Raw genomic sequence first — 71,673 nt, 5'->3', positions numbered from 1 at the left:
GAGAGGATATAAACGCGACCAATTCTCGACAAGCTCGCTGGACACAACTAGTGATCTCGCACCAAGAAACCAAGATGTGTCTCTCAATTTCTCTCCTCACCGTATCAGCTCTGGTGGCTTCGGTTCTCTCCGGTAAGTTGTTAGTGCACCTTTAGATGTTCCCACTGGAAATGGATTTGCTTTAAATCAGTATCCTAAGAAACTCGATCGCACTTGTAGAATGAGCTGAGCATCTATTTAGTACGCTGTAAAATCGCGGAAACATGACCATTAGAGAAAACTGCCACAACCACATTGCAGTAAAGAATAACCGAGCAACAATTAACGATAGCCTACAAGTATATTATTACTGATGCACTTCGGCGACGCACGTTCATTCTGTTTGGTAATTTGTGTAAATCTTCTTAACTAATGCTTTATCGGCGAAAATGCAAAGGTAGAAAGGTGAAAACTTAAACATTGTTTTTACTATTGTCTTCCATATTAAATTTGAGATCCTTAAAATCCTACCAGTGTTTTTTTTTTGCACTCCTATTTTTTCCGTTTAAAGAATTTTATTTCCGCCGCATGTCGAAAGCAAGCTTCGCCTTCATAGACTGCAATAATTATAGAGCTAATTTTCGTGGTGTGTGTTCTCCAAGGGTCATCGGTTGCAGATCAGAGCAAGGAACTGTGCACAATGCCAAATAATGAAAGAGGACCGGGCTGTCGCAAAATCATCTTGAGGTATTTTTACAATACAACATCCAAAATGTGCCAACACTTCAGGTGGAATGGCTGTGACACGCAAGGCGTCTTTGTATCCCGCTACGACTGTGTCTCCAAATGTAATAAAGGTAAGTCCTCTCCCATTCTTTCTTCATTCCACTCAGAACGGTACATGCGGAGAGCGACTACACAAGTTGCTGTCCGAGCTGACTCAGTAAAAACCCTGTAAATACACTCTACTTATGCGTGTATTTGCGAAAGTGTTGGCCTCATTTGCAGTCCCATAGCAGCGGACAAACGATACAACGAAAGGAAAAAAATAGAATTCACAAATACTTCAGATAAAGCGGAAACTGCCTAGAATTATTCACAACGGAGGGAGACAGTTAGACTCGTGGCGGGTCTTCCTCTTTTGTGGTGGTGGAGATGGGGGTCCGTTTGGGCGCGACACGTTGCAGGAGGGAGATGAGACGTAGACGAACTTCTTTGCGGAAATGTACAAGCTGGGTTTATTTACAACTATTTACACATATACACATCGACCAGGGTGGTCGCTAGCATTCAGGACGATCGGGAGCGCCAGGCCAGAGCTCGCCCCTACGAAACCCTGTCCTGCCTGGCCGACTGAACTCGCGCTACACGTAGCGGCTCCTCGTCCTTCGGAACGTGGCCAGCGCAAAGCTAGACCCTGTCCGTCTCGCGATTCCGACTCTCCACCAAGAGTCCCTGCCCAAGTCTCCCCCTTTGGCGCCAAAACGCCTCCTTAAATAAGTTTCCCCAGCATTCTGGGGACAAACTTAGTAACCAATGAGAGATGGGCTTCTTACAACCAATCAGAGCGTTTTCTCTGCAACTCAACAAACCCACGAGCTTGTTTGCTCGCGAGGGCCACGAAGCCGATAGCGCTTTTGCGCTTTTCCACACACAGTGAAACACTTTGACAATACCACAAAAGCACGCAAGCACCACTTCCATCAGCTGTGGCTCCAAACACTACAGGGTGGCATCCGAGCCCTCTGGCCAGAGGCAGAGTAATCACAACTCGTTACCCGAATGACCACTTCCATCCGGCCTCACGACCATTCGTAATTGCACTCAGCTGCCTCCCACGCAAGCTTCCCCCTCAAGTGTCCCTGGAGCTTTCTTTCGCACAGTTCGACGCCGCCGTCGAAAAGCCATTGAACTTAACCCCGACAATAGCCGGGGTACGCGACTCGTACGCACTGTCCGCGGAACGGGTCCCCTTCCGGCACCCCTCGCTGCCATTGCTGCTTTTACCTTTTGGGGCGGCAGCCCTTTGACCCCAGCGTTTCCTCTGTCTGCTTAAAAGCTACGCCGCCTAAAACATCTTAAGATAAGGACCAAGTCGGCGGCGCCCGGGGGGGATATGGAGATGGCCCGCTGCCCGGCGGCCCGCAAACTCAACTCCTCCCAACCAAGATTGTTGTGGGTACACTTGCTGTACGCACAACAAATTCCATGCACTGCCATCAGCTGACGCCTCGAGGGTAAACAGTGAATAAAAGTGGCAAACCCACAGCAAAATAACACACACAGAAAAACAAATCAGGCGTGCTCATGACGTAAGCATGGGTCAAACAAAGCATCCCTGCAAGCACCGACATTATACAAACAATAGCCTGCATACATGGACGAAGCATAACTGCACAAACATCACCAAGTCGCAAACAATCCAGAGCAAACATGTTCAAGCACCAGTTCACACTGCAGAGTACAAGAAGAAATCCGCATCGGTGGAGCCCCACCCGTTCCGTCCCCGGCGAAACATGGCGGCCACCACTGTCTACCTGTTGCTGTTGGACAAAGGTCTTATCGGTTCCTTCACTTTCATTCAGTGGCGGTTGCTTTACCGCTTCCTTCACATCTACGGCAAGCGCAGAACATGCCTTTCTCTGCTCCTCGTCATCCGCTCTGACAGCTATTACTTCCTTTGCGGGTTCATCAACGAAGGCCTCGATCTCTGTTTTCACCCTGTGTACTGCAAGCTCTTGAGTTTTACTCTGAACTCGCTTCAGCTCCTCAAAAGCCTCGGGTGTTAACAAGGCTTCCTCCGCAAGCTCCTCAGTTACAGCACACAGGATGAGCACAGGGGGATTTACACTGGCATCCTGTGATGACCTCGACAGACTCAAGGGCACATACCTTAAATCAGCTATAACCGCATGCCCGAACGCGTCTTTGAGTCGTATCTTGCCGGCTCCCTCTGAGAGGTTCACGTGTGGGACAACGCTTCTCTTGAGGATAGTGATCCCTGCACCTGAGTCAACACAGGCCTTGAAAGGCGTTCCTCCCGCAACCAGCTCCACCCAGGTCATTTTTGCACCTCCCCCTGCCGCATTCACTACATATACGTCACATGTTGGCACGGCGTCGCACGCTGCCCTCGCGGTTAGTTTTGCTGTATGCGACCTTTCACCTGACTCCTGTTTGTCCCACTCTTTCGGTTTGGTCTGTTGGCAATCCCGCTGGTAGTGGCCTGAACGGCCGCAAGAAAAACACCTGGGGGCAGGCCCACGACCAGTGTTCATGTTCCTCAGATCCGGCTGTCTCAACTTATCCCCTTTAGGGGTATCCGCGCCTCTTTGTTCAATTTGACGGGGGCGCCTCGTGCTATCCTCATATTTTTCAGCGAGTTTCGCTAGCTCTCCAGGTTTAAACCATTCTCCGGTTTCATGCTGCAGTACGTAGGTCCTCAGATCATCACCCATAAGTTGTTTGAGCCGGTCAGAAATCATCAACGTACGCAGCTCTTCTAGCGATTTTATCTTCCGGCTGCACAGGTAATAGTCGAGGAGAACTTGCAGCCTAGTCGCGAATCGACTCCAGGTTTCATTCCCCTTTCTGCCCGAGAAAAACCTACGCTGATATTCTTCTGGCGTCAACTTCAGTTCCCCTAGCACGAACTCTTTAATTTCCTCATACGACATCAACCTGTCGTCCGCTTTGTCTGCTATGAGCGCGCGACACTGCTCGTTTAACAATGGCAATATTATACTCCCGCGCAGATCGTCCGGAACTGCGCCGCTCCTCAGCATATTGTCCGCATTTTTGAACCACGCGGGCACCAGCTCCTCGAACGTTGGCATGGGAGCAAGGACCGCCCTTAACTCTTCAGCATATCTGCTCCTACCATCTCGAGTTCCCAGCGCGCTGTTGCTCTGGCCCTTCTGTTTCAGTCTGAGGAGCTCAATTTCGAGCTCCAATTTTTTGATATCAAGCTGCCTTAGAAGGATTACATCACTGCTTTCCTTCTCGATCGGCGGACCACTATGCATTGATGGGCTCAGAGAAGATTCAATTTCCTGTGATACCGAATATTCTTCAGTTTCATCAGTTACTGAAGCCTGATCTGAGCTCTGGCTCTCCATCCCGTCTTCCCTCTGAGTTGTCCTTCGTGTGGTGACCACCATGCCCTACCGGCAAACGAACAGGGAAGAGACCCACCTTTTGCTTCGGTGCTTTCCGCGTTTCGCCTGGCACACTCGGTGATGTCGCTCCAATTTCTGTCGTCCACAGGTCAGTTCGCCACACGTCAGAAAGTCAGCAGCCCGGTGCAAGTCGTTGCTTGGAACCTGGACGCTCGGGGTTGGATGTTGAGGTTCTCCGCTGAGAGTCGCCCTGACAGGATCTTTCGTTGTAGCCCCGTTCGCTTGAAGGCGCAGGTCCTGGATCCTCTTCGTAGATGTTGGACCAGCTTAAAATCTTCTGTACAGTGCAGTTGAAGTCGCTCACCCTCCGCAGAAAGCCGCCGCCCAATCCTGTCGACTGCGCCAGTTAGACTCGTGGCGGGTCTTCCTCTTTTGTGGTGGTGGAGATGGGGGTCCGTTTGGGCGCGACACGTTGCAGGAGGGAGATGAGACGTAGACGAACTTCTTTGCGGAAATGTACAAGCTGGGTTTATTTACAACTATTTACACATATACACATCGACCAGGGTGGTCGCTAGCATTCAGGACGATCGGGAGCGCCAGGCCAGAGCTCGCCCCTACGAAACCCTGTCCTGCCTGGCCGACTGAACTCGCGCTACACGTAGCGGCTCCTCGTCCTTCGGAACGTGGCCAGCGCAAAGCTAGACCCTGTCCGTCTCGCGATTCCGACTCTCCACCAAGAGTCCCTGCCCAAGTCTCCCCCTTTGGCGCCAAAACGCCTCCTTAAATAAGTTTCCCCAGCATTCTGGGGACCAACTTATTGACCAATGAGAGATGGGCTTCTTACAACCAATCAGAGCGTTTTCTCTGCAACTCAACAAACCCACGAGCTTGTTTGCTCGCGAGGGCCACGAAGCCGATAGCGCTTTTGCGCTTTTCCACACACAGTGAAACACTTTGACAATACCACAAAAGCACGCAAGCACCACTTCCATCAGCTGTGGCTCCAAACACTACAGGGTGGCATCCGAGCCCTCTGGCCAGAGGCAGAGTAATCACAACTCGTTACCCGAATGACCACTTCCATCCGGCCTCACGACCATTCGTAATTGCACTCAGCTGCCTCCCACGCAAGCTTCCCCCTCAAGTGTCCCTGGAGCTTTCTTTCGCACAGTTCGACGCCGCCGTCGAAAAGCCATTGAACTTAACCCCGACAATAGCCGGGGTACGCGACTCGTACGCACTGTCCGCGGAACGGGTCCCCTTCCGGCACCCCTCGCTGCCATTGCTGCTTTTACCTTTTGGGGCGGCAGCCCTTTGACCCCAGCGTTTCCTCTGTCTGCTTAAAAGCTACGCCGCCTAAAACATCTTAAGATAAGGACCAAGTCGGCGGCGCCCGGGGGGGATATGGAGATGGCCCGCTGCCCGGCGGCCCGCAAACTCAACTGAGACTACCAACAGAAACATAACACGATCATCAAGAGCGGGAAGTGCGGCTTCACAATGTGGCCAACATCTTCATACACTTCTAAACTACTTCACAATCATAACTTTAGCGAAGGTGGTTGGTGTTTATACTAAACTGGTTGTTGTCCACAGCAGCGGTCCGCACCCACCTCAGCCCCGATGGAGGCTAAATATTGTAGTTCGTATTTCGATGTATGTGTTTCAATGGAGGCGAAATACAAAACCGAAATAAAAAAAAAGCACTCATGTGCTGCTCAATATCGTCGCATGTTAAAAAAACCCACTGGTCTGAATTAACGCGCAGCTCTTATATGAGGCGTCCATCACGGCTTATGTGTCACTTTGGAGAGTTAAACCGGCGAGAGAACAACGCGCCAAGAAAATTACGCGGCAAGAGAAACGCGGCAAGAAAACAAACATTTCATTTCCCGCATCCAGTCCGGCCCTCTAGCCTTGTATCTTCTGGTCCTCTCTAACCACGCCATGGATATGATTGATCCAATGCAACAGTAAGATTTGCGGGAGCTATTTGATCCGCCCTTAAAAACCAGCCGACTTTACACAATCACGACCCCCGAGCAGCTACAAGGAAACCGCTTAAAACACAATATCGTGTCGCGGTGCATATCTCTTTCAGCGGGCTTTATTTTACATCTGAATAAAGTCACCTCCACTTGAAGAAAAATAAGCCAATAAGCGCATTTCCAGCCTTTTCCGCCAATGCTATTTTTAAGAAATTACCGCTGTTACCTGCTGAAACGAGAGAAAATAACTAGACAATGGCATGTGCCGAGCTGCTGCACATATGTGTCGCACCAGTGAAACTAAATACTAGAAAAGCCTGATCATGGCACTGAAAACCTTCCTTGAGGAGAGTGGCATCCTCTGGAGGTACTAAATATTGCTGGTGTAAATTCTGTAATTATTCACCTCGGAACGTGCTGCCCAGTGTCCTGGCGATCATACCTGTTTTCGTTATGAATCTGATGCATCTGATATCGTTATTGTTGCAGGTCTCTAATGTCCTGGCAATCTTTTATATGTTTCGATGACGTATCTCCTGTATGTGATCGTTACTGTTGCAGCTGATTGTTTCTAATTTCTTGAATTTGGGGCTTCTGTATGGTTTACTGTGATTAGTACCTACTATTTATTATAGTATATCCTCATTCTATGTCACTAGGTAATGTCATTACCTATAGATTATTTTTATATTTTATGTTAGCATTTCTGTCGTGTCCATTGTATTATTTGTCTTGTGGATTGTGTGTAGCTTTGCTTTATTCAGAGTTATATGGTAAGTTCAAGTGTTTTTCTTGAGTTATGTGCAAAGGAGTAGCCGGCGGCATAATGCATCAACATCTCCTTTTATGCCCATGTCAATAACAAAAAAAAAGCCTGCTTTCTGGTAAGAGGTTAGAGCTCATCCACCAACACATCATCGAAGAAGAGGACTGAAAAGACACAGCGTGGTGAAGCGCAGTGTGCGCCAGCAGATTTCTGGAGGCAAGCAATGCGCAGCAGAGAAGCCTCGAAAACACAGAGAGATATGGGCAGAATATGCTTCATCATCATCATCATCATCAGCCTGACTACACCCACTGCAGGGCAAAGGCATCTCCCATATATCTCCAATTAACCCTGTCAAGAGGCTTTTAAATTCATTTCAGTATTCTCAGGCGTACAGGGTTTCAGTCAATTTATAATTACATCCAAAATATTTCTTGTCATCATCCATCATTTTCAAAATTGTCTGCACTCTTGTTTTCTTGTTTATAATATAATCAATTTTTGAGTTTTGGGGCGCGACATCAATCCACCGCGTGATTTCCGTACTTCTTTTTGCGCTTCTTTTGTGAAAAAGTTTGAATAATCTGTATAAGTTACTGTTCTCCTAAAAATGTATATAAATTCCTGCGGTGCATTTTGCTACGTTTGACACTGTGATGACTCGTTATCTAATCTAGAGCAAGGTGCTCCGTTCTGCGCTCGTCCTCCACCAAGTCCTTGCAAGGGAGCGAAAACTGAGAAACCGATGCGAAGGTTTTACTACAACATAACGACACAAACCTGCTCGGAGTACCAGTTCTGCGGAGGCAAGGAGGAGCTGCTCGATAACAACTATTTCATCGCAGAAAGATATTGCCAAAAGCAATGCGGGTGAGTGGTCATTCTTCCGAGTTTTTTAAGGCGATGACCTTTAATGACTCATACTTCCGTCCGTCCGTCCGTACGGCGTTACATCCAGCCACTGGGGCGACTCATCGACGATGACAGGTGTCCACTGAGATATGTGAGACACTTACTCCGTAATTTCCTTTCCTCAAATACAATTTTCATTTTCTTCATTACGGCCCCTCTTTCTCTTTCTTCTTTCACTCCGACTTCCTCCCTTTCTCTACAAACGGATGACGGGTGTCCACCGAGATATGTGAGATTACTTACTCCATACTTTCCTTTCCTCAAATACAATTTTCATTTTCTTCATTACGGTTCCTCTTTCTCCTTTCACTCCCACTTCCTCCCTTCCGCGTATTCGCCAACTGCAGCCTGTACAACCACAAGGCTTGAAACCACGGTGAATTGATCACGGTGACTGAAGATTGTCACAACGGCTTACCTAAAAGGGATAATTATTCCCTAAATAATGCTTAAACGGCGTTATATGCCACTAAGCATCGCGATTTGCGACCTAAAAGGGAAAACAATTAAGAAATTGAATTAAAAAAAACAATAAAATTACAGTACAGAGAGCGGAGTCGAACGGCCGACCTTCCATACGCAACACGTGCCTCTAATCCACTGCGCCATAGCGGCGATGTGAAGCATTCGTTCTGAATGAATATTTATAACGAGCCTTAATGGTGGCTGCTACCTGCCGGTGGGCGGCGCTGTCATCGCTGGCTGTACCGGCTGCATTTGGCGAACACGCCTCCCTTCCTGTACGGTGCGGTTCGGGTGTCCATCCTTTCCTCAAAAAGCGTTGCGTTCAAAGGGGCAGGCATCGCGCCGAACGGGTGGTGGCGTTCCGTGGACTCCCTGGCAGCCCTACAACACGCTGTAGCGTTCGACTCCTGAAGGCGAAGCTTTAGCGGCATTAATTAGCAGTTAATTAGTAGTTAGTCATTAATTATTAATTAGTCAATAATTAGTTATTGTCATTGTTTAATAATTAGTCATTAATTATGTGTGACATCAGTCAAAGTAGTGCGGAAAACGCTTTCGCCTCTACGCACTTCAGACAAAGTGCCCCCTGAATTTTTAGTTGCAGATTTTAAGTAAATATTTTTTCTCTCGCGCAAGAGTAACCAAGTGACTGACGTCTAATATGCCGCATAGCGAAATCACCATAGTCCCTCTCAGTAGGTGCTCAAATTTCCGGAGCCCTCCACTACGGCGTCCCTCATAGCCTGAGATGCTTTGGGACGTTAAACCCCAATAAACCAAGCCAAACCAGCAGGAGCACATTCTATAGTTGTGCTTGTGGCACGCGCATGCACTACACATCTTTAACAAGGTAAAAAGTTGGACTGATTGTTGCATGATCTTGCGGTGGTGGTGGTGAAAACTTTTAATTTCTGAAATAGAGTTTGGGAGCCACAGAGTGGCCACGCTACATGGTCGGCGTCCCTAGTCCGGGACACCGCATGACAATGCCCCGTCTCTAGCCCGTTTCACCAGAGCCCTTTGGGACTCAAGCGAGGAGCAGTTGAGAAGGGCAGTCTCCCATGCCTCTCTGGAAGGGGTAGGGGAAGGGGGGAGGTGGGGATTTTGAGTACATGCCCACACCATGTGGAAGATATCACAGGTCTCCCCACAGTGTGGGCATCGCCCATCCGTGTTAGGATCGTAATGCTTTAAGATTGCAGGACAGAGTAGAGTACCTGTCTGCAGGCGCCTTAAAGTTCGCTCCTCCGTCTTACTCAGCCCCTTTGTAGGGGCCGGGAAAAGGCGGTGGATGTCGCTATAATGCGTTATAATTTCCTTGAATCGCAGCAGCGGCTGGTTAGTCTCCGAGCCAGAAGAGCTGGGATGAGGAGCCCGGTGAGTAAGCGCTCGGGCAGCCGCGTCAGCGGCCTCATTACCTCGTAAGCCCTGGTGGCCAGGAGCCCAAATGATTCTTTTGGGTGTTGGATCAGTGGCAGTCCGTCTTAGAATGCAAGCAGCTAAGGGGGAGATCTCCCCTGCCAAGTAATGATCACATGCTTTTCGGGAGTCCGTAATGATGATTCTCGAATTGGCGTGGGCGGCAGCAAGCGCTATCGCTACTTCCTCGGCTCGCATTGAATTCGGGGCTCGAAAAGAGAGTCCATCAACGTGCATTTCCTGGTGAACGACAGCGGCCGTGTAAAATCCGGTGGGCGATGGGCCTGCTACGTCTACATAATATACACCGGGTCGGGAGCCGTGTTGTCTCTCAAGAGCCCGAGCCCGCGCTTGTCGCCTGTTTACGTGCATGTCGGTGTCCATGTTACGGGGGAGCGGGGAGACCCAGAGCATATGGCGCCACAGTACTGGGATACGCTCCGCCTCCTCTGGAGTGCAGTCGTGTTGGATATCTTGCGGCGGGAGCAGCGCAGCACGAGACGAAAGAGAGAGAGGCAGGACAGGCTCGTGCTGCGCTGCTCCCGCCGCAAGACTACAAATCTTATCGACACATGGCACTGGGGGTCGGCAGTGTTAAGTGGGTACTGGGTGGAGGGGTTCGAAGCCATTGGCTTGTGGCTGCTTCATTTATGGAAGAAAACAAAAGCAAATTAAATTCACCGGGGCACCTAATTTCATTATGTGTTGGCGATGGGATGGCATTGGCAGCTGCTAATGCCTTTAACCAAAATCGCGACACCCCTTCAGCAGTGGGAACGCTTTCGGTGATGACTATGATAGCGACGGCGTCTACCGCACACTTAGAAAAATGAAATACGGACCTGACAATTGCTATTACGCAGGGCGCGAAAACAAACAAGAAAAATTCATCTGACGTTTAGCCTTGTGGTAATCTGAGAGAGTGAGAGAGAAGAAAGGAAATGCAGGGAGTTGGTCATCCTACACGTGGCAAGCGGGATGAGGGGTTCGGTTGGCTACTGTGGAAATAAGAATTAATAGAACCAAAGTGAACTGTAATAGCCAGTATTAGCAGACCGGCTTTGCAGTCTGCTCCATTTACGCTGCCCGCTCAATATAATGAGACAGCAGGAGTACCAAACATGTTTTAGTAAGCAGTACTAGTGCACTGCACGGGCTCGGGCCGGCCCGAAAGCCCGGGCCGGGCCGGGACATGATTTGTTTTGCCGGGCCTGGGCCGGGCCCGGGCCTGAAGTTGCGGGCCCGGGCCGGGCTCGGGCTTAAAGCTGAGCCGGCCTTCGGTCTGTACAGAAACGGCTGGTGTCTGACTATTCATTCACTATTGCAGAGTGAAGTACACAACTGCGGCATTGGAGCAGCGACAGGGATGAGCTATGGGTTATACTACGCGCTGAGAAAAAACTAAGCTTTATTCATTGACTTATTTATTTCCCTATTTCCGCGCCGCGGTGGCTTAGCGGTCATGTTTCTTGACTACTGAGCCGGTGAACCAGGGTTTGCTCCTAGCCTCGGCGGCCGCATTTCTATTTAGGCGGCAAGAATGACAGCCATGCACTTTGTAGTATCATTGCTCGTTGAAAAAACCCAGGCGGTCGAAATGATCCGGAGCCCTTTGCTTCGGTGTCTCTCACAGCCCCAAAACATAGCTTTTATTTTATAGCTATATTTTTCTCATGAGAGGAAATTCACAAACTAAAGCGCGTTTGGTTTTCTTTTTGATCAGCTGACCGGAACATCTCGTAAATTAAATAGCCACAAAAGCTCGCGAGAGTTTGTACATCTCATCTCATAGCCATGTCTATCGCTCCTCGCTTCTTCAGCCTGGTTGTCATGACAAGTGTTCTGCCCTATAAGTTATCACGTGGTTCGCGCGTTATCTTCTGCTCCACCAGTAAGAGTAAAATTCAACCTGCCTTAATTGGCCATTGAGCGTTCGTCATCCCAAAACATATCTATACACTATTAGAAATGCATTCGGGAAGAACATATAAGTTTAGGACGCTTATAGTCTTCAGATACACACCGCAAAATACTCAAGCCTTTTAGCTTTTTTTTTCTGCTGAAAGGCGACCAGTGCGGCTATGAGTTCAACCTGAGAGATCGCGTTCACTCAAAAAATGTCATTCCACTGCTTGCTAGGCAGCTTTAATGTTTATACTTCGCGGGCGGAAAAGTATAACTGATTAAAATCATGGGGGAATGAAAAGTAGTCTATTACGCTCGTATGCAGCCCTTTTTATTTGGCTCTCGGAACTTCGGAGTTTATCTTTGCGCACGTACACGAGATCACTGTCCAAAAGACGGGCCTGGGGAGCGCTACTCTTAATCACTTCCTTCTCGGTTAAAAAGAACCAACTTTCTTCAAGCCAAACTGTGGTTTCAGAACCTTTGTCGGCGAGTTCCTTATCGGTCTAGTCGCACTATGCTTGCCCAGAGTGAGCAGTATACCTCAAGCGTTACTGTGATACGGGCCGGGCCGGGCCCGGGCTGGGCCTCACTCCGGGATTCACGGGCCGGGCCGGGCTCGCTAGAGCGATAATTTAGCGGGCCTGGGCCGGGCCCGGGCTTGAAGCCGCGGGCCTGGGCCGGGCTCGGGCTTCAGGTCTCGGGCCCGGGCCGGGCTTGGGCCTCAGATTGTGGCCCGTGCAGTGCTCTAAGCAGTACTGCCGCTACGGTTAGGCGGAGCCGCCTGTTATTATGGCGCCATCTGGCTGTGACAAAATAAAAACTGACGGAACAAAATCAAAATATGTCTTTCTAGTTCATACCTCTTTAAAGCGCTTTCGCGGTACTTCACTAATATCAAGTCAACATGTTTGTTCGAAGGCAACCTGATACAATAGCTGAATCAAGGAAAACGCGAAGCAATGGGAGTTGTCTTATCCATCCAGACCAAAGCCACGCTGGGTATTGTGTGAGAGTGTCCTCTTCCAGGCGCTTTTTAAGCATTTTTCTCCTTCCTACACAGTGCACAAGAATTCAGTCTCCTGCATTATTCGTTGCTCTCATTGACGCGACAAACAGGACCTAAATCATAGATATCTTGAGTTGAATGCGTATGTAGTTAGTCGACGTGAGCCGTTGTGCACATGATTGTGTCAGTAGACATTTATTAGGAAAATAAATTCAGGTGGAAGTGACGGCAGTGGCTGAATTTCTCAAATTTCTTTGCATCCCTGCCGCAAGTAAGCAAATCTACGTGTGGTCTTTCATAAAGCGTAGCATCAATTGCGCTTGTCTGCGAGCTACAATTTTGAGTACAACTGTCGCGCTGATTGCGTGAACCATATTCATGTCGATCACTCCAGTCCACCGCATATGTGATGCGCCTACGAAATCCGTAATGTTTACCTACTCTGAACGACAAAATTACCATCAAAAATGGAACGAAGAAAACACCAGGATAAAACGGGCGCTACACTAACATCTGAAAAAATTATACGGTTGTTAACTTAGCGCCCGTCAAAATCTCTTTTTTTTTCTGTGGTTTTAATGCAATATCAATTAGGTTGTCATCTGAAAAAAAAAAAGAAAAAAACTCCTGCTTCTCTGTTACGAAACTCCCGGACTCTTCGAGAGAGGTAGCGTGACCTTGTGAGGTCATCACAACCTTCCCACCGGACTGTGTGCAAAGTGCCTACCGTTGTCAAATTCAATACATTTGACACCTGCCCACCTTGGCGCTGCACATTAGCTTTACAGGAGCTCCACAAGAGCAACCTGGGTCTCACAAGCCCCACCGGTGGCTTTATTTGAAATAGCCACCTGCCGGCGCTGTGGCGCGTCGCTCGACCGCTGCACAACTGCGCCAGGACTGGCGTGAGGACAACCCGCGATCTATATATACGACTGAGAGGGTCGTGACGTCATCAACACCGCGTGACCACTAATGGACCAATCATACAGCAACGCCAGATTTAAAAATCTGAGGACCCCAAAAGTTTGGAAGTTAGCGCAGCCCCCCCCCCCCCCCCCGAAAAAGAAAGAAAATTCCTAAAGACCCCCAAAATTTTAGAAGTCGAACAAAACCAGAAAATGAATTAAGGTGGATCAGTGGGTAGAATAGTGTGTATTAGTGAGTCGGATTAATACAATCCCGTGCGATAATCCAGTGGAAGCTACTTGAACATACTAGAAGGTGATGACTCATGCGTACCATTTAAGTACGCGGTTCCAACCGCAGTTCTAGCGAGAAGATCACAAGAACATTAGATGCTCATTGTGTAGACACTATAGTTGACAATCTAACTGGGATCGCATTTTCTTCTTTAAGAATGTGGCTCAGAAGGCCACGGATGTTACCGTCGTTAAATCGTGCATGACAAACTAGCCCACGAATGGGCCTTGCTAATGAATGTCGGCATGCAGACGATAATCTTGAAGACGGCTCCAGAGAAGCGTTTACAGCTTTTTCTCTCTTAAATAGAATCAGCAAAACTCTCAGAGAAGAAGTAACAGTAGCATGTTTGTTCGTCAGAGATTAATAAGACCAAAGACGATAAACATAGCTTCCAAGTCTTGAAACACACCACTCAGTGCGTGACAAGAGCAAAAAGCATAATAGAAGGTGGGAATTTCGAAATAAAATCCATCGTAGACTTGCGCCATGGAAGAGACATGCAGTCCTAACTAATGGTTAGAGCAGTCAATTACTCCTAGAAAAAAAAAAAAGAAAAGCCAAACAGCGAGAGAGAGAGAGACCGACTTGCTAGTGCAGACACAGAATCCTCTCGCCTCCGTCTTCTGCTTTTGCGTGTGGTTCCTTTGGCATGTGTGTTTATTGTATTATTTCAGCGAATAACGTAATATCTCATTTTCTGAATCTCCAATCTCTATTTCAGAGGGTTCGACCAAAAAACGGCAAAGGGCAAGGATGAGCCAGAGGTACTGCAATGATGTGCAGTGGACGTTTTCCACTTTTCGCGGCTCAATGATGAAGCCGTATGAAATAATAAAGCTTAAGCCCGACTAGCGTACTTGAATGCAGTCAATTTAAAGCTGTGCACTTGCGAAGCAACTCCGTCAAGGCTCGCAAAAGCTACGCCAATGACCTATCTTCCTCTAAAACTCCATCCAGGTCATATTCCAGAACTCCGAAATAACCAGATATTTGAATTGGTGGACGGCAGCCAAGACTTCTTAGTCATTGAAGTACATGGCTGTGCGTAAAACATATGAAGAGAACTTCGTTACATAAATTCTCACAAAGTTCAGTCCTCAGATGGTTGCCAATAAGGGCGGGAAGTTTAGCAGGACAGTGCACATGAATGCCTTCGATACTCAGATTGCCATGTCGTGAGCGAAGAGACAAAAAATTAGGGGACACTAAATGATATTGCGTGCTGAGAATGCGTGTTGAGAGGTAAAGATGTGGATAGGGGGAAGCTTTCTTCCTCAACGAGAAATTTTCTATGCGAAAATTGTAAAAAAGAAAAATCATTTCTTCAGCGAAAAAAAATGAGTCCATGAAATTCATTGCTAAATAGGACCGCTTCTCTGAAGAGCCCCCTGCAATAGTCGCCGATAAATAGACCCATATTCAGAGGTAGAATATATCGTGCCTCTTTGATAATGGAACTGTGAACTCAGCGGCTCTTATATTTAGCTTGCGTGCAAGCAATCATGTAACAGCGCTGTTAATGGGCGTTTTTAAGACTAGCGGAGAAAAAAACGTGGTTCCGTGCACGCCAATCCTTCTTAGACTAGTTCGCGGCGCCGCCGCATTGTGGCGTTGATTTTGTGAAAATCGCCAATAGAAGGCCGCATGATGACACCATCGATATTGGCGGCACATATCCAACGCAGAAACGTTTGCTCACAGGAAGAAACCCAAAGTCATCGAAAGTAAAGCCCGCGGAGCGTTTTATGGCGGCATCCGACGACGCACGACAAGGCGTAGACAAAGGCACCGGTAATCTGAAACCTCGTCTTTCATGGTGTCATCACCTAGCTTCTACGCACTAAACTTAGCTATGGAAAGAAGCTTAAAACATTGTCGCAGTTTTAATCAGCGATTACGTTGCCATTTTACATGCCAGCACAAAAAAAAAACTTGCTACCTTTACCTGCAAGCTTTGTACACTCATACTCTTGAATCTTGTCCATGTCGAACATTCTTGGACAAAAATTTTGAATAATGGAAAATTGTAAGCGACCGTTTGGAAATATTGAAGGTAATGATCCATTGTTTCGATGTATAGCGAAATCTTTATTTTAAAGTTTTCCGATCGCTAGCATGGAGCCATAGGAAGCCAATGGGAAAAGCTTTTGACGATCGCAAATACGTTAACAGCAGAAAAATGCAAGCCTGTTAACAGGAGATCGGCGTATATACTGATTGTTATAATGAAATCTTACAACGTATGAAAAAATTTTGACTCTGGAATATTTTTTACTGGTTTGCACAGACTTATCATCCTTATCATCAAGATCATCAGGTTAACTGCGACCACTGTAGGACAAAAGCCCCTCTCATATCCCTCCAATTAACAGTGCCCTGTGCCTGTTACGGCCAACTTGACACCGGCGAAGTTCCTATCTCATCCGCCCATCTGAATCTCTGCCACCCCCTGCTATGCTTGCCATCTCTTGTAATCCAGTCCGTTACCCTTAGCGATCATTGGTCGCCTTGCCTTCGCATTAAAAGCCCCGCCCATGCCCATTTCTTCTTCTTACACATTAGATTAGAGGAATATTGTAGCGAGAACTACGCCAGCCGCTTCGCGAGGTCAGTGTGGCTGCGCGCTGAGCCGTGGCACCACGCTCCGCCAGCTGTGCGCATGCGCGGAGTGACGTCATAGCCCGCAGCTGGTGTGAGCGCCGCGCGCCTCGCCGCTGCGCCGACGGCGGAGCAGACTCCACCCGAGTCACTACTTTTCTGACCACCGGAACGTCTTAATTGGTATAAACAATAAAGTTCAAGCCGTTACGTAAACCGTGTGTCTTACTTCCAAGCACAACCTACGCGTAGCCAGGGGTACGTACAGTCTTTGTCAAAGTTTAGAGCCCAGGGGGTTCACTTTCAAGCTTCATATTGGGACTCCAAGAGCATTCATGGAAGTCCTACATATTGCAGGAGGCAGTACCAGAAATCTTCTCATGTCCAGGAAATTTGGAGCGCTAGAGATCCATTAAGAACGATACAGTGTGGCTCAAAAGAAAACCCCCTGGGCTCCAAACTTTTGACAAAGGCTGTACCTCTCGCTACTCTACCAGATTTAACCAGAGCTAAACCACAGCGAATTTTTTCTACGTAGCTCCGCTATTGTGAACCGCGGTGCATCTCTCTTTCAGCTTTGGCAGCAATGAGTTGCTAAGTCTAATAATTATTTGCATTTTAATAGAAACATGTAAAATCCCACCTAATTTTTTCAAAATTCGTAATGTTAAAAATCATAGCCGCCGCTTGGTAAAATTAAAAGCGAGCTAGCGCGTTCAGATTTTCTGAACATGTATTGCCTCACGGAAAGGAAGAATGGAATGACCAAACTGCTGGGAGCGCATCTGCCATCATATCATTGGAAAATAAGAGAGCAAAGGTCTACGATTTTGAAGCGCTGCAGGTGCTCATCTCAGCATGCATCATGGGCTTCCAGAAAGCTATAGCATAATTGAGCAAAACAAGGAAAGCCTCGTGAATAGTGAGAGTATCGTCTCAGCGTGCTTCAAGGACCTTTTAGGCACATGAGGAACTTTCGTATATGCGCGGCTTCAAAACATGTTCGCGGAAACGAAATAATTTTAGATCATTACGTTTTATTTTCGAAATTCGCACTACCTCCGTGTTTTTAATTCATGCAGCTATTAAATTTGCACCGACGTCTTTGTCATTTAAGCCTCGTCAGTCGAGAAAACTGCTGAAAACCTGCCGAAGATCAGGAGCTTGACGAAAGTTTGGAGTTGGGCTAATTAGAGCGAGATGACTTCGGCAAAAGCAGCATGCAGAGAGTATGCAACAGCGGAATAACACAGCACAAACACTTGTGCTGAGTCATCCTTTTCTTGCGTCCTGTCTTCGCATGTTGCAGCTCTTAAAGGAACTAAAATTTTATCCTTTATGAACTTTTTTGTGAATGGAAACTGGAGGCGCAGGGCTCGCTGCATGGTATTATTGTTTCGGCAATCAAAAATTTCCGCTCGTTTTGCCGCTCCCTCCTGTGGACCACTCGGTTTAGATCGCATTCCTTTTTATGTGACTCAAATGCACTGCCTGATTGTCTATGGGCATAAACATTTACTGAAAACACTTGGCAGACTGTCCCATTGACTCTAAAGGTGGATTTCATGTCTTCAAGCTCAGCATGGTAAAAAGTTAATTAGATAAAAATTTCAATAGAATTTAATCTTAATTATACATGGCAACATATCATCATAGCCGAAGTCATACAACCACTTCACACGGCTCACTAAGAACGGGAGTAACTGCATGCCTTTTTTAGAAGTAACTTTACTCTCTTCTTGGTTCCGGTTTCTTATTTATCTTGCAAGGCAGCTATTATCAGTCACTACGCACGTGAAATGCCTGGCTGCCATTGCTGTGAGCGCTCGCGCAATCTCTGCTGGTTACTTGAGTCTGTTTCGCTGTAGTTACTGCGTATCATTCATTTGACGCCTGAATGTATCTCACGAATAGGCACTTTTATCCCTACATTCAAACTCAACATTCGGAAGCTGCTTGAAGAAGGCGAAAGCTTTAAAGAGTCGAAGGAAAGGTCAAGCCAACTTTTTAGCTTAATACTCCATTCTCTACAGCGTGTGGCGATGTAATATTTACTTGAAATATTCATGTCATCACAAGCTAATGCCTGTGTAAGTTTATCTACGATCTTCAAAAACTGCTGCAAGGCTCATTTAGGGCAGTTTACGTTCTTATATCAGATAATTAATCAAATGACAATGGCAGTGTCACTGTGAACGTCAGCTAAACAATTATACAGGGTGTTTCCCCTAAGACTTTCTGCAATTTTTAAAAATAAGCTATTTGAATTAGATGCGCGCTTTTTCTGGCATAGCATTGTCAGTGGTGTAGTACATCATCATAATGCAGCTAAGACGTGCTAACTAGTAGGCTTGTTAACCAATTTTTAATAGTTAACTTTTAAACTATTACCGTTGGGCTCCTTAATTATTGAGAGGCATGTAGCCAACCGTAAGTAATGTCCATATCCGTTTTTAGAATTTAGAGAACGCGATTATCCTCGGCGCTGTGGCCCAACAAATTTCGCCTACATCGCGCCAAAATACATGGGGTTTGAGAAGCTTTCAGGCAAAGCAACATCTCCAGTGAACCTAATTCGTCGAGACAGCCAAAATTTGTTGGGCCACAGCGCCGAGGATAATCGCGTTCTTGAAATTCTTAAGACGGATATGGACATTACTTACGGTGTGCTACATGCCTCTCAATAATTAAGGAGCCCAACGGTAGTAGTTTAAAAGTTAACTATTAAATATTGGTTAACAAGCCTGCTAGTTAGCACGTCTTAGCTGCATTATCATGTACTACACCGCTGACAATGCTATGCCAGAAAAAGCGCGCATCTAATTCAAATAGCTTATTTTTAAAAATTGCAGAAAGTCTTAGGTGAAACACCCTGTATATTCGGATACAATACAGGACGGAAAACCGGGCACGTCTCTATTATCTGATGACAGCCATGTGATATGCATTTCAATTATAAATAGTGACGAAATGAAGTCAGGAGAGGCTTTGTTTCTGTTGTGTCCCCTTATTGCTTTTGTGTGTGTGTTACCCCTGCAGTGTCCCGTCCGAACGGCCACTTGCCCCCCTCTTGTGTGTTACCAGTGCAGTGCTCCGTCCTAACGACCACTTGCCCCTCGTCGCACGCTGTCGCCAGATGCCCCCATGGTGCGCCCCCGCATCCTCCTCCTGTTTTGGGAAGCCACTCCCTCCCGTGGACGCTTCTCCGCTCCCTCCTTTCTTCGGGCGGCCAGTTCGGCTCCTGCCTCGGTCGACGCTGGTCGCACCCTCATCAGCTTTAAATAAACAAAGTCTTAAAAGTACCGTGTGCGTCTTTCGCTGCATTGAACACAGCGACCGGACACGACAGTGGCGACGAGAAAGTGGATTCGACCCGCGCTACGCAACGCTATTGACAAGCAATGGCTACGCGAGGGTTTCCCAATCAGATACCAGAATTCAACGGCTCATCGTGGTCATCGTGGGTTGGACGCCTTCAGTTCTACTTTTAAGCTAACAACATCACAGACCCAGCCTTGAAGAGGGCCAACCTGCTGACGCTGTGCGGGGAGCAGACCTACGATACTGTCTGCGCCCTTATTCAGCCAAGCACACCAGCGGCAGTGTCTTACGACGACATCGTATCAGCACTGCAAAAGCACTACGACCCAAGGCCATCCGAGGTCTACAGCCGGGCTCGCTTCCAACGACGAGATCAACTGGGAGGAGAAACTGTGAGCGCCTACGTAGCCGCGCTCAAGAAGCTCGCTGCCTTCTTGCAATTTTGGAACGCTGTCGACAACAGCTACCGGGCAGGAGGGAGACGCAGCTTCTTCTGCTAACACCACCATGCTTCCCTTGGACGTGATGTTACGCGACAGATTTGTGTGCAAACTGAGTGACGAGTCACTGCAGCAGCGCCTGTTCGCTGAGAAGGACCTCACATTCAGCAAAGCTTACGACGTCGCCGTTCGAGCGGAGAGCGCCGGTCACCAGCAGAGAGGGATTCGCCGGAACACCGAGCCGGTACACCAGACAAGCAACCAGGTGCGCAAGCCTTCTGTTGTTATAAAATCGGTCAAAAAGGCACAACGCTGCTGGCGGTGTGACGACCAACACAACCCCCAGGGATGTCGATTCCAGTCAGCCACGTGTAATTTGTGCCACAAGCGAGGGCATATCGAAAGAGCATGCATTACGAAACGGAGACTTGCCAAGATAAAGTCACCTTCCTAGCCTAATCACAGCGTCAACGCCTCAGAGAATACGCCGCTATCTGATCTCCATGGAACAACATCAGCAACACCATCTGTGTTGTACGACCTGAACACCATGAATCTCGGCACGCGACCGAAGATTTTTACAGAAGTAAGCGTACATCACCAGCTGATTAAGTTCGAGGTGGACTCCGGCGCAGCCTGTACTCTGATCAGTGAGGACACGTTCCGAACTTCATGGCCATCTGACGCACCAGCCCTGCAACAAGACGACACGCACCTGCGAACGTGGTCATGACAGAATCTGCCACTATTGGGCTCTGCCAACGTGCAGGTTAACTACAACGGCCAGACCCATACGCTACCTCTGCTTGTTGTGAAGGGCTCAGGATCAAGCCTTCTAGGGAGAAACTGGTTTTCTCCATTAGGCGTGATGATATGCGGCATACACCAGACGCCGAGCCACAACATGGCTGAGCAACTACAAGAGAAATACGAAAGAGTATTCTCGGAAGAGATTCCAGGAAACGAAGGGCCCCCAGTCACACTGGAGTTGTTGGACAACGCGCAACCAAAATTTCTGAAGGCCAGGCCGGTGCCCTTTGCTCTCCGAGCTTCAGTTGAAAAAGAGTTGGACAAACTGGAGCAGCAAGGTGTCATCGAGCCGACGCAGCATTCAGAATGGGCCACACCACTTGTCGTAGTTCGCAAGAAGAACGGAACCATACGCCTCTGCGGAGACTACCGGAGCACCGTCAATCTTGCGACTAAAGCGTCCTCTTACCCGCTACCGACACCTGAAGAAGTATTCAGTGTACTACGTGGCGCAAGAGTCTTCAGCACATTGGACCTCACCCAGGCGTATCAGCAGCTGAAGGTGAGCGAGTCAACTGCTGAATTATTGGCAATTAATACACTGAAACGCTTGTACAAAGTCAAGCGACTGCCTTTTGGCGTAGCTGCAGCCCCGGCCGCGTGTTCGCCAAATGCAGCCGGTACAGCCAGCGATGACAGCGCCGCCCACCGGCAGGTAGCAGCCACCATTAAGGCTGGTTATAGATATTCATTCAGAACGACGGCTTGACATCGCCGCTAAGGCGCAGTGGATTAGAGACACGTGTTGCGTATGGAAGGTCGGCCGTTCGACTCCGCTCTCTGTACTGTAATTTTATTGTTTTTTTAATTTCATTTTTTATCATTTTTTCCCTTTTAGGTTGCAAATCGTGATGCTTAGTGGCATATAACGCCGTTTAAGAGGATTTATTATCCCTTTTAGGTAAGCCGTTGTGACAATCTTCAGTCACCGTGATCAATTCACCGTGGTTTCAAGCCTAGTGGCTGTACAGGCTGCAGTTGGCGAATACGCGCCCCGGCCATATTTCAAAAATTCATGGAGACAGTGCTTCAGGGCCTCCCAGGAGTTTGTGTCTACCTTGATGATGTCATCATCAGTGGCACTTCCACTGAAGAGCATGCAGTGCGCCTAGAGCTCGTTCTCGAAAGGCTAGAAAACGCAAATTTGCGCATAAGCAAAGCGAAATGCTGTTTTGCGGTACCAGAGGTGCAATTTCTGGGACACAGAATTGATGCAGAAGGCATTCACCCTACCGAGGACAAAGTGCCAGCGATCACAGAAGCACGAGCACCAACGAACAAGCAGGAGCTACAGGCTTTTCTCGGACTCTTGACGTTCTACGACCGGTTCTTGGAACAAAGAGCTACCGTGGCCAACGACTTATACCAACTCCTTCGGAAAGATGTGACATGGACATGGTCGCCACGCCATCAGCAGTCATTCGATGCCCTGAAAGACCTGATTCGAAGATGTACAGTCCTCCGCCACTACGACGAAAGGAAGCCTCTGCTTTTGGCTTGCGACGCATCACCGTACGGAGTCGGCGCGGTTCTATCGCAAACTGACGAGCAAGGAAGGGAAGCTCCCATCGCCTTCGCCTCACGTACGTTGTCGCAAGCAGAACGCAACTACGCGCAACTTGACAAAGAAGGGCTAGCCATCGTCTACGCGGCGACACATTTTCACCAGTACATTGCCGGCCGAAACGTGACCTTTATAACCGATCACCGACCGCTATTGGGCATTCTGGGACCACAAAAGCCTATGCCACCAACTTTGTCTCCGCGAATGACACGTTGGTGCATCAAACTCTCAGCGTACGACTACGATCTGGTCTACCGCAATAAACATCAAAACGCCGATGCGCTGAGCCGCCTGCCACTAGACGCAACTGTTGACGAACCCTTTCCACCAGGAGACGTTCTGATGTTCGAAGCACTGCTAGAACCTCCGCTTACAGCAGGCACAGTTGCAGCATCTACGCAGAAGTGCGCAGCTCTCCGGCTAGTTTACACAGCTGTTCAACAAGGCAACGGGCACAAACTCAAAGGGGACAACTTCGACGCTTACCGCAGGCGAGCTACTGAGTTGAGCACTCATCGCGGCTGTATCATATTTGGGTCCAGAGTTGTGATTCCGAGAGAACTACGCGCACAAGCTATGTCTCTCATCCACGCCGGACATCGGGGCATCGTTGCAATGAAAAAGTGTGCCAGAAGCTACATGTGGTGGCCTGGCATTGACAACGACATCGAAACAGTGGTGCGAGAATGCAAGCCTTGCCAGAGCAGCCGGAGCGCCCCGCCGAAAGTTCCTGTCCCAGAATGGGAAAAGCCAGACACACCCTGGCACACATTGCACATTGATTTTGCAGGACCAATTGAGGGCTGCACTTTCCTTGTGGTCGTAGATGCCTACACAAAGTGGCTTGAGATAAGGCAAATGGGACAGACGACTTCGGCAGCAGTCATTGACAACCTCCGATCACTGTTTGCAACGTTCGGCCTGCCACGCAAGGTAGTATCGGACAACGGAACACCGTTTGTGTCTGCGGAGATCCTCAAGTTTTATCGCGACAACGGGATCTCATCAGTTACATCGGCCCCCTACCACCCAGCGACAAACGGACAAGCCGAGCGCTACGTAGCCGAGCTAAAACGCGCCCTTGAAAGAGATCAGACAGGCTCGCTGCAGCGCCGCCTTGCGCGCTTTCTCTTCAAGCAGCACACGACGGTTCAGAGCACAACAGGCGAGACCCCCTCGAAAATGATGTTCGAGCGTGAAATGCGAACCCAGCTCATAGCCATCCTCCCCGAGCCAAAGTCAGAGACGTTCCGGGAAGAAAAAGCAATTCCGCGCTGCGGCACGCTTAATGAGGGGCAGCGCGTCCTCGCCCGACAGTTTCTGAAAAAGCCACGCTGGGAGGAAGCTACAATTGTCAGACGCATAGGCCTGCGCTCTTGTCTCGTCAACATACATGGCACAGTAGCACGCCGACATCTCAACCAGCTGCGTAGATTTACGACGCCGTCTGAGAGCTGTCCGCCAGCGGACAGAACACGTGCACCATCTTCCCACATAGCCTGGCACCTCTCCCCGGAAGAAGAGACTTCGCCCAGGACAGACCTAGGAGACGCAGCGAACAACAGCCAGCCTACAAGTGTTTCTCCCCCGAGCGCACAAAGCCAGCGCGCCTCCACGCGTGAGCGCCGACCCCCTGCACGATACCAGGCAACTTTCTAAGGGGGAAGGAAGTGTTGTGTCCCCTTATTGCTTTTGTGTGTGTGTTACCCCTGCAGTGTCCCGTCCGAACGGCCACTTGCCCCCCTCTTGTGTGTTACCAGTGCAGTGCTCCGTCCTAACGACCACTTGCCCCTCGTCGCACGCTGTCGCCAGATGCCCCCCATGGTGCGCCCCCGCATCCTCCTCCTGTTTTGGGAAGCCACTCCCTCCCGTGGACGCTTCTCCGCTCCCTCCTTTCTTCGGGCGGCCAGTTCGGCTCCTGCCTCGGTCGACGGTGGTCGCACCCTCATCAGCTTTAAATAAACAAAGTCTTAAAAGTACCGTGTGCGTCTTTCGCTGCATTGAACACAGCGACCGGACACGACAGTTTCATTACGATCTTTTCCCGTGAGACAAAGACCGCGAAAGAAGCTGTCGAGTTTGCATGATAAAAATACGATGGCATGACAGAAGTGGAGGGTTATCGTGAATGATACGGGGACCGCCCCTTCTGTCGTAACACAGCTAAGTCGGCTTCTAGAGGAACGCGACTGACCCGGCAATCACTTGCATGCGTCGCATATCAAGCATTTGTGTGCCCTCGGGAAGTGATCGTTTTTCTCTTTCCTCAGGAGTAGGGCCTCGGCCATCGGGTGTAAGCTGGTTTTTAATATACACAGGATGGGGATGAGCTCTATTAAATCACTGTATCCAGTGTTCATCCGAGCCCTGCGCGGATTCTTTTGTCCCTTTCAACCCGCCAGAAAAGAGCCCCGAGCAACAGAGATAATCGGGCCAATATTGGAAACGCACGGCCAAAGGCCGGTCATACAATGGACCTGAGTGAAACCATCCATTACCAATATTGGGCCGATTACTTGTGCTGCTTGGGGCGAGTACAAATGCCACACTTCTTTCACGAATAAAAATTGGAGGCGACACCTGAGCTCCTCCTCAAGGATAGGACGCGATAGCGTAATGGGTCAACTTCCATATGTGCAGAAGATCATTCTCTACTACTTTGCATTCATAGATCCCTCGGAGCCCTCATACCCCTCCTTGCGCAGTGGTGCAGCGGTTAAGTGATGCGCCACTGCCCTGCGATGGAAGGTGCTCCCAGCGGTGGGCCTCATGCGGCCCAGGTTGCTCTTTCCGACCGACCAAGCTTCAATTTCACTGCCACCTGCCATGGTGGGCAGTTTGCTTACTATCCGATAGACAGGTTGTGATAACACTGCAAGGTCACGCTACCTAGGTGGCTCACCTGCCTCCTGGGTTTCTGTCCGGGCAGCACCTGCCAGAGTCATGCTCGTGACTTTTCGCTCAGAACTCTGACAAAGCCGACATCTGATTTTCTGGGTAACGGGCCCTATAACGCTATCGCATTGAAATGACGGTTGTAAACGCTCTTACTCAGTATATAGGTCGTGTCTACACTCTACAGTGACGTTCAACTTCATAGAATTAATACACGTCCGCCTGAAGGCAAGCATTCTACATCCGGTTGTGGAAATGCATAAAAAGGTTCCTCACCTTCAAATACGCGCAGCCTAACTCTGAAGGAGCGGAAACAAGAGCAATTCTTGCTGAAATGTTCGCTGCAAATGAAGTCTTGTCGTTAGAAAACGAGCAAAAAACACTACACACGTAACTTCTGATCCCTTCTGAGCGCTACTCAACAGTGAATATGCGCAATAAAATAACGTAGGAATCCATTGCTGACTGAAAAAGGAGGGGAAATGGAATAGAGAATGAATGTCTGCGTTTACATGTTCTCGCTTTGAAGTCCAACTGTATCGGGACCCAAAGCAATTACACTGCACTAAGCAAATCCTTATCTTCCTGCTATGTGGAGTCTAATTATACAGGATTATATAGGCCACTACCCGAGCTGCCTCTGAATATTTATTTGGAATGCAGTTTCGGCATGGTTCTCGTAGAGTCCCACCTCATTCAAACCGAGTGACTAGAGTAGTTTTGCCCCGGATTGCCCAAGAACCTATCACAATTACAAGTTTTTTCATGGCTGGTCGCTCCATTCTTTCCTGCCTCATCTTCGTTTCGCCTTCGGGCGCCATCTTTGGCGCTGCTTTACTTATGCAGGGTGTTTCACCTATGACTTTACACGTTTTTTTTTTCTTTATATCAGGCTTTTTAAGTTAGAAGAGCGATTTTTGGGCATAGCACTGTGATGCTATGCATCAGAGTAGAGCTAAGACGTGCTAACTAGCAAGCTGGTTAACTAATACTGAATAGTTGGCTTTTTAACTATTACCGTTAGGCTCCTTGATTATTGCGAGGCGTGTAGCCCACCGTAACTAATATCCATTTAAGCACTTAGAATTTCTAAAACGTGGTTACCTTCGGCGCTATGGCCCAACAAATTTTGGCTACGTCGACGAGTTACATGCACTGGAGGGGTTGCTTTGCCTGCAAGCTTATCGAAAGCGCATGTGTTTTGGCGCGATGTAGCCAGAATTTGTTGAGCCGCAGCGCCGATGGTAACCGCATTTTCTAAATTCTGAAAACTGCTATGGATATTACTTACGGTCTGCTGCACGCCTCTCAATAATTAAGGAGCCTAACAGCAATAGTTAAAAAGCTAACCATTCAATGTTGGTTAACAATGTTGCGAGCGAGCACGTTATGGCTATATTCTGATGTACTATACCGCTAACAATGTTATGCCAAAAAAAAATGCGCCCTTCTAACTCAAAAAGCTTATTTTTAAATACTGTGTAAAGTTTTAGGTGAAACACCCTGTATATGTGAACATCACAAATCGTGACGGATAGTCCCTTCTAGTCCTTACAGCACTATAGTCGGATACAATTGAAGAAACGGCTCGTTTACCTTTATTCGCACACAACGTATATAGCCCTCTCGGGTAATCAACGGGAAACCGACATCGGAAATGGTGCAGCTGAATGCCTCTGAAATTCGGCGTCGGTACGCCATGAGTGCAGAGGCAATTAGAGAAAAGTCAGGGTGGTTAACCATGGGAAGATTCTGGCTGTATACAGTGCACTTGTTGAGAAAAGACAGGAACCAAAAAGAGAGAAGTATTGAGAAGAATCAAGTAAGAAATGGTGGACGGGAGGATCGCGCGACACCCTCACAACCTACCCCACGAGCGCGATGCCTTGCGCGGCCAATGACCATTTTATTACAATGTTTGCGTCATTGCTGTAGTCCTCTTGCTTATGACAGAAAAACAAGATTTAGCTAATTAGAAAGGCAAATGTATGTACATATCAACGGTATGCGTTGTTAAAGCAGTTCGCATGTGTGCAGTGAGTAAAAAAAAAACCTAGTACAATCGTCAACATACCTGTCTAGAGCGCTTGGACGGAGCACCGGGGAGTACATTTGTGTCATTTACGAGGGACCTCGATCTCTAAGCCTAACCTCGTGGTGCATATACAGTCTTTGTCAAAAGTAACCAGGCTGCATGGTTTGCTTCTAGCTCATACAGTGGAGCCCTTACAGCGTCCCTGGAGCTGAAATGGTCGTTAAAGGTAAGGACTGCTGGTCTTCTTACCTTCCAACAACTTTTGATGTTTAGGAAGTTCACAAGGGCTTCACTATACAAGCTAGAAGCAAGCCATGCAGCCTGGTTACTTTTGACAGAGACCGTACATTTCCATGGATCGTGTCTAACACCTCATATCTTTAAAATCCGAATCAGTCTCATCAGGCACCAGCGACTGCAATAAATGCAAAAAAAGAGCTCGCCATTCGAGCGCTGTATCACTCAAAACGGAAAGGAGTAAAAAGGGGTAAGCTCTCCTCTAGAGCACACCCTTTTATAAAAGGGAGTGCGGAAGAGGACAGATTACTCTCTTTTTACTCCCATAAAGGCGTATTCGTGTTTAGAGTGAAAAATAAGAGAGGGCAGTGAAAGCGCTTTAAAAAAACTCGCCCAATCAATTCATTGTTCAATTATAACAGAGGGAACGACTGTCGTACATCAAACAGTAGTTTCGTTCGACTTGCCTGCTTTCAGGATGTAAGTAAGAAAAACTACGGAACAAAAAAAAAAACAAAAAAGGGGGGGGGGGGGGGGGGGAGGTTGCTTCTGCAACATTTAAAAGAACTGTTAATCTCGGTACGTTTGTGGCTGTTTTTGGCTCCAGTGGGTAGTCATTTAGAACCGGTGCCTTAAAAAAAAGACCAAACATGGCAAAAATGATGCATATTAAAGGCTCAAAAGCTTCCCGTCTGACAAACAAGACGCAAAAGTATTTGGGACTTTTGTGGAACATGCATACTTCATTAAGTGTGCGAACTTTATTTGAACTGCACTAATTAGTATAGTTCTTTGGTTTTCGTTAATCGTCATCGTGGAAACGCTATCCAGTGGAGTCTGTCTCTCAGTGGCTATTCGTTTACATAGGTTAATCTTTCTATTGAGCTAAACATTGTTTTTCAATCTTAGAGCGGAGGACTACAGCGATCATGCAAACATCGTAAAAAAAAATCGCTAGTGGCCGCCAAACCAGCTAGGAAGGTCATGCAGTATACCCGGCAGGAAGGATTGCTGATGACCCAGTCCGAAAATTTGTTCTGTGCCAGGAAACGAGTGCCAAGACCGCTGTGTTCATAGTACAGCTCTTGTCCTTCGACATTAAACATATATAAGGCATGCCCAGGAGCACGCTCTAACGCCTGATCCCCGTCGTATACGCCAGAGGCAAAACTGAATAGTAGCTCGCAACGTAAAGCTTAACCACAGACAGCTAAGCAAGGTTACTTGCTTCACGATGTGGTCGGACAGGCTTGTAGGTCAATGAGCGTACACGCAAATGCTGACGGCACAGAATATTTGCCACGTTTTGCTGTAGTGAAGGAATCAATGAACGACACAGAACTATAGAGCTAGTCAAAACATCGACAATGACCAGCGCGGAATTAGCAGGAGGAGGATATAGAAGAGGAAAGGCAGGGAGGTTAACCGAAATAATAATCGGTTTGCTACCCTACACGGGGGGAAGGGGGTGAGGGGATAAAAAATGAAAGAGAAAGGAGAGTAACAGAAAATTGAAGTCACTATAAAACGTCACTGTTCGTTAAAGTCACAGCCTATCGTGCAGGCCAGTAGTTCTCAAGAAGCGGAGCACTGCCTTGCAGGCCTTCTCCGCCGACGACCGCCGCGGCCAGTGACCGAGAATCTTCAATTCCGTGAAAGGGCGTGTATCTAGGCGCTCCAGCGCACGGCTGAGAGACTGCCTTTCGGTGGTGTAGGCAGGGCAGTCACAAAGAATGTGGGTTATGGTCTCGTCATGCCCGCAGATGGAACATGCAGGACTATCAGCCATACCGATTAAAAATGAGTAGTGGTTGGTGAACGCTACACCAAGCCAGAGGCGACACAGCAAAGTTTCTTCTCGTCGTGGTACGTAGGCCTGATGGTAGCCGGAGCTTCAGATCTGGGTCCAAGGATTTTAAACGGGAATTGCAAAATTGGCCGAATTCCACGCGGCAAGCGTGATGTCCCGCGCAAGTGCGCGAAGCCTGCTCGCTGCATCCGATCTCGAAATGGGGATCGACACAAAATCGCTGTCGTCGTGCGCAGTTCGCGCGACCTCATCCACGCGGTGATTACCTGCTATGCCGCTGTGCCCCGGTAGCCATTGGTAGATAATGTCATGTCCTTTGTTGATGGCAGAGTGATGTAGCTGTCGAATTTCTGCGACCAGTTGTTCATCGGCTCCACGGCGAAGAGCAGCTTGTAAGCCTTGGAGGGCAGCATTCGAATCGGTGAAAATAGACCACCGCTGAGGGCGCTGCTGACTGATGTATTCAATGGTGACACGAAGAGCGGTGAGTTCTGCACCCGTCGAAGAAGAGCGGTGACCTGTCCTAACTCTAATTTCTGTAGTGCTTGCGGGTATGACGACGGAGCCAGAAGAAGAGATAGGGTTCACTGAGCCGTCGGTGTAAACGTGCACCCGGTTTGCATGGTGCTCATGTAAACCTGCAACCATGTGTTCTCAGGAACTTTGTTTTTGTGACAGCGCCTCTGGACTTGAGTGACGTGGCCATAAAATACAAGGCACTCAGCTCTACTTCCTTACCTTAATTAAAGAAATTCAGTGGGTAAAGGATAAAGATTCAGGCTTTTGGCAAGGTAAGGCTATGTTTTTAATATGCGTTGGCGGGCTTTTCAGTACTCGGTTTTTAATTTCTTTCAGAAGGTCGGCATTGATGCGAGCAAGCCGTGAGGCATTACAGAAACAAAAAAAAATAATTGTCAGATACAACCGCATTCAGACGGCTAAGAACAAAAAGTACAATCACAAGAATGAACTGCCCATTGTGACAGTACCTTGGCCGTGTCCCAAGTATACGGCAGCAACGAATTCCTTAGTTTAAGCAAGATACAGGATTTTTAGCCGCGGTCCAAGCTGGTACCTAACAGGAAAACTCCAGCTTCTCAATGACGTCAATAGCGTCTCAAGGAAAAACATTGCACTAGTTGTCTACCGTCCCTTTGCCCGTGTTTTTAATTCTAGCGCTTTCCTGAAATCAACTGAGCACCATCTAGCCTGATGAACCCTATTTAAAGTCCTACCTTGTCCAACACATCATCTTCCAGGACCACTCTGGTGTGTGTGTGTGTGTGTGTGTGTGTGTGTGTGTGCGTGTGCGTGCGTGTGTGTGTGTGTGTGTGTGTGTGTGTGTGTGTGTGTGTGTGTGTGTGTGTGTGTGTGTGTGTGTGTGTGTGTGTGTGTGTGTGTGTGTGTGTGTGTGTGTGTGTGTGTGTGTGTGTGTGTGTGTGTGTGTGTGTGTGTGTGTGTGTGTGTGTGTGTGTGTGTGTGTGTGTGTGTGTGTGTGTGTGTGTGTGTGTGTGTAATAAAGTGTTTCCATCCTTCCATCCTCCACAGTGGCTGGATGGGCGCATGTTATGAATTTTATTCTCCTTTTAGGCTCTTCCATATACTGAACGCTTCCTGTTGCGGCGTTGCGGAGGAGCGTATTAATAATACTTAGCCTGTACATTTATGCATTTTTACGCCGCCGCGGTGGCTCAGTGGTTATGGTGCTCGGCTGCTGACCCGAAAGACGCGGGTTCGATCCCGGCCGCGGCGGTTGAATTTCTTTGGAGGAGAAATTTGAGGCCCGTGTACTCTGCAATGTCAGTGCACGTTAAAGAACCCCAGGTGGTCGAAATTTCCGGAGCCCTCCACTACGGCGTCTCTCATAGCCTTAGTCGCTTTGGGACGTTAAACCCCATAAACCAACCAACATTTATGCATTACACTATGCACTGCTTGTCTCGCCGTCTCTGTCTTTTTTCTTCGCATTCGTTCATTAATATTTTTTGCGCTGCTTAATATTTCAGCAGCATTTGTTTAGGGGCTAGTTGGTTGATGTTTTCAATGCAGAATACTTTTACGCGTAAGTTTCAAGATTCATTCCAAGAGGGCTATGATTCCTTTATCGCACGACTGTGCTTAACGCGTCTCTTTCGGAGGCATTTGAAAACAACCGCGTAAAGGGAGCTCAAGCTATTGTCACAAGTTTACCCCGAGGTCCACGAGGCGGCGTCGCACGCCCGCGAAGCAACTTCCACGTCGGGAGTCCGCGCCTCCTGGAACAAGCGAAAGATAAATCTAAACGTCACATGGCAACACAGCCATGACACAGCTTCCGTCCGTTCGGCGGCTTTCGCGTCCGTCGCGAGCAGGCCGAGCGCGTATCGCGGCCGCAAGAGCCAGGAGCAAAGGCCTTCGGTCTGATCTCCTTTCCACTTCCAGAGACGCTCTCCCACGCGCTCTACAGCCAGACGCCCCCAAACCGCGCGACGGCGCCGGAGTAACGTGGTATTCGCGCAGCGGGCGGGCGTCATCACGTGGGAGGCAGGGCACGTCTGGCTCCGCAGCCTGAACACACACGCACACGTGCTCGCGCGCGCGCCTGTCGACAGCGGAAGAGCTGCTGCCGCCGAGGCAAGGCCGAAGTGCGCAGTTCCAACGCCCGGAGAACGCAGCTACGCGGTGAGTAATGCTCGAATCTTTCTGTCAGCGCTCGCTGACCATGATGTAGTGTCGGCAGGAAAAGTGAATCAAACCGAGGAAAGGAGATCAAAATTTTTTATTGCTTGAAACCTGACAGATCTGCACTGGTCGATCTGCTCTGTCATTGAATGCTAAGCTTGGTAGAAAGCGTCTGTTGTCGTGGGATAAAAGTGTTAAGTCACTTTCATGGCCCATTTAATCTCCCCATGTCCAAGGTTCTTGGATAAAAATTTTGAATATTGGAAAATTGTACTGTACTGTTAATGAAATATTGAAGGTCTGTTCTTCCTATGTGCAGCAAAATCTCTCTTTTAAATTGCTTCCATCGCTCGCATTGAGCAGTTAAGACTTCCATAGAAAAGCTATGGGGGGTGCTTTTGACGATCGAAAAAACGTTAACAGCAAAAAGAAATGTAAGCCTGCCATTGGGAGATCTGCAGTTATATTGGTTGTTATAGAGAAATCTTTTGAGACAAAGTCGCGTTTATAAACTGCTTCCCGTTCAAAAATGTATTTGTCCAGAATTGTTAGGTATGGGCCGGCATTACCTGACTCGCGTTGAATATTGGTATTAGCATAGCTGCCTTATCCAATTCGCTGTACAGTTAGCCCGTCTACGCGGTCCGTTGCTCAAAAGTGGGAAAGTGATTGCGCGGTGTTGCGATGTATAGAACGTTGCCGAAGGTCAGGGAACAGGTTGGAAAGGTGTTGCAGAAGCCAGCCGCAATTCCGCAGTACAGAATTCAGATGTGCGACGTGGATTTGTATTCTTCAAAAGTGGAAGGTCAGCCGCACCGTTGCTTAACATGGATCAACTTTTTTTGTGTGTGTTCTCGATTGCTTTCCGTCGTTCTTCTTTCATTTGTCCAGAGTTATATGAGTTGGCTTAAAGAGCTTTTTGCTCGAGCTCCGTCGTGTATTACTTCACTTCACTTTATTACCTTAAAGACCCCCAGTCAGGGGGCATTACATAAGGGGTGGGTACAGATAGAATCAGAATTTATTTGAGAAAGCTGTATAGCTTTCCTTTGTAGCCGTATGGCTGCGCTTGGGTGGATGTCAATGAGTAATTACTCCCTTATTACAAATCTACTCCACCATGGGGGATTCCCCTAAACATTTGACCAAAAGATGTTATTCGTTAAATATGGCAGTTATACAATTCAAAAATGAGGATGGACAGGTGGTTGCAGCGACGTCGTGTGGAAGGCCGTTCCAGTCTTTGGCTGAGCGAGGAAAGAATGATGCAGCAACCGTTATGGTGTGTGTCTGTGGACGGGAAACTTAGCAGGGGATGACCAAGGCGGAGTGAAATGCGTGCTTTCAATCATTCTCATTCTCAGCGTTACTTGTGTGTGAGATCAATCCAATGTTCTTGATTGGAGGTCAGCGGCATCTTCTCTACTTTTTGACGGTCGTGGTGCTGCCTCGCGAATCATCTATGTGATACCTTGCCACTGCCCAGGGCTGCCGGGAAATTTGGATTTGTGGGCAATTGGAATTTCTCTATGACACACATATTACGTGCAGCACTTAGTACACATGGTGAAGTGGGGTGCACAAGACCTGCATGTACAGAGGGCAAAACGCTTGTCTAGAACATGTTCTGGGATGGTTTCCAGCAGAACACGCGATATGTAGCGATAACATTATGTTAAAAGGGGTCTGGATGTAAGCGCGTGCAGTTAAACTCATAGGATTTCACCGTCATTTTTTGCCTCCCTGGTCGCAGCAGCTTTGGGAGCTGCAGAACACACAGTTCAGTCGTTTTAGACATGTGTTTTGCCCTCTGTGCTTGAACATGAGAGCAGCAGTGCTTGCCCAAGAGACGTCGCCTTGACTGTTCACCGTGACGGCGACTACGAAGTGACGAAAGACTTGGCACAAGCGCCTGCTTTCTTTCGGTTCGTGGCAACTGCTAAGTCGGATCTGAGGAGAAGGCGAAATGCGGAAGAGGATAGAGAGAGAAAGAGAAAGAAGGAATGCAGGGATGGTAACCAGAAGGATGTTCCGGTTGGCTACCCTGCACTGAGGAGGAGAGGTAATTGAAAAGAGAAGAGGAGAAGCGGTTTAAGGGAGGGTTTAAGAAAGACTCAGTGACTAGGCGGTAACCTTAGAGAAAGTCGGAAGTGCTTGACAAAAGAACTGGGGTCACATCGACGTCTTCGCAGGCTCATCAAGAGGCATTAGCGGCAATTGACTCAAAAATAATTGCCGGGTATACGTGGCGCACTTTCACCCCTTATAGCAACGATACCGTGGTATTACGCAACTAGGGCCATCTAAAGACGTGTGAAGCCTTACCGTGAAACGAGCCCCTACAGCGGCCCGATCCATAACCCGCCACAATATGCAAGTCGCAGCCGCGTCTGCGGAAGTTACAGGTGTTGATGAATGCGCATGGCAACCAGAGTTAACTTACCGAGGTTACAGCCTCTACAGAAGCTGGGACTTGCGGGTATGAAGAACCTGTACTCACGACGACAGAGCCACAAGGAAAGTTTCAGCTTTGTGCGTGAAGGAATTATACTAAACATTTCTTTATTGCGAACTCTGAAGAGATTGTTTTAGACGTCTTGTAAAAAAGTTTTTGTTGCGAGGAAAGGGCGCTCTGGTTTTTTTTTTTTTTTGCTTCAAAACACATTTCAGAATCTTGCAATCGAATTGCGTTGTGCTCAGACACGAGTGATCGAATCAATGTTTGAACATTTGTCTTCGAAGCAATTATTTCCTGTTCACTCGATATTTGCAATATAAGAAAAACATCATCTGTTGGGACTTGCTGCCATATGCTAGTAATGGATCCAAGGTGATCACAAAGTGCGAGCACAAACAAACTTTGATCACAGTGCACACAAGAAAAATTGAAGATTTACAATACATTGGCGATTATCGCGAAATACGCATGAATTATATCTAGTGATGCAAATTCTCGCAAAAAAAAATGAACGAAAATACGCGAACGCATGAAAGAAAGCGACTGGACAGTGTAGTTTTTAAAGAATGCATCTGCTATTGAAAGGTTTGATATATATACGGTGACTGATGAATTTTAATCTGAGAGGGTTTCACGGCTTGCAGTATCAGATTTGCTCAATACATGGAACAAAAAGTTCTTACAGGTTTCCCAGAGTTTAGTTTGTTTGTTTTTTATCCAAATGGTACGGCCTTCCAAGATTTAGTGCCAGTATGTTCGAAAGGTCTTCGCTCATTGCACATGCCGACATTTCAACACGATGTATATTTCATCGAGCTCCGCAAGAAAGCATACCGCTATACCACTTTCACTATTTCGCTGAGTATTGAAATCGCTGGAAACGCGGTTGTGCCGCGATTAATGCTCCATTAGGCCGGAGTGACGTACAAAGCAGCGTATTGCCTCAAAGCCTTAGGCGATCAGACGCATGGCGGCATGAAATCATTTTATTGTTAAGAATAAGCGTCTCCAATCTCAGCAACGTAAAAGCGGTGAAACGCATGCAAGACCCATCTAGGTAATCCTGTCTGTACAATTGCGCACGTTTTTCGTTTGCGCAACACTTATTGAGTTGCTTAGTGCTTCGCTAATCATTGCGCGGCAAGTGATCTTGGGAGGCGATAGAGGTACCCTTAGGCCATATCACGCGAATGACACGTTTTTAAGTACGCGATTTCCTCTAATGTCGGAAAGAGCAGATGAGTTTTTCTTTTTTTTTTTTGCAACGATAGTTCTGCGATTGAATTTCTTTGGTTTAGACGATGCAGCCGTTCCATGTCGCAATGGAAGACTGCGAATGTTATTCAGCTGGGGAAATTCGTTTTGAGAAAATGAAAGGTGCAGTAACTGTTTCACATCTCGGCGGACACCTCAACCGCGCCATGAGGGAAGGGAGGAAGGTGGGAGTGAAAGAAGAAAGAGAGAAAGAGGTGTCGTAGTGGAGGGCTCTGGAATGATTTCGACCTTGCAGCTGGGGATATTCCACGTGCACTCACTTCGCACAGCACATGGGCGATTTTGAGTTTCGCCTCCAACGAAGCGCGGCCGCCGCGGCCCGGTTAGAACCCAGGAACCTCATGAGGGTCATCTGTGGCCAGAAAAAGACGAGGAGGAGAAATTCAAGAGGAAAGGAAACTTATCCTGGGAGAACACGGTCCTTTTCTGTAATGATAAGGTACACCGCCCTTCCCTCAAGTTGCCGTCATCCTCCTCATTTTCAGTCTTTCTACCGTCTATTCTATCTCGCATCCCTATCTCTGATTGGCTCGGTGACTCCACTTCTTTCTGACGGAAAATGGTCAAATTACTAACGCATGCACGAGACTATCTCGACTGATTGCATGAGTGATGGTGAGTTTTACGTGCAGAACTTAATGCACTGGAGATGCTAAGCAATGTCAAAGATTTTATTTTTTTATTCTGTGCAGAAAAGTCTCAGTGGCAGACATTTTGTGGCGTATGGAGCACGGCGACAAGCTGCAGGCATATCTAATCGATTTGTTGCCGCCTGCACCAGCTTGCAGTGCTGAAGCTGCATGCTGTATCAGAAAATGGCGCCCATCAGATCACGCGAATATTTGTTGTTCAGTGATTATTACTAATATATTGTAATGGGTAAGTGGTATAGACACGCGAACCGTGCTTTGGGCTTAGGGATGAAAGGAATCAAAAGGGCTGAGAGACGAGTGCAGGTGGAAAGTCAGGAAGTGAAGTCACTTCAGAGAATGCTTTGTTTCTGGACATGTGATCCAGACGAGCATGCACTTGTATGGTGTGGCATGGGGGGGGGGGGGGGTAACATTCTGAAGCTACAGCTGGGCTATAAGAAGCATCACAGTGGACGGCTCTGAGTAGATTCGACCCACTGGAGTTCTTTACCGTGCAGCGATACGGCACAGCACACGGGAGCTTTTTGTATTTTGGCCTCCTTCAAAATGGCCGAGCGGGATTCGATTACGAGGCTTTGGACTCGGCAGCAAAACGTCTCAGCTACTGCGCCTCCTCGTCAGTCGGGGTTGATTCCGGGATGCTCTGGCGATTTAGCCTGGTGTGCGTTTCGACCGATCTAATAGGCTCCCAAGAGTTGTTGGCATTCGTCCCCGTGGTGCTAATCGCAGTACTGAACAACCGAGAAGGAAATTTTTGAACGTCAGGCGAGAAGACAGTTGCGGCCATGATTGAGCCCTCAATGAACTTTGATTATATTAAATAATAAAGAGACTGTATTTCGTGGTCAGCAAAAGAATAACTCTAAGCGTTTACAGCACTTGTTCGAACAGTCAACAGCGCTAAACAGCGGTGAAACTGAATAAAGGAAACTGACTTCGAAGTCTGTATCTTTTTTCCTGTTTCGTCGCTTTTGATCATTTGGGAATAAGCCAACAAGCTCAGAGTTGCGCTTTAGTACAACGACAGCTGTTTTGGGGACACCTTCCGCCGCCGATCACGCGTAGCTCTTCCCCAGGATCACGTGCCCACTCTGTGTACGCAGCTCGCGCCTCGTATAGCCTTCATTGTGATTGGACGCGTGGTCCTAAGAGGCCACCGAACACTTCGAAACGCCTTTCGGATGCCCTGTGCGCGTCTGTGTAGGGACTATAGTTATAAGGAAAGGTGAAGTAACAATCTTACAGTGGTTTGACTCTTGGACCGTACCGTGAAGAGATTACGGAATTAAGGGATTAAGGACAGCGACAAAAGGAACCGACGGGACAGCACGCTAGACTTCAACTGACGTTTTAATGCACACATAACAGATTTGTACACTTGTATTCGGCGCATGCTCAGGAGACTGTACCCCCGCCCCCTTCTCTTTATCACGAAGCAGGTTGTCATAACAAACAGTAAACATTTAAACCAAATTGACGCGCAAGTTTTTCGACAGATAGATTATCTCTTTTTTCGTGAGGGCTACGAAAAAAGAGGTAAAAGAGATCGAAAAAAGAGATAATCTATCTGTCGAAAAACTTGCACGTCAATTTGGTTTAAATGTTTACTGTTTGTTATGATAACCTGCTTCGTGATAAAGAGAAGGGGGCGGGGGTACAGTCTCCTGAGCATGCGCCGAATACAAGTGTAAAAATCTGTTATGTGTGCATTAAAACGTCAGTTGAAGTCTAGCGTGCTGTCCCGTCGGTTCCTTTTGTCGCTGTCCTTGTGCTTTCCACGCTAGTTGCAATGTCGCAGTCCCTAACGAATACACACTAACTAGCCCAACTGTCTTCCATGATCATAAGGGATTAAGAAACGGGCACAGACAGCGTTTACGCTTGGTTTCGCTTAGTTTTCCTATTTACGCAGGGTACAGTAAGCGTGAACAGCTTTATCTCTCACTAGACAAGATGTTTACCTCAACTAGGGATACTGCTTCTGACAATGACATCTGCCTATCTCCTAACCGATAAAGGCTTTCATTGTTCGCCGGCGTTCTCCCTTCCTGCTTGTATAGGTGCGCTCAAACCATATCCACGTTTCGTTTTCAGCGGTATCATCCGGACGGTTCGGAAGAAAGTGGTAGATTCCTCTTCTGTTTTCTGCCCTGAAGCTTCGGTTTAAATGACCGAATATAATCTGACGTAACTTTTATCTTTTTTTATTTACCAAATACTGCAGGCCCCTACGACAGGCCTTAGCGGTAGGGGCTAGAAGAATACAATATGGCACAATATGAATTCATCGCAGTGAAAGCACGAAACATAACAATTACAAGGAGACATGTCCAACTGTATATTGAGGGAATTTACACAAATGCGAAGCATGTGGCTATGAATAAGAATTACTCAATATGTCAATAGCGTCAATTGCCATAGTCACAACAGAAGGCAGCTTGTTTGATCTTTAATTGTGCGGGAATAAAAACAGTACTTCAAGGCGATTTTTTTTTTTGTTTGGCTTGGTGCGGAGAAAGAGATTGGTCGTTATGATGTACAGGGTCAGTCACACTTAGAGGGAACACGGCTCCGCGTGGCTGCGCCCATGCGGAGTGCCGTTGTATCTAACCTGTTCATGTTTGTATGCAAAGTGGCGCACGAGAAGAGGAACCTTGATGGGGTGCTTCGTGTCATCTGCCCCTTTGCATAGGTTTGCCACCTGCTTGGTCGCAATGGTGCTCCACGTGTGCGCAGCTGCGGGAAACCGTGTTCCCTCTAAGTGTCATTGACCCTGTACGTCTTATTAGTCAAGCGCTTCTCTACCGGCCAATAGTGTTTTCGTGAATGTTGACCCCCGTCGTCCCTTATAGCAGTCGGCTCTCCTCTTTCTGAATCAATTTTTTTCTGTTAACACAACTCTCTCACAACTTCCTCTCCCAATAACTAGGTCACTGAGCCCATTACTAGAACTGGTTCTAGTCACGTTGATTGAGCCACTCACTTAGAGGGTTTTAATATATCAGTCTGTTAAAATTTATTAACTGCAGTGCATGCCCTGGGATGAAATGGAACGGAGTAAGCTTTCTGCTCTTCGTTCTCACTGCGTTCGTGCCCGTTCTGGGAGAAATCAAGGGGCATCATGTTGTCAAGCGCGGCCGTATGGGCAACAACGCTTTGAGTTTCCGCTGTGTAGACCGTCAGAGCAGCCGAGAACTTCGCAGTGCGCTTTGTAATGTTCCAACCACGCTTGTGCAGTAACACTTGTGCTGTTACGCAGAGTACAGACAATAGTACACGTAATTTACACAGGGGTTCAAGCACATGCTTTCCGAGCCGGAGCTTGAGTCATTCGAACTGTCGCAGACTGGGGTTAGCGTGACACCGACAAAATCCTATACCGCAGCACATATTGACAGTTACTACAAAGGTGCAAATAAAACAGCACAGAGCCCTCTGCAGTGTTCCAATTTCTGTCACACGTTATCAGTAGCGAAAATGTGTGTCTTGTGGCAACGCTACTGTCTCTTACAGCGTTAAAGAGGCCATGAAACGATACTTACTACTTTTAAATAAAGCGCATGAGCGATCGATGTTTTATCACTCCTCATCGCACTGGAAAAATTTTAGTACGAAAGCACTACACGAGGTCCAACCGGCTCATCGAGTTTATATGAGGCTTGACCTTGAAGGTGACCTTGGTCAAACCATAAAAACTGCCGCTACTGGGATTCGAACCTACGGCGGGAAGGAACATATCAGCTTCGCTGGCCACTGCACTAGAGCACTATGCTACCGCCGCAGCCGAACACCTCTTTTGTTAAACTACAACACAATCTCGCGGTGCGCAATGTTGTACATCATCGTCTTATTCAACTAATTCTACTATCGAACTAAAATCATCGCCAGACGTGCCGACGACCCAGCGAAGCAAAACCATGAGCCAACAAGGCTAAACATATGATTTCGAACGTCTACTTGGTTTAACTACGTTAAAACCCTACATGCTTTTAAACTAGTTTACTTAACACAGAAGGCACTGACGATTAAAAACGATGCTCCTCCTCTCCCTTTTCATTTCATGCACGGGTCGCGTCTGAGAACGAAAAAAGGAGGGGGGAGAACAGTCGGGACTGTGCCTCGCCCTTCCGGTTCCGCCCACGTCCCTCGGCCACGCTTAACAATTAACAACCAGGCTGGCCCGGATTCTCCGCTGTACGCCAGAGGAGAGGGGCGGCTGAGAACGCGCTGTGAGGTGTCGTCCCGGTCGGTTGAGAGCACCAGTTATATATATATATATATATATATATATATATATATATATTCGCCGCCCGTATTCGCGCCGCCGTTCACCATCCCCGCGGCGCCGTTCTGTTTCGCCACTGCGACCTCAATTCCCTATGCGCCAGGAAAACTAGTTGCCGCAGTTCCGGAGGCAAGAACTGCGTATTCGTTAAGTTTAAGGCCTCCTTTGTCCCCAGCGAATTTGATCGCCGTTTCTGTGGAGGGCCACACCGCCTTGGCGCTTGTCGATACTAACACTGCTGTTTCTGTGATGAATGAGAAACTGTGTCGCAAACTTCGCAAAGTGACGAAGCCGTTATCCGGATTTTCGCTTCATACGGCTAATGCGCAGCGAATCTCACCTTTAGCAGCCTGCACAGCCACGGTCATCATTCACGGTTTTTTATATACTGTTGAATTCGTCGTTCTCGCATGACATTATTTTAGGTTGGGACTTTCTCTCCCAACATGAGGCCCTCATCGACTGCGCGCTCGTGCCGAGCTCGAACTTCTTCCGTGCAGTGCTACCTCGCCTGATACGTCATCTTCGTGGGACAAACTGTCTGTGGCTGACGACATCGAGATTCCGCCGCTGCTCACCTTTATCTTTACAATATATATATATATATATATATATATATATATATATATATATATATATATATATATATATATATATATGCGAATATATATATATATATATATATATATATATATATATATATATGCGAAATTGAGAAACGCTTCATTTAGGTAAACATTTATTGGGAGTTGACGTTTCAGACAGAGCCTGTCCTTTTTCAAGACTTGAAAAAGGACAGGCTCTGTCGGAAACGTAGACTCCCAATAAATGTTTACCTAAATGAAGCGTTTCTCAATTTCGCATTTTCCCTCTAGCAACCAATTACGTTTATATTTTTTGTGCTATATATATATATATATATATATATATATATATATATCCGCCACACGTACACCCCTAAGGAAAGCCGAGCGCGAGGCCGGGGGATGCTTGTACCCATTTTTACCGGTGGGTTTCGAACCAACTTTCTCCCGCAGCCGAGACGGGCGCTCCACCCACTGGCGCTTATCTTGGAACCAAGCGCAACGCGAAGCCCTGTCTTGAGCACGAGAGGTGCGAAGCAGAGTGATGGTTTTTACAAAGCACGGATGAGAGCGCTGTAATCGCGGCGCATACGGGCGCACGGAGCGCGCTGTCGCGTGGTATTTTTTAAACTCCGCGGGCTTTCGTTTTTCCCGAATAAAAACGGCCACGCTGAGTCTATCTCGCTGGAAGTGCCTGGGTTGGAAAGTATTTCTGGAGCTCCACAACTTTCCTATTGACGCCTGAACGTTTCAAGCTATATTTAAAAAGTCAATTTATTTATCTCGACTAATTATTCAAATAGGATGAGCGAAAAAATGGTACTGTAACTTTGGATAAACCCTTACAACATCAACGCGATTTCAGTACTGAAGAACGCTTAGTTTTTTTATAAATCTTGGTCCAAGTTAGCTGGAACACCCTGTATGTATGTATGTATGTATATATATATATATATATATATATATATATATATATATATATATATATATATATATATATATATATATTTGATAATTTGATAAAATTTGATAGTCGCACACCCCTAATATATATATATATATATATATATATATATATATATATATATATATATTAGGGGTGTGCGACTATCAAATTTTTCGAATACGAATCGAATACGAATATTTGGTTCCGAATATCGAATCGAATATCGAATAATCAAGGACAGACGCATTTAACCACTACAAAACATTATTTGAGCACCCAAGAACATCACAGTTCAACTATCAGTGATAAAATGAACACAAAAGATGTGTGTAGCTGCACAAAAAGTATCAGTCTCGAACATTATTCATAGAAGAGTGGAAATATCAGAGAAGATGGCTAGTACACAGCATTGATTAAGGCTAGCTTGCCATAAGTACAAAAGCGCGTTGCTGGGATGAACATAAAAGGTTGTCGTGAAGGAAAACCGGCTGCTCCACACGGTCAGACAGAAGTAGTTAGTGCCCTTCTAGCTGAAGCGACTTCTCCAGCCACAAAAATGCCCTCTCACTTGGCACTGAACTGGCACGTATTGCGAGGTATTTCGTGCAGAGCTCTGACTATACCAGCTTCGCAGGCATAGCCACAAAGAAGCTCACCAGCGTAGTCAGCTACTGCATGGCCCAACGTTACACATTGCTCTGGGCGCCGGTATACTGTTATGTCTCTTTTGATAGGACTTGCGGACCGAAATGAACACCGGTGCTCGCAATAGATTATTCGGCTGGGTACGGATAATCGCGTCGGATCGAATATTCGAAAAAACACGAATACTTAGATTTCGAATCGAATACGAATACTAAAAATATACTATTCGAATTATATTCGAAAATTTCGAATATTCGCACACCCCTAATATATATATATGTGTGTGTGTGTGTGTGTGTGTGTGTGTGTGTGTGTGTGTGTGTGTGTGTGTGTGTGTGTGTGTGTGTGTGTGTGTGTGTGTGTGTGTGTGTGTGTGTGTGTGTGTGTGTGTGTGTCAAAACAGATTTCTTGGCAGCTGATTGATTAATATAAGATAGTTACCAGAAATTGAAAAACGTAACAGTATTTAATTCACGACGTTTCCGCTGGAGGGCCACCCTTCTTTGAAACAGGCTGGCCCTCCATCCGAAACGTCGTGAATGAAATCCTGTTATGTTTTTCAATTTCTGGCGGCTTTGTCTGATATATATATATATATATATATATATATATATATATATATATATATATATATATATATATATATATATATTCACGCAGAGCTTTTAGATTTGACTCGAGTACTCACAGAGACCATCTCTACATATTTGTTGCATTATAATATGACCATGAAAATCATTTCACGGTCCCTTCAAGCGCGTGGCGGTTGCGTTCGCGGCTGTGTTGTTTGCCGTCTGGCTGCCAGTTTCGGCCTTGCAAAGCAATCGGCGTCAGTCGCGCGGCGCTGGCGTGTAAAGATAAGCGAGTTTATTGCCGCGAAGCCTGGCATCTTCCACGAAGGCGAGGGGCGAGCATTCGCGTCTAACCGCACGAGCGGGCTCTCTCCCGTGCTCTCTCCGGCTATATCTGGCTTTGTGCCCCTCAAGGACACTCCTGGCGGACAAAAGAGGGAGCCTGACGAAAGGCAGCAATGGAGATTGTGACGCGATATGCATATTCCTTGCCGTCTTCGTTTGACACTGCGCTGTTTTGTATTACTGGCATAATCTCCTCATTGTCAGTCAGCCATTTTTTGTTAAGAGTGCCGTGACTGTCTGTTCCAATATCTGGCTGTGCCAGGTATTTCAGAGAAGACAAAGTAAACAAAGTAATTCTCAAAAATGCTTCGTTTACACTACGCTGTTTGTATTACTGGCATAATCTCCTCATTGTGAATCAGCCATTTTTCGTTAAGAGTGTCGTGACTGTCTGTTCTAAAGAACCCCAAGTGGTCGAAATTTCCGGAGCCCTCCACTACGGCGTCTCTCATAGCCTGAGTCGCTTTGGGACGTTAAACCCCATAAACCAAACCAAACCACCAACCAATATCTGGCTATATCAGGTACTTCAGAGAAGACTAAGTAATTCTCAAAAAATATGTTTTTGAGCATAGTATTAGCACTGTTGGCGGACACCAGAAAACTGGTGAGTCGTTGTGAGTAGTAAGCTGATTAGCGCATTTTTAATGATTAACTTTTGAAGCATTTGGCGAGTAGTTGAGATTAGAGATTTCCAGCTGGTCGTTAGTGATAGCCATATCAGATTTTAGAATTTAGGAAACGTGGATACCCTTGGCGCTGTGGCTTGACAAAATTTGGCTTTTTTGACTTGTTAAGTGCACTGGAAAGGTTGCTTTGCCTACATGCTTTTCAAAAGCGCCTGTATTTTGGCAAGATGTAGCCAGATTTTGTCTCACCACAGCGCCGACGATAATCGCGTTTTAAAATTCTAAAAACTTCTGTGGCTATTACCAACGACCTGCTACAATTCTCTAATTGCATCCACTTGCCTAGCTAATAGTTAGAGTTAATTCTCAGAAATTCGTTAACCAGCTTACCACTTAAGACACTTCACCGGCTTTCCGGTGTCCGCCAGCACTGTTAATACTATGCCGCAAAAGCCAAACTTTTACCCCTAGAAGCGTATTTTTGAAAATTACTTACAGTCTTCCCTGAAAAGCCTCGTATATTTTATGTTATCGCCCAGTACTTAAAGGGACTATGAAACAAATTAATTGAGATTACGTAAAGGTAGGCAATCCATCACTCGTCACCCCAGCGAAAGAATTTTCGAACTAGCATGAATAACAACGAAGTTATAGACGATTAAAAATCACGCTCCTCCTCTCCCCCCTCAACTCATACACGCGGAGCACCAAGAAAAAATTAAAAAAAAACAGCTCCGGGACTGGCCTCCGCCCATGAATACGTCATTCGCTGACGTTCGGTTTACGACTTCCGGTTGTCGCACTCCCGAGGAGCAGCGTGCGTCGGCAGCGTCTCTCCGGTCTCGGCGCTTTCTTTGCTCCCGAACTCCCGGCAGAAAGAGGCGGCAGAGGTAAATTGAAAACATATGCGTGAAGGCAATGCCCTGGCCCGCGCTTGCCCGAGGGGGTCGCGTGGCGCCTCGAGCAGACGATTTGCACCGCTACCGGAAGTCTGCCCGTGACGTCGTAGCTGCCGCGGCTCGAGCGAATGACAGCGTGTGGTGGCCTACCGACGTCATGGGACTAGTGACGTCTGTTTTCCCGGTTTTGGTTTCAAAATCGCTCCCTACGAAGACACCAAACGGCCCGCGAATTTTAGAAAACGCGATTTTTAAAAAGCCATAATAAATTGCCGGCTCAGTTCCGAAGACTCATACTTGGTGTCAGTGCTTCTGAGCATAACTTCTACATTTACAAGCGGGTTTTAATTCTTTTCATGGTCCCTTTAACGTTAGTTCCGCGAGTTCTATCTATATATGACTCATAAACGCAGGTGTGCTTGTTCGCTGAGACCTACAGCACGTTGAAGTAAGAAAAACCTAGGAGTCTCAACGTGCGGTCGGTTGAATCCTGTCTGTAACGAGATAAACTACAAAAATTTTCACTGCTGCCAGAAGTGAGCGCAATAAATCTTTCTGAACGGACGAATAAGGGTCGATGAAACGTGGGGTAGTTATTATACCTAAGAATCAAGGAAATGAGAGTTCCCAGCTTTCAACGGTCGCTTTCACCTAAGCGCTGTTGTTTTTCGCCAGCCTTGTCGCCAGGTTTCGCCAGGAAAACTGGGCTCCCTGTCTATCAAAACACTAGACCAGTCCTAACTGCTCTTAACCGCAGCTGGCAATTAATTCGATGCATATGCATCTGCTAGCAATGCTTCACCCAAACGTTAATGGCCGAGACCAGCCGTTCGCTGTTATTCATGGCCCCTTTACTGCCTCTCACTCGGTGGTGCATGCGTTTGAGAAGTTCCTGGAACTTCCTTGGACGTCTCATGGACGTTTAGGACGTCTATAGGACGTTTAAGGGAGCTTCAATGGCTACTGGGTTGTTACTCTTTCTTACCTTGCTTCGCGCTTGAGAAGTTGTTACTCTTACCTTGGTTCGCGTGCGCGACGGGTTTTGAGCTTCGAGGCCGAAGTAAATGCTTACGAGCTGCTCGCTTCGTTACGTTATGGAAATGTGCGTTTTTTTCCTTTCTTTCTTTTATTATTTACCCACATTCAGGAAACCGCGGTAGGCTTTTCGTTTCCGAGTAACTCGACGCACTTCTTTCCTTGTTTTTATCGGCGAACATAATTAATACTCACGGTTTTCGTTATGTAAACAAAGATATAAATAGTTCCCTCGCGTGAAGGCTGTCCGGCTTGGTCCGTTCAGTTCTCTTGGCATCGAGGCTTCACGGTATATTTTTCTGTACGTCTTGTTTTCTCGTATGTTGCGGTCATGTTACGTTCGCGATGTGTTTATTTCTTTTTTGCTATAAGCGTGATCCTGCATCCTGTATTACTTTTGGTTGAAGGCAGTAATTTTTGCAACTCCGGCAATAACCTCGCAGTGTGACGATAGAGCTCAGGTTGTGAAGCTCGCCATGGGACCCGTGCATCTATCCAGGAAGCACAGAACATTACAATAATGAAATCCGCCAATCAGAACTCTGCTCGCACATCCAGTGGAAATATACCTACGTCCAAAAGTACAAATGCGAAAAGATCTATGGGCAGCGTAATGCCGTAAGTGCACCTCCAGAAACCGGCCGCTTGTCATGCCTACCGGATCGTGATTTCGAGTTTCTTAATTTTTCAGGGCTGAAAAGCGTTCACACCTTGACAGGACTGACGTAGTCGACTGTCATGACGGACGTCACTTCGTTGGTTGGCTCGGCCAGCAGTTTGCGCAGTCTACGTCTGTGATGAAGAGGGAGATACCTGCTCTATAATTTTCCTGCATCGTACTCGTTTCTTTTGGTTTTTTTTATGGGGTTTTAACGTCCCAAAGCGACTCAGGCTATGAGGGGCGCCGTAGTGGAGGGTTCCGGAAATTTCGACCACCTGGGGCCGTAGTGGAGAGCTCCGGAAATTTAGACGACCTGGGGTTCTTTGACGCGCACTGACGTCGCACAGTTCACGGGCCTCTAGAATCGAACCCGAGTCTTTCGAGTCAGCAGCCGAGCGCCATAACCACTGAGCCACCGCGGCGGACCTGCATCGTACTCGTTCCCGCAAGTCTTACCAGAGCAAAGACCGGAACGAAGAACGTCACGCCACGTTGTCTTTTCCTTCTAAGGGAAATCCGCCGCTGTATTATTTCCGTCCACGGTATAGGCCGCGGCGTTTTCTTCGCTCTGTTAAGATGCCGTTCGCCGATCGCACTTTGCCAGAACAGTGCACGTTAGAGAACCCCAGGTGGTCAAAATTTCCGGAGCCCTCCACTACGGCGTCTCTCATAGCCTTAGTCGCTTTGGGACGTTAAACCCCATAAACCAAACCACGAGAGCTCGGAGATTGATCCACCGACGTATGCAGATGAGGGGTACTGATTTCTTGGGATAAAAAATGGCGGTCTTCTGCAAAATAAATTCTGCGTAACTTACTACGACGTTTGAGAGAAGCCAACAGCCACAGAAACCAAGGGGCACAGGGGATTTTTAATTTTATTTATTTATTTGGTGGTGTTGATCAATTTATAATATTACTAAATATGTTATCGCTTAAAACTAATTGATTAGAAAAGCAGAAGAAAAAACAACCACATGCCGCCGGTGGGATCCGAACCCACGACCTCCGAATTACGCGTCCGGTGCTCTACCTCTGAGCTACGGCGACGGCTGTCAACCCTTCTGCTTTCGGAGGTATTTATGTTTACAAATAACCTAACCTTGGGAGTGTTCACCAGCGCCACCCACGTTTGTCTGTTCTAAGAAAAATTTCTGGCATCGTATCGTAACTACTTTATAACGACCAGAAATAACTTCCTGACATCCACCCCAGCAACCCGACTGCTTATGGGCACACGTATTCGATTTGAGCAAGTCCGCCGTCAGTGAGATTTAAAGTTATGATGGAAGGTTTGCAGTTAAGATCCACTCAGTGGTGTCACACGCCTGCAAGAGGGAAACAGTGAGTCTTCCAAATCAGTCGATGTTCCAGAAAGGGCAGATATTACGCCCTCGTCTTGATATAATTTTTTCACTAGGAATCCACTCCATAGTCCATGAGGATATCTCTAAAAGCTGGGGAATATGACTTCAGTTACTTCAAATTCAAATTTAGCCTAACTTCTTCAACTTTAGAAAGTTCATTATTACATGCTGCGATTACCTTCAGAAGTTCCCCACGCGAACATGAAATTCTTGCCTTCACTACTACAAGCACAGTTCAAAAACGTATGAGCGCACAGAATGTCTTTCTTTCTTTCTTTCTTTCTTTCTTTCTTTCTTTCTTTCTTTCTTTCTTTCTTTCTTTCTTTCTTTCTTTCTTTCTTTCTTTCTTTCTTTCTTTCTTTCTTTCTTTCTTTCTCTTTCTTTCTTTCTTTCTTTCTTTCTTTCTTCCTTTCTTTCTTTCTTTCTTTCTTTCTCTCTCTCTCTCTCCCTCTTTCTTTCCTTCTTTTCTTTCTTTCTTAGACATTTGCCTAAGAGGTGGCCGAGGCTAAAAGCTCAGTCTCACCTGACAGAACCTCGGCCCCCTGCTGCATGACCAGCAAGCGTTAAAAAATACAACAGTGCGGCAGGCCGGTACACAAGAGTATCCTTGATCGAGACATTAAATCAAAAGTAAAATAGGCACAAATATAGGCAGTCTCTTGAAAAATATATAAACATAAAATCAGAAAAGGACAAGAGCACGTGACAAGGAATTACAACATTTTATATCAGGTGACTACAACACATAAGTAAATATATAAAGAGGAAGTACATAACCAGCATAAAACACTAAATCAAAGCGACATTTTTTCTTTTCTAGCAAAGCAGATAAAAGGTCGCATGAACAGATATGCACAATGGGTATGGTTCAGACATTTCAGATACGAAAATGCACTGACACTGACGTATAAAGAGAAATCACTGGTTGTTGGTTTGTGCGTGCTTGCAGAGAGTGAATTTTAATGAGAGGAGTAGGCAACATCGTTACAAAAAAAGGATTCTCTTACAATCGTTTGCACTCCTACAGTATAGATGAGAATTTTAAAACAGTGCTACAGTATTAACTTTACTGCGAGCTCCATTCGTTTCTATATATGCGGGATGTATATCACTACGTGGAGTAGTAGTTAATATCGTAAACGGACGCACTTGCGTATCATTAGATGTGAGCAATAGGTTCATCGTCTTTTTGCTGATCTCATGTCTTGGTAGCGTGCAGTGGATTTTGTAAGTAAGCGGCCGCTCGTGCAGCTCGGGGCAAGGGCTCGCGCTACGCGAACTCCAGTACAGTGCTTGGATGTGAAGGCAATGCATTCGCAAACCGTAGTTTCGCCCTCTCAGTACATTCAAAAGTAGGTACTCTGAAAGTGCACCCGTACCCAAAGATAAGAGTGCCGAAGGGCGCTGATAAGCGGTCGTGAAAATTATCAGGTGGCATTAAGCACGTTGGAGATAAATGTCAAGTTGAAGTGGAAAGAGACAGCGACCCGGAGATTGAACATTGCCTCGTACCTTGCTATATTTAATAAATTTGACTCAGGCAATGGAGAAACTCGACGATCTGTCGTGACTGTCGTGACAGTGACTGTCGTGACAGTGATCGCTGTGTCACCTACATCAAATGGTGCGCTGCTAGGCGAAGGTTATTGAGACACTGGAAGGTTTTCGCAGTGACGTTTTAAGTGATGTCGTTGTTACACCATCTGATGACGAAACACCAGTAAACGCTGGGTGACTAAAGGTAAATCCGTTGTGATTGGCCGGAACAGGATCACGTGAGGCTATGACGTTACAAAGTATTCAGTTACCGACACCAGTGACGCTGTAGGTGTGAGAGCGTTCTGAAGCAATGTCTAGGGTAATTAAAAGCTTCATTGGGGAGAGGTCCAAGTGCTGGAAATACACATTTATTCGCCGCTATGCATCTTTACCGTGCTGCCAGCACTGGTGATATTGAATATAGTGTTGCTGTTACTCAACAGTATGTCTACTTATTTAGTAATATGAAATCATTACTAGTCCTAGTAGTCCCATAAAAATTGTGACGCAGCCGTTTGTCGTGCAGCGTTTCTGGTAGTGTCACGATTTCTCGGTGCATGCAGCTTACATGTGCTAGTGAAGTTGGAAGCTAGTTGGCGACAGGGATTCGAGTCGACGACATATGCACCTTCATTTGTATGCCTTCCCAGACTTTTTACCCCCTTTCCTTATGGCGCGGTTGAGGTGTCCACCGTGATGTGAGACAGTTACTGCATCATTTCCTTCCTGAAAAACCAATTTTCGGGTAAACCTGTGATGCAACCTTTTGTCGTAAATCGTTACGGGTGGTGTCATATGCCCGTGTTTCTTTGTGTTTGGTGTGGTACGGTTCCTGGGGTTTAACGTCCCAAAGCGACTCAGGCTATGAGAGACGCCGTAGTGGAGGGCTCCGGAAATTTCGACCACCTGGGGTTCTTTAACGTGCACTGACATCGCACAGTACACGGGCCTCTAGGATTTCGCCTCCATCGAAATACGACTGTAACGCTTTCGCATTCCCACAAGTAAGCAGTCTTAACTGTCTCTGCCAATTTTTTTTTATTCATTTATCATCGTGGCTGAAGCATTCCGGGGGAGGGGGTCACCCCTTTTTAAAACAAAAACAAAATGAAAACCTTCTGCATGTTGGTGCTGAAGCCGTGAGAACCCCTTACATCGCACTTTTCTCTGTTTCGCCGTAGCCTCGGCTAATCCGTGTGCCGTACTCAGCAGCTTACTGTCAGAGAGCCTCTGTCGTCCTCTCCCCTCACGCCACACGGTTCGCCTCAGCGACAAAACAAAGGAGTCTCTTTTGACGAGCCTTCAAAAACCCATGAGCTATTGCTGCAAGCGCGTCCCGCTCGTCGGCGAGGCGCCAAAACTTGCTCCGTACTTCGGCCTCCAGCCACTGTGGCGTCGACGCTTCGGCCCCCGCCGTCACGAATGGCGCTGCTCCAAACTCTCCTCGGAACGGGCATTGCGTCCTTTGAGAGGGACCGCCATTCTTTCTAGGTCCACTACACGCGTTATCTCAGTGCGTGGCTGCGCCTTGATAACGTAGTCCAGTGGGTCAAGTGCACTCGACCGTTCACCGCAATGTCGCCGGACGTTCCATGGGGGCAGGAAATAGTAAACAATGTGGATGGGGAGAGCAAATTCTTGCTAGTGGGATGGCGCTTTGATAACGGTGTAAGATTGCGCTTTAATCTGACGCGTTGTTTTCAGAAAGCCCGCATTCTCTGCTGATTAGTTGTCGTGAATGCAAATTGCACAGCCTCGATTTGATGCAGTCCGATAGGTTCACGTGCGGCGCAGTCGTCGAACCGCTGCCACGTGATTGCTGCCGTGAGCTTGTCTTCCTGACCGCTCTGTGCTAATCTCGCGGTGAGATCGCGATGTTGCCCTGTCAAGGAACACTACAGAAAATCTTCTGTCTTCGCAACGGATTTGTTGTAGTATTTTGGCCATGAACTTGTAACAAAAATCTTCGTTGTAGCAGTGCAGTTTTCTATAGTTTTGTGCTGCCCCTTGTCCTAGTGGCAGTACTCCAGAAAAAAAATACTACAACATTACAAAAACATCCGTCATTTCTACAAGACAGTAAAGCATTGTGCCGTATTTTGGGCAGGATTGTCGTTTTTTGGAACCGGGTGTAGTTCCTTTCCCGGCGAAAACTCCTGTATTTATTTTAATCTAGCTCACTGACGCGTAAATATCTGCTTTACCTCTGAATCTCTGCAATAATATTATTTGGCACTTCACCTAACCCTGGTAGTCGGGTGACGTTGTAGTTGGGTAACGTAGCTGGGTGATCTTGGTTGATGGGTGAACCCCTCGTGAGTGTGTTCACTTCAGAGGAGGATTTACCTGTAGATACCCCTCCGAAAGGTTTGGAATCACTCTGTCAGTTTTGGTTCATCTCTCCTTCGGTGCGAACGCCAGGAGTCAGGCGTTGGATTGTGGCGTTGTTTCATTATCAAGGGATTGAGGACGAATTGGAGATGGCCTGTATCGATAGATTACCGCATTCAAACAATAAAGAGGCTACTCTCACTGTAAACAGAGCTTTTATAAGCTAGAAATGACAAGAAAAAGTTATATGCTGGTGTCGCCATCATCGGCCAATTTTGAAAGTAGCGTCCTGTTTGGTCTTGACGCCACGAGTTTCAGTCGAGGTGGGGGGTGGGCGGGGGGGGGGGGGAGGGGGGAAGATGCTCAAATCAAAATTGGTCAGCAAAAAATGCGTCTTTTGCTGCCGGACGAACATAAGTGCAGCAAAAAAGAGCCATAAAAGAAATTTTTCTCAGAACCAAAAACATGGTAGGATTGTAACCTAGTTAAACCGAGTAGACGAGCGAATGAAGGGGTGCGAAAGCACCCTTGCTTGAAAGATGCCAAGGTCCAGGTCACCTTCCCATTGGCTACAGCTGGCGCGACGCTCCTCCGAACTATCCCGAGCTTCCTCCCATTGGCTGCAGCTGGCGCGATGATCCTCCGAACTATCCCGAGCTTCCTCCCATTGGCTGCAGCTGGCGCGATGCTCCTCCGAACTATCCCGAGCTTCCTCCCATTGGCTGCAGCTGGCGAGACGCTTTTCCGAAATTACCCGAGCTTCCTCCCATTGGCTGCAGCTGGCGCGATGCTCCACCGAACTATCCCGAGCTTCCTCCCATTGGCTGCAGCTGGCGCGATGCTCCACCGAACTATCCCGAGCTTCCTCCCATTGGCTGCAGCTGGCGCGATGCTCCTCCGAACTATCCCGAGCTTTCTCCCATTGGCTGCAGCTGGCGAGACGCTTTTCCGAAATTACCCGAGCTTCCTCCCATTGGCTGCAGCTGGCGCGATGCTCCACCGAACTATCCCGAGCTTCCTCCCATTGGCTGCAGCTGGCGCGATGCTCCTCCGAACTATCCCGAGCTTCCTCCCATTGGCTGCAGCTGGCGCGATGGTCCTCCGAACTATCCCGAGCTTCCTCCCATTGGCTGCAGCTGGCGAGACGCTTTTCCGAAATTACCCGAGCTTCCTCCCATTGGCTGCAGCTGGCGAGACGCTTTTTCCGAACTTACCCGAGCTTCCTCCTATTGGCTACAGCTGGCGCGACGCTCCTCCGAACTATCCCGAGCTTACCCGAGTTACTCCGAGGATTCACACAAGATTTTTGGTTGGAACCGTGTCAAGCAGTGCTTTCGCACTATAGTCGTAGACGGGGCTGTCCTGAGTGTCTCGCTAAACAGCGCACGGACGTCCACTCAAGCACATCCTCAGAGCTGTATCATCCTCTCTTGAGCAGATGGGATGGATTCACTACATGGGCTGCACCACATACTCAGTATCAGTGATAAGTTCGTGTAGCATCGAGTACCGTGACAGCAGCCATAGGCGTTGTACTCGGTGCAGCAAGTTCACGGGGTTAAGAGGCTATCGTGGCGCAGCGGCTAGGCAGCCTCTCGTTCCCACCGCAAGGCTTTCGTATTTCTTAACCTTAGGGTGCTCCGTGAGGGAGCCAAAACTTGGAGTAGATGAAAGAGCTGCGTCGGAAGATTAGCGCCACGCTCGTGCGCAAGGAAACGCGAGCGTAGATCGAAGATAAGACGCTTGTGGAGACAATGTAGCTGCAACCTAAGACGTCCTCCCAAGATTGAGGAGCGGAAAACGCACTTGACGAGTGCTTACCGATAGACGTGAGATAAAGCAGGCGGGGAAGTGGAGTATTTGTGGAGAGAAGAGATAAGAACTCTTCGGGGATGTGGGAGAGGGAGCTGGAGTGGACAAGGAGCAGATGGGCAGATGGAAGGGACTGAGAGGCATTCGTCCGTCTGCAGGTGTCACTGATACTGGCGATAAAAATGACTGATGATGGAGCTGTTTTGAAGCTTTGCGGAGTTTCCGGCGTCGCCACCGTAGTAGTAGCAGTAGTAGTAGTAGTAGTAGTAGTAGTAGTAGTAGTAGTAGTAGTAGTAGTGGTGGTGGCGGTAGTCTGTGTGTGTGTGTGTGTGTGTGTGTGTGTGTGTGTGTGTGTGTGTGTGTGTGTGTGTGTGTGTGTGTGTGTGTGTGTGTGTGCGTGTGTGTGTGTGTGTGTGTGTGAAGGGAGGGTTGGCGGTGGGGAGATACGGGACAGCGAGTGGAGTGGGACAATCGTATTTACTCGTCCATGAGCAGCATCTGCAAGAGGACAGATACCTCAATGGATGGCATTAAGATACTGCTATAGTCGCATACAACTCAAGAACGAAGCGGCTTTTCCTCGTCAAAGGACCCCCTTCTAGCCAAATGCGTTGGAAGATTCCCATGAACCTGCTGGCGGGAAAATGCAGGCAGCGGCGTAGCAGTACAGGGGGGAGCCTATCCCATACCATGGAAGGAGGGGACTGTCCCCTTGCATCGGCCACTCCATGTACTGTCTTGTTAGCAGGCGCGCGAAATTAGGCCGACGACATTCGCCAGAAGGGGGTCCTTTGACGGGGAAAAGCAGCTTCGTACTCGAGTTGTATCCGACTTTAGCTCTACTTAGAATGGACGACATGGCTGGTGCGCGAAACTTTTTTTTTTTAATGAGATTTCGGCACTTAGAAGTACATATCCATTGTTGACTTTCCTTGATGTTCAATCGAAAATCACTCGACGAAAGTAAGTAGTAAGCATGTAAAATAACCTCTATCGATGTGATTTAGGCCATCGAAATTTCATACGTAGCTGCAAATGTGTTACAGGGAAGCGGCATTGATTTGTGTACGACGCAATGTAGAGGAGTGGGATGGTAAAGTGGAGGGAGGAATAGGACATTGTTTCATCTGTTCTCTTAGCCTCGTCCGTCAGTGGCACTGAACAGTTAATTAAGGTATCTTTTAGAGGTCAATGACGCCTGATTTTTCGCCTGTGACTCTGTTGTTCAAAGTTATCGTGCTGTTGTAAGTAGTCTGTCTGGAAAGCAGATGAGAGAAAGCCGGCAAACATGGAGCCGCAAGACATGACGAACACGACAATGCAGAGGAACTTCCTGCTGCTTTATTCCAGTGGTGTATCTTTGGTGCAGTTTTGCATTAGGCTACCCTTTGTTTTCTCGCTAAGAGTGTGCTACTTTCTCTAGAGAGAAGACGCGTTGTATTAGGTTTCTTTCACACTAAAGGCAACTGCAGGCTTATGAAGGTCCGTTTAGATTAGATTAGGATAGCCTGGATATTTTAAAATGGCTGACAGATAACCGAGTTGGTGCATGTTGTGGAGGTGAAAGATGAGGGAAAAACGACACAATACAGGATGGATATATATATATATATATATATATATATATATATATATATATGTCGTGTCCGGTCGCTGTGTTGAATGCAGCGAAAGACGCACACGGTACTTTAAGACTTCGTTTATTTAAAGCCGATGAGGGTGCGACCAGCGTCGACCGAGGCAGGAGCCGAACTGGCCGCCCGAAGAAAGGAGGGAGGGGAGAAGCGTCCACGGGAGGGAGTGGCTTCCCAGAACAGGAGGAGGGTGCGGGGGCGCACCGTGGGGGGGCCTCTGGCGACAGCGTGCGACGAGGGGCAACTGTCGTTAGGAGGAGGATTGAGTGGTCGTTAGGAGGAGGATGCGAACTGTCGTTAGGAGGGGAATGCGAGTGGTCGTTAGGAGGGGGCGCACACACAAAAGCAATATGGGGACACAACACTTCCTTCCCCCTTAGAAAGTTGCCTGGTATCGTGCAGGGGGTCGGCGCTCACGCGTGGAGGCGCGCTGGCTTTGTGCGCTCGGGGGAGAAACACTTGTAGGCTGGCTGTTGTTCGCTGTGTCTCCTAGGTCTGTCCTGGGCGAAGTCTCTTCTTCCGGGAAGATGTGCCAGGCTATGTGGGAAAATGGTGCACGTGTTCTCTCCGCTGGCGGACAGCTCTCAGACGGCGTCGTAAATCTACGCAGCTGGTTGAGATGTCGGCGTGCTACTGTGCCATGTATGTTGACGAGCCAAGAGCGCAGGCCTATGCGTCTGACAATTGTAGCTTCCTCCCAGCGTGGCTTTTTCAGAAACTGTCGGGCGAGGACGCGCTGCCCCTCATTAAGCGTGCCGCAGCGCGGAATTGCTTTTTCTTCCCGGAACGTCTCTGCCTTTGGCTCGGGGAGGATGGCTGTGAGCTGGGTTCGCATTTCACGCTCGAACATCATTTTCGAGGGGGTCTCGCCTGTTGTGCTCTGAACCGTCGTGTGCTGCTTGAAGAGAAAGCGCGCAAGGCGGCGCTGCAGCGAGCCTGTCTGATCTCTTTCAAGGGCGCGTTTTAGCTCGGCTACGTAGCGCTCGGCTTGTCCGTTTGTCGCTGGGTGGTAGGGGGCCGATGTAACTGATGAGATCCCGTTGTCGCGATAAAACTTGAGGATCTCCGCAGACACAAACGGTGTTCCGTTGTCCGACACTACCTTGCGCGGCAGGCCGAACGTTGCAAATAGTGATCGGAGGTTGTCAATGACTGCTGCCGAAGTCGTCTGTCCCATTTGCCTTATCTCAAGCCACTTTGTGTAGGCATCTACGACCACAAGGAAAGTGCAGCCCTCAATTGGTCCTGCAAAATCAATGTGCAGTGTGTGCCATGGTGTGTCTGGCTTTTCCCATTCTGGGACAGGAGCTTTCGGCGGGGCGCTCCGGCTGCTCTGGCAAGGCTTGCATTCTCGCACCACTGTTTCGATGTCGTTGTCAATGCCAGGCCACCACATGTAGCTTCTGGCACACTTTTTCATTGCAACGATGCCCCGATGTCCGGCGTGGATGAGAGACATAGCTTGTGCGCGTAGTTCTCTCGGCATCACAACTCGGGACCCAAATATGATGCAGCCGCGATGGGTGCTCAACTCTGTAGCTCGCCTGCGGTAAGCGTCGAAGTTGTCCCCTTTGAGTTTATGCACGTTGCCTTGTTGAACAGCTGTGTAAACTAGCCGGAGAGCTGCGCACTTCTGCGTAGATGCTGCAACTGTGCCTGCTGTAAGCGGAGGTTCTGGCAGTGCTTCGAACATCAGAACGTCTCCTGGTGGAAATGGTTCGTCAACAGTTGCGTCTAGTGGCAGACGGCTTAGCGCATCGGCGATTTGATGTTTACTCCCATTGCGGTAGACCAGAGCGTAGTCGTACGCTGAGAGTTTGATGGAATGCTGCGTCGGCTCGATGACACCTTGCTGCTCCAGTTTGTCCAACTCTTTTTCAACTGAATCTCGGAGAGCAAACGGCACCGGCCTGGCCTTCAGAAATTTGGGTTGCGCGTTGTCCAACAACTCCAGTGTGACCGGGGGCCCTTCGTTTCCTGGAATCTCTTCCGAGAATACTCTTTCGTATTTCTCTTGCAGTTGCTCAACCATGTTCTGGCTCGGCGTCTGGTGTATGCCGCATATCATCACGCCTAGTGGAGAAAACCAGTTTCTCCCTAGAAGGCTTGATCCTGTGCCCTTCACAACAAGCAGAGGTAGCGTATGGGTCTGGCCGTTGTAGTTAACCTGCACGTTGGCAGAGCCCAATAGTGGCAGATTCTGTCCTGACCACGTTCGCAGGTGCGTGTCGTCTTGTTGCAGGGCGGGTGCGTCAGATGGCCATGAAGTTCGGAACGTGTCCTCACTGATCAGAGTACAGGCTGCGCCGGAGTCCACCTCGAACTTAATCAGCTGGTGATGTACGCTTACTTCTGTAAAAATCTTCGGTCGCGTGCCGAGATTCATGGTGTTCAGGTCGTACAACACAGATGGTGTTGCTGATGTTGTTCCATGGAGATCAGATAGCGGCGTATTCTCTGAGGCGTTGACGCTGTGATTAGGCTGGGAAGGTGACTTTATCTTGGCAAGTCTCCGTTTCGTAATGCATGCTCTTTCGATATGCCCTCGCTTGTGGCAAAAATTACACGTGGCTGACTGGAATCGACATCCCTGGGGGTTGTGTTGGTCGTCACACCGCCAGCAGCGTTGTGCCTTTTTGACCGATTTTACAACAACAGAAGGCTTGCGCACCTGGTTGCTTGTCTGGTGTACCGACTCGGTGTTCCGGCGAATCCCTCTCTGCTGGTGACCGGCGCTCTCCGCTCGAACGGCGATGTCGTAAGCTTTGCTGAATGTGAGGTCCTTCTCAGCGAACAGGCGCTGCTGCAGTGACTCGTCACTCAGTCCGCACACAAATCTGTCGCGTAACATCACGTCCAAGGGAAGCATGGTGGTGTTAGCAGAAGAAGCTGAGTCTCCCTCCTGCCCGGTAGCTGTTGTCGACAGCGTTCCAAAATTGCAGTCGGCAGCGAGCTTCTTGAGCGCGGCTACGTAGGCGCTCACAGTTTCTCCTCCCAGTTGATCTCGTCGTTGGAAGCGAGCCCGGCTGTAGACCTCGGATGGCCTTGGGTCGTAGTGCTTTTGCAGCGCTTTTACGATGTCGTCGTAAGACACTGCCGCTGGTGTGCTTGGCTGAATAAGGGCGCAGACAGTATCGTAGGTCTGCTCCCCGCACAGCGTCAGCAGGTTGGCCCTCTTCAAGGCTGGGTCTGTGATGTTGTTAGCTTCAAAGTAGAACTGAAGGCGTCCAACCCACGATGACCACGATGAGCCGTTGAACTCTGGTATCTGATTGGGAAACCCTCGCGTAGCCATGGCTTGTCAATAGCGTTGCGTAGCGCGGGTCGAATCCACTTTCTCGTCGCCACTGTCGTGTCCGGTCGCTGTGTTGAATGCAGCGAAAGACGCACACGGTACTTTAAGACTTCGTTTATTTAAAGCCGATGAGGGTGCGACCAGCGTCGACCGAGGCAGGAGCCGAACTGGCCGCCCGAAGAAAAGAGGGAGGGGAGAAGCGTCCACGGGAGGGAGTGGCTTCCCAGAACAGGAGGAGGGTGCGGGGGCGCACCGTGGGGGGGCCTCTGGCGACAGCGTGCGACGAGGGGCAACTGTCGTTAGGAGGAGGATTGAGTGGTCGTTAGGAGGAGGATGCGAACTGTCGTTAGGAGGGGAATGCGAGTGGTCGTTAGGAGGGGCGCACACACAAAAGCAATATGGGGACACAACAATATATATGACAGAAGCCAACAGCCACAGAAACCAAGGGGCACAGGGGATTTTTTTTTAATTCATTTATTTATTTTGTGGTGTTGATCAATTTAGAATATTACTGAATATGTTATCGCTTAAAGATAATTGATTAGAAAAGCAGAAGAATATATCCACTAGCAGTCGTGTATCGTTTGTTGTTTTCCATTGACACGGGCCAGTATTGCTAAACTCGGTTTTCTTTTTCAGAAAGAGTTTGGAAAAAAAATTGAAACGAAATTGCGTAGAATTTGAAAAAAACACCTGGAAATTCTGAAGGCCCCGATCGGTCTTATACTGAAGGCTGTACCGGTTAGTTTGTCACCAAAAGAAAAAATGGGCACTGCAGTGAAAGGTTACATAACTTCTGCGTGGTCGATTTTGAAGCAGTTGTGAAGTTGATGACAAGAAAAAAAAAACAGGAAAGCAGAAGCACCCCAATAAATCAAATCAATAAATCAAATGTCAGTAGGTTACAGCAGAGAAACATCGCGCTCTAGCAAGAAGATTAGCAGTAATCTGGAACTCTTTTATCTGTGAACCGTAGCAGAAGGAAGTCATGAGAGTAGCACCATCGCGCGACTTCTATGCCGTGACGTATACTGGCAATCTATCGGGCGCTATCTGTTCGCACACTCTTCTGACCGAAGCTGGAGAAAAACAGCCGATTTAGTGGTGTTTGTATCCGATGCGAGCGCCGCGTACTGCCGTACAGTCTGGTCTACAGTCCGCAGGATATATATGTTCATAGAAGTTCCAATTTTGTCCTTTGCGGGCTATGTATAGGTGCGGAATATACAGTATTTTCTTTCCAATATCTCCCAATACAGCATGAAGCGTCGAATAAGATTCTATGCGGACAGAAAAAATCAATGAAAATGTTTCAGCCAAAATATTGCCCTGTGGACTACATACCGGGTGTGCACCGTATACTGAAAATTATGATAGCACGGCTACGAAAAATCACGCATTGGTTCAAAACCTCGACCATAAGGCGTGTTTTGAAAACGAAGAGTGGGAAACGCTTCATTTCGGTAAACATTGATTGCGAGTCGACGTTTCGGACAGAGGCTGTCCTTTCGCCCAATTTCACCCTATATATATATATATATATATATATATATATAGTCCCTCATAGTCTGAGTTCCTTTGGGTCGTTAAACCCCCATAAACCAAACCACACACACACACACGCATTTATATATGTATATATATATATATATATATATATTCTCTGCGCTGCCGCACCTGAGAGATAGAAACACGACGCACACTATACTACGCCTACGTACGTCTAGCAGACGCCATGATTCCTTCTCTTTGACATGTTCAGCGCAGGTGCAGCCGTTCGCTACTCTTCATTAACGTGGCGCTGATAAAACAATACTGACACCGAAAATTAAGGCTCGCTGCAAAGTGCGGGTGAAACCGGTACCTGCACGGACTCGCTCTGCCAGAACTATTTCAGCGTTACCGGAAAGTTGCAGCGCACCCGCAATCGCGTCGTTGCGCTGACCAGTGCTGTCACGTGACTGATCGAAGGTCGTCGCCGCGGGCTCGTCTTCGGGCGCGACGAGTCGTCGTCGGCAGCGGCGGGTTGGAGCAGCACGCGCGCGCCTTTGTGTCCGCTTCCGTCGCCCTCCAAGGTCGGAAAGGGAAGTCCTCTCTTGTTTTTCGTTTCTTTCCTTGCGCAACTGATACGGGCCGGAGGGGCCAGAGCTGGGAAAGCGAGCGAGAGCCCTGCCGCTGCTGCTGCGTCGCTGGCGTAACGATGCGGACACGCTTGCTCGAAATAGATGTGAGGGGGGTGGGCAGTTCGTCGTCGTGCCACGCGCTCAGCCGGCTTCGGCGCCCGTTTATAATGGCTGTTTACGAGCCAAGTGGTCGCGCGGACGGCACGCGCCATTTATTCCTTCTTGGGCGGCACTCGGCTCACTTCCCCCCTTTCGATCTGGCGGCGCTGCTGTAGCTCTCTCTGGCTCTTGCGTAACTAAGCCGCTGCCAGCGTCGCAGGTACGGTATTTCCACTTTTGATACTAGGGATTTTTAAAATAGGGTGACACTATCGGGTGGCCATAACCGGAGGGGAGTTATGCCCTGCGCCTGCGCACTGGCGCCCGGCTATTCCTCTATGCCCCTAACCGATAGGGTCACCCTATACTAAAATTCTCTACTGAGTAGGTGAGTTTTACGTCCCAAATGTGTGAAATACGGCATAGTGGAGATATGCGGATTATTTCGACCTCCTGAGGTTCTTAAACGTGCACTGCATATGTGCGCCTTATACATTTAGCCCCCTACGAAATGCGGTCACCGCGACTGGGATCCCCAGAATGAGCAGCCGAAGGCCATAGAAAGTAAACCACCGTGGCGGATCATATATATTGAGAAGTAGTAAGAGAGTAATTACTCATTGGCGTCCACCCGAGCGCAGCCATACGGCTACAGAGGAACTCCCTACAGCTTTCTCGGAAGCTTCGTAGTTAAAGAAAAATTCGTCCTGGTTCGGGGTTCGAACCCGGGACCACCGCGTCACCGGAGCAGTCGCTCTATCAGCTGAACTAACCGGGACGGCAAGCTTATGGTAGGGTGAAAGAGTGAAAGAGTATTGATCAATAACTCGAAATGGGAACAGTACTGGTCAAATGTTTAGGGGAATCCCCTAAGCTGGATTAGATTTGTAATAAGGGAGTAACTGAGCAGTGTAAACTGTTCAGTTAGTAAGACATCTCTTAATCTAATAGCACAAGGACAGAGGCATAGAGAAGAGCATATGAAGCGCTAATGTCCGTCTGCTCTTGGTATGCCAATTCTCTTCTTTGTTCCATTTTCTCGTTCTGTTGGTTTTGGAAAATTAGTAACAACTTTTGTATTTCTAAAATTAATGGATTTTTATACGCCAAAGCTGCACAGAGGGTCATTCGAAATACCGTAGTAGAGGGCACCAGAATAACGCCGACCACGTGTGTTTCTTCAGCGCGAACGAATTCTTGTGCATGCACTAGCTTTTTCTGAGGTGAAATGAAATGGTAGGGTTTTCACGTAGTTAAAACGGACAGACGTGCGAAAGCTTGTGTTTAACCTGACTGGCTCATGGTTTTGCTTTCCTGGGTGATCGGCAGGTCTGGCGACGATATTAGACTCCGGTTAAGCTCCGATCGAGGTTAAGCTGATCTTATCTGTTCGCGCCACAGATAGTAGTGGATGAAGACGACGATGTGCAATGCACAGCGCGAGAGTGTGTTGCAGTTTAATACGAGGCGTGATCGACTGCGGCGATAGCACAGTGCTCTCGTGCAGTGGCCCACGAAGTTATCTGTTCGCGCCGCGACTGATTCGAAGCCCAGTTGCAGCAATGTTTATTTTATTTATTTACTTATTTAAGGTCAAGGTAAAGGCTTCATCAATGGCCCGGCTTTTGCAGCTTTGGTCGTGAAGTAGAGCTTTCGCTATGAGAGAAAAGCACTGTGGCAATCTTAGAGTATATGGACTCTTGGACTGTACCATGGAGGAAAGGGTCAAACAAGGAGCAAAATGCCCAGAGATTGAAGAAAGGTTGACAGTGTTTGCATCTGGTCTCACTGAGTTTCGCGATTACGTAGTCTAGCTTAAGCTTAGCCCATTTATTTGCATTCTGTTATGATTTCTATGTTTCCATGCTGTCTGTCATGCCTTTCCTACCACCCTGCCACGGCAAAACTTCCACCATCGTTACTAGCTATCCAGCTGCGGCTGTCGTGCTGATACAATAGCTTCCGTAAGTTAGATAGAGCCATTTTGCCAGTGTTGCCTCGTCTCCTGCCTTTTACATTTTATTTTGGCAGCGCTTCGCAAAGCGCGGCGGCCACGCGATCGCATGTTCCATTTAACAGTGGACCGTACTGTACGTGTCCTTCAAGAGTGAGCGGAGTTTGTCAGAGCCAATGTTTCTCGAGAAGCTAAGCCTGACGACTTCAATTGCTTTACGATGAACACGTTGAGTTTTCTTGCATATGATATTGCATCGCATGTAAAGCACTCTTAGTCTTGCTTACGGTTGCTACGATGGCCCTTGGCGTCCTTGCCTCCTATTCGCATTGACGCGTGTTTTTCCTGTTTTCCTGCCGTTGTCCGCCGCGCAGGACCCGACTTTCCGCTTCTTGACAGTTTCTCGTCGATGTAATTGCGAAAGAGGAAAAGAGCTAGCTCGCGATGTTTATTCTTGAGGACATCGCCTCTCTATGCAACGCCTATCTCCCCGTGTGCCGGGGGCATTTTTCCTGTCGACCTAATCAGAGAAGAAAAGCTGCCATGCATGCGCATATGTTTCCTTTCTTGGCTAGGTAGACGTCTTCCTGTGAGACGCGGGGTGAGATCACCGCACGGCTGCACTTTCTCGCCCGTTCGGAGGCACGGTTCTCGAGTAGAAGGGTACATGGGTTCGATGAATGAGGTCTGCAAAAGCAGCGCTGGCGAGTGAGCGTAATGTTGTTATGTCAGAAAGAACCGTCAGCATTTCAGGCGCAAGAACTTTGCGAAGGTGCGTAGTCTAGCTGAAAAAAAAATTGTAGGGGTTCAACGTAGTTGAACCGAGTAGGCGTGGGAAGGCAGGTGTTCATTCTTCAATTGAAGGTGATACTTAAGCTCCGCCTTTAGGGCATGACATCGTATCATTAGTGGGTAATGCCCACGTATGCAGAATTAGTCTCTACTTAACGTTCATAGATGGCGCCGTGTCCTCATACCGCTACCAGCGCAGTGGTGCAGTGGTTAAGCGATGCTCTACTGCATTTCCAGGTGGCTGCTGCTATCACAGCCACCGGTAACGGTTGTGCGACATATGTTGCTCTTCTCTAGCAACCTCTCGCGCAGCCGGCGCTATTCTCCTAACTTACCCAAGCTTACCCGAGTAACTTGGGTAGGCTCGAGTAGTAACTCGGGTTGCTAGGCAACGGCACAAGATCGAACGAAATAACGTACGTACGATGACAAAATTCTCAGTCAGTATTGGTGAGCTGAGCGTATGAGTGCTTTTGCTTTTAAAAAAAATGCGTCATGCACTATTAGTACCAGCATTTACCCCAGTTGTACTGCGATGAAAGTAAGTGAGAAACTCAAGCACAAAAAGTTTCTTACAGACAGATGCCCGTTGAGCTCATTCCGTTAGCACGTTTTCAATGGCACTCGTGTGATGTACGTACTCTATTACAGGAGTGAAGACAAAGGCCCAGGAAGAAGAGATCGGACCTAGAGGCTCCAGCGAGAGAGGCATGCCCGCCGCTGGGCAATCCGCCAAGACAAGCAGAACGCAAGTGCGGATGCGTTGACCTAGGTTCCCGCAATTTCGTCACGCCAAACCCACTCCGAGATAATGTGAAGAATCGCACTCGACTGCCGGTGAGATTAGCGCAGGGCTGACGTTATTGCTCATCCGTGCGAAACGCTGCGCGCAAGATTCGCCAAAAAGACGCAACTATTGCTTGAAGGGACGAGGAAGACAAGTAAGCTGACGCTTGCCTCGATGAACACAGGATTACTGTTCTCTAGTGGCTGCGATTGAATAGTGTCCTCCGTCCACCTGACCTGGAAGTTTAGTGTCGAGACGGCGTTCCTTTGGCTAACGCGGCAGCTTCCGCAAATAAGATAGCCCAAGCCACACGGCTAATTTGTGCCACGACTTGCAAGGACTTGTACAGAACTGTGCCGAAGCTGTCCTGTGATTGGTGCAAAAGTCTACTGTCGCCATGCTTCCCGTTGCGATACAAACCGTGCTGGGCCTCATCAAGGTCATTGGCACCGTCTACGACGTCGTCACACTTCCGGTGTACTTCCTGCTTCAGAAGCCGTGGGTGTATTGGATACGAAAAAGAGCCTGCTACGCTAAACCCATCGTCGATGGCGACCCGTCGTCTCCCTACCGGCTTGTGAATAACCAGGAGCTCGACAGCCTGAAAGGCATCCACACCCTGGACCAAGCGGCCCGAAGGGCCATCCGCTTGTACCCTAAGCGGCCTGCGCTGGGAATCCGACAAGTGCTTGGGCGTACCGAAGAGAAGCAGAAGAGCGGCAAGGTCTTCAAGAAGCTCATCTTGGGAGACTACCAGTGGCTCACTTTCGAAGAGGTGGACCGCAAGATCGACCTCACTGCACGTGGCCTGCTGTCCATAGGCGCCAAGCCGCGCCAGCAGTTGGTCATCTTGGCCGAGACCCGCGTGGAATGGTTCCTGACGGCGCAAGCCTGTTTCCGCACCAACATACCGTTAGTGACACTGTATGCGACGCTCAGCGACGACGGGATAGTGAGCGCCGTCAATGTGACAGAAGTGACGCACCTGATCACCTCGTCGGACCTACTGCCACGGGTGCTGAAAGTTGTTCACAAGATGCCGTCGTTGACGCACATTGTCTACATGGAGAATTCCACTGCCAAGCCGCCTGCGCCTTTGGCCCACGGGCCTCAGGTTAGTATATTACAGCTACTCCCAGGTCCTCATTTGATTGTTTGCAGGCGGTGAGGATGTCTGCACACTGTAGCTTCATGAATGCTGACGTCCGTACTGACTAGAGCTGTCTAAAGCTGTCTAAAAATATCCAGAGAGCTGTCTAAAATTATCTTCGCAGTTAAAGAAAGATAGAAGTTCTATAGGCAAGTGCACTGCCGTTGCTTATGTAGCAAGGGCGATGCTTGGCGCCAGTGGTTACGGATAAAAAAGTGTGTTTGTTGCCGTGGAGTAAAAAAGTTCTGCGGGCGCACGAATGGGTGTATCTGATAAGGCTCCCGTATTTTATTTTATTTTTGTTATGTTAGCGCACGTGCGTCGTGAGTCGTTCGAGGAATGGTAAATACTGGCGGTGCGTTAGCAGCGATTGGTTTCGGTCTGATGATTTGGTTTGGCTTGGTTTGGTTTAGTGAGGTTTACCGTACCAAAGCGACTCAGGCTATGGGGGACGCCGTTATGAAGGGCTCGGGAAAGTTCGACCACCTGGGGTTCTTTATGGGGTTCTTTGCGCGTGTACATCGCACAGTACACGCGCATCTCGAATTTCGCCTGCATCGAAATTCGACCGCAGTGGCCGGTACCGAACCCGCGTCTTTCGGGTCAGCAGCCAAGCGTCATAACCACTGAGCCACCGCGGCAGCAAGGTTTCGGTCTGTGGTTACAAGTGTACGCGTAGTGTATTTAGCGAACGTAACTACGGAAAATGCACTATAGACTGTGTATCGTAGCTACACAGATTACGACAGTTTTTGTTGTGTTTGCTCATCAGACACTTAGTCAACGCATGCATGAAACCTCTCATGTCTTTTCTTGCATCTTTTTGTTTATGAAAATTGGTGAAGGATAGTTATAAGCGTGAAGAGGATATAATTGACAGAATATGGATTAATTTGTGTTCAGAATAGAAGTATAAAATTGCCCGTATAAATTGTCCGAATCCCCACAGCTCCAATATGTAATCCCTGCAGCAGTTTTGGTTGTGCACTCGACCTTGCACAAGAGAGAGATCAGCGCACTCACGAAAGCCGAAACAATTAATATCATATGTGCGCTGAATCATGCGCCAGCCTGTGATTCATCAGGCGAAAGCTGAGATCGCAATCGAGAACGAATTTCGTATAGCTTGCACAATTCCGCAGTCTTCTTCATATCTTGGGGGATGGAGTAAGTGATGCACTATACGACTGAAAAGCAAACTATATCTGTTAGTCAAAGGTAAAGCTACAGCCCTAGAGTTTTATTTCTGGGCCGTACTATGTGGTTCGCTATGCATTTAGAGTGTTCCGAATCTCTTGAAAGTGAGATGAACTCTTATCCTCGCCGCTCCGGAACTTATTTCGCCGGATGCTACAAGTGGCCCAGTTAACTTCGTTGTAACTTCGTTACAACGAGGTTCAACTGAATATCCTTCACTCCTCCTGCAGTCACTTTTTTGACAGTGTACATACATAGCTTTCCGTATATCCGCGACGAACCGTACGGAAAGCTTGAGCTCCCTGACATCTCTCTTACGTATTATGAACGGTACACTTTCAAAAAAGTTACTGCAGGAGGAGTGAAGGATATACAGTTGAACCTCGTTGTAACTTCGTTACAACGTTGTAACGAAGTTACAACGAGGTTCAACTGTATATCCTTCACTCCTCCTGCAGTCACTTTTTTGACAGTCGTTACAACGAGGTTGTAACAAAGTTACAACGAGGTTCAACTGTATATCCTTCACTCCTCCTGCAGTCACTTTTTTGACAGTCGTTACAACGAGGTTGTAACAAAGTTACAACGAGGTTCAACTGTATATCCTTCACTCCTCCTGCAGTCACTTTTTTGACAGTGATACCGTTCATAATACGTAATTGAGATGTCAGGGAGCTCAAGCTTTTCGTACCTACGCGACAAACCGATCAACGTATTGTCCAGTATATGCCTATACCATCCACTCGCAACCGGTGCGGCTCGACCGCTGCAGGCGACGCAGCTGGCTGTCATGTGACGAGCGATCAGTAGGTCAGTACAGCTGTCATGTGGATAGTTAAGCTGAATGCTAGCAAAAGTGATATAAGAAAACTTAATTTTCAACATTACAACTTTATGCGGTCCGTGATTAGGAGTTCAATTACGGCACACACAACGCTACAAAACCAGATTGTCAGTGAAAGTTAGATGCCGACGCCGATATATGGCCAAATCTCGCAGGATACTTATAGAACGAAGACACATGAGAGAAGAGTACGTGGTCGTTAAATGTCACGTGTTTTCTTCATTTAAATCTCCGGGGACTTGAGTCGACGGATCGTTGTAGATTGTTAGAACTGTAGAAGCGCCCTCACGTAGTCTTGTGAGCTCTTTAGAGTCAAAAGTCCAGGGGAAACACCTGCAGCACAAGCGACACGAAAGCAGTTCTTGTTCCCATGTAGCCCTCATATTTCCTCCTGGCCGAGCCGCTGGCAGCTACCCAATGCGCCGTGCATCTTGTGTGAAGCACAACAAACAGCAACAAAGCCTGGCGTTGACCGCAGAAGTAGTCCAAAAAATCCCAGATGACGTCACAGTGGTATCAAAGAAAGATGAAATATCTTCCGAAGGTGCAGGGAATTGAACCCACGACTTTAAGAATGCGAGGCGAGTACGCAACCAATAAGCCACAAAACCGCATTGCTTCTTGGTGAACAAAGGTGAACCTGGTATATGCGTTCCCTTAAGAATGCATGCTAATTGGTAGGTGTGTCATTAGAAAGGAAGAGAAAAAAATTAACAAATAAAAAATAGAAAAGAAATTAAAATGAATTGAAAACAATGCTTTCGCATTCAAAGCACGTAAGTAGTCTTAAGTGCCCTGCGTAATTTTTTTTTTCCATATAGTTAGTTCCTATTAGATTGCCTTTATTATCAAGAAACGCCATTAAGCTTCCGAGGCGTACAGCGGGTACGCTGAGTTCAACAGTACCCACGTAGCTGGTCACGAAGTCTCGCGTTCCTTTAACATCTCAAGCTGAATTATATCTTAGTAAGCAAAGGAAGAAATGGGTTTGGGCAGGGCATGTGAAGGCAAGTTAACCGCTGGTCTTTAAGGGTAACGGAGTGTATACCAAGAGAAGGCAAGCGTAACAAGGGGTGGCAGAAAGTTAGATGGGCGAATGAGATTAAGAAGTTTGCGAGGATACGGTGGCCGAAACTGGCAAAGGAGAGGGTTAATTGGAGAGACATGGGAGAGGTCTCTGCCCTGCAGTGGGCGTAGTCAGGCTGATGATGATGAAGTAAACGGACAACCCTCTTCTCTTGTCGCAGGTCATTCCATTTTCCAGCCTCGAGGAACGGGGCGCTGACTGTGAGGTTGAAAATTCCCCGCCCACGCCTGACGACGTGGCCATCGTCATGTTCACGAGCGGCTCTTCGGGAGTACCCAAGGGCGTCGTGGCGTCGCACAGAAACCTTATCGCAGCCATGAACGGCTTTGGCGTCGTGTTTGAGCAGCTCAAGCTCACCACCCCCCAGGACGCCTACATCGCGTACCTGCCGCTCGCGCACATGCTCGAGCTGTCTGCCGAAGCGCTGCTCTTCTGCTCCGGGGTGCGCATCGGCTACTCCTCACCGCTGACCCTCACCGACAACTCCACCGCTGTGGCCAAGGGGTGCTCTGGAGACCTGACCCTCATCAAACCTACCCTGGTCGTTTGCGTGCCGCTCATTGTGGATCGTATTCGCAAGGGAGTCAACGATGTCGCCGCTTCGAAGGGACCCTTCTTCAAGACCCTGTTCGACTACGCCGTCCAGTACAAGAACTTCTGGCTCGACCTCGGCTTCGACACTCCTCTTTTGAACCTTCTGGTCTTCAAGCACGTCCGCATGCTTCTGGGCAACAACGTCAAGGTCCTGGCCTGTGGCTCGGCGCCGCTGTCGGGTCACACGCGCCGCTTCGTAAAGGCCTGCCTCGGCTGCAAGGTCCTGGAAGGTTACGGCCTGACCGAAACTTGCGGCGCAGCGACCATCATGAATGCGGAGGACGTGAGTGCTGAACGCGTGGGAGCCCCGCTTCCAGGCTGCTACATACGGCTGGTCGACTGGCCAGAGGGCAACTACCACACATCGGACAAGCCCAACCCTCGCGGCGAGATTGTCGTTGGTGGCGAGTGCATTTCCAAGGGCTACTTCAAGAACGAAGAGCTGACCCGGGAGTCGTATCGCGAGGAAAGCGGCATCCGCTGGTTCTACACGGGCGACATAGGCGAAATCTTCCCCGACGGCACGCTCAAGATCGTCGACCGCAAGAAGGACCTCGTCAAGCTTCAGTACGGCGAGTACATCTCGCTGGGACGCGTCGAGTCGGTGGTCAAGACCTGTCCGCTGGTGGACAACGTGTGCGCGTACGGCAACTCCCTGCACACGTACCTCGTCGCGCTCGTTGCACCCAACCTGAAGCAGCTGCAGCGAGTAGCCAAAGAACTGGGCCGTGAGGGCGGTGCCACGCTCAAAGAACTGTGCGAGGACGCGGAAGTGGCGAAGGCCGCTGAAGAGTCGATCATTGCGTACGCGCGAGCCAGCGAACTGCAGAAGACAGAGGTACCCCTAAAGGTGAAGCTGTGCGTCGAAGAGTGGAAGCCGGACACCGGGCTTGTGACGCCCACGTACAAGGTCCGAAGGAAGCCGCTGCAGAGCTTCTACCAGCGTGACATTGACGCGCTGTACGGGTCGGAAGAAAGCAGACTTCGCCGAGTGTAACACAAGCGCGCGTTGTCCTGCACGAAGACGACGGTGCCTGTGGCAGTTGAAGCAAAAGGCACAGCTAAAAACTGTCGCACGGTCTCCTTTTTTTTTATTTCGCCTGAACTGAGGAACAGTGGTGAGAACGTTTGTATGGGCGAACGCATATTTTTTTGTTTATTTTTCAGAAAACAAGAACTGAATAAAACTCTCCAGTCGACTGTATACTTATCTCTTGTCGTGCTGAGGAAATTAACGGTAAGTTGAATTGCCCGGTGATTGTGCAGTATTCTGTTGCGAAGGAACCGCAGCGATGGCAGCTATGGACGGTCGTATTTCAGTAGAGACTGAATGCACAAACGCCCGTGTGCTGTGCGATGTTAGTGCCGTCAATGGTCAGAACCGTCAGTGGTCGATATTCATCAGAAGCCCTCCACTGCGGCGTCTCTCAGAGGCCACGCGCAGCTGGGGATGTTAAATTCGATATCCCTCTACCTTTTATTACAGAGGTGCAGTCTTCGTTAAAAGTTTAGAGCCCAGGGGGTTCACTTCTAAGCTTTATATTGGGACTCCAGGAGCATTCATGGAAGTCCTACCTATTGCAGGAGGCAGTACCGGAAATCTTCTCATTTTCAGGAAATTTGGAGTGCTAGAGATCCGTAAAGAACGGCACAGTGTGGCTAAAAAGAAAATCCCCCGGGCTCCAAACTTTTGACTAAGGCTGTACGTGCTAGAAAAATTTCGCCACACTTTCCACTGCTGTTGTATGGAACGAATATACCCATTAGTGGAGCGTTGTTCTTTGGAAGAGCGAAATATTTCTAAAAAGTGGCTTTTAGCGTCAATGATTTGAGAAAGCTAGGAATAGCAATTTCATGTTACTATAGAAACGGGCTTTCATTGAAACGCTCATACTGAGTATGAGCCTAGACTTCAACAGGGGACAGAAGAAATTAGTG

At 48.1% G+C, this 71,673-nt stretch overlaps 2 protein-coding genes across 2 annotated transcripts; both read left to right on the top strand.

Annotated features, from left to right (window-relative positions):
* The first annotated feature begins 74 nt into the window (after positions 1-74).
* On the top strand, positions 75-14,546 carry LOC149332256 (chelonianin-like). The gene is made up of 4 exons (XM_089555724.1): positions 75-132; positions 657-836; positions 7,532-7,724; positions 14,492-14,546. The coding sequence occupies exons 1-4, from the start codon at positions 75-77 to the stop codon at positions 14,544-14,546; spliced, it is 486 nt and encodes a 161-aa protein (XP_089411850.1).
* A 17,274-nt stretch (positions 14,547-31,820) lies between these two features.
* LOC149332255 (long-chain-fatty-acid--CoA ligase 4-like) lies at positions 31,821-70,939 on the top strand. Its single transcript, XM_089557171.1, has 3 exons — positions 31,821-32,141; positions 64,728-65,977; positions 69,302-70,939. The coding sequence occupies exons 2-3, from the start codon at positions 65,261-65,263 to the stop codon at positions 70,730-70,732; spliced, it is 2,148 nt and encodes a 715-aa protein (XP_089413297.1). The 5' UTR covers positions 31,821-32,141; positions 64,728-65,260; the 3' UTR covers positions 70,733-70,939.
* Positions 70,940-71,673: the final 734 nt, after the last annotated feature.

The sequence above is a fragment of the Amblyomma mixtum genome, chromosome 8, assembly GCF_055824585.1.
Source record: "Amblyomma mixtum isolate Tamu chromosome 8, ASM5582458v1, whole genome shotgun sequence".
Taxonomy (NCBI): domain Eukaryota; kingdom Metazoa; phylum Arthropoda; class Arachnida; order Ixodida; family Ixodidae; genus Amblyomma; species Amblyomma mixtum.
This window is presented reverse-complemented; position numbering and strand designations above follow the sequence as displayed.

Bases quoted from the DNA above. Each gene is read 5' to 3' on its own strand.
- LOC149332256 (XM_089555724.1), top strand. From the start codon at position 75: ATGTGTCTCTCAATTTCTCTCCTCACCGTATCAGCTCTGGTGGCTTCG. The intron at 133-656 runs GTAAGTTGTTAG...CATCGGTTGCAG, and splicing joins GGTGGCTTCGGTTCTCTCCG to ATCAGAGCAAGGAACTGTGC. The intron at 837-7,531 runs GTAAGTCCTCTC...TATCTAATCTAG, and splicing joins TGTCTCCAAATGTAATAAAG to AGCAAGGTGCTCCGTTCTGC.
- LOC149332255 (XM_089557171.1), top strand. From the start codon at position 65,261: ATGCTTCCCGTTGCGATACAAACCGTGCTGGGCCTCATCAAGGTCATT. The intron at 65,978-69,301 runs GTTAGTATATTA...CTCTTGTCGCAG, and splicing joins CTTTGGCCCACGGGCCTCAG to GTCATTCCATTTTCCAGCCT.